The sequence below is a fragment of the Cibotium barometz genome, chromosome 25 (assembly GCF_041138505.1).
Source record: "Cibotium barometz isolate CiBa-2024 chromosome 25, ASM4113850v1, whole genome shotgun sequence".
Classification (NCBI taxonomy): Eukaryota; Viridiplantae; Streptophyta; class Polypodiopsida; order Cyatheales; family Cibotiaceae; genus Cibotium; species Cibotium barometz.
In genome coordinates this window covers 25,654,622-25,726,710 of record NC_141070.1, presented here as the reverse complement: position 1 = coordinate 25,726,710, position 72,089 = coordinate 25,654,622, and the positions used below count along the sequence as shown (strand labels likewise).

General features: G+C 42.7%; 1 protein-coding gene and 2 pseudogenes across 1 annotated transcript; all 3 read right to left on the bottom strand.

The window, feature by feature from the left end:
* Window positions 1-30,151: 30,151 nt before the first annotated feature.
* LOC147624400 (outer envelope pore protein 16-3, chloroplastic/mitochondrial-like) lies at window positions 30,152-56,001 on the bottom strand. Its single transcript, XM_086819388.1, has 3 exons — window positions 55,853-56,001; window positions 55,338-55,724; window positions 30,152-30,476 (listed from the first exon to the last, which is right to left on the bottom strand). Exons 2-3 carry the CDS (start codon window positions 55,663-55,665, stop codon window positions 30,328-30,330), a joined length of 477 nt encoding a protein of 158 aa, XP_086675514.1. The 5' UTR covers window positions 55,666-55,724; window positions 55,853-56,001; the 3' UTR covers window positions 30,152-30,327.
* On the bottom strand, window positions 42,820-44,445 carry LOC147624402 (uncharacterized; annotated as a pseudogene).
* Window positions 44,456-53,949, bottom strand: LOC147624401 (uncharacterized; annotated as a pseudogene).
* Window positions 56,002-72,089: the final 16,088 nt, after the last annotated feature.

Sequence of the window (72,089 nt, the reverse complement as noted above, 5' to 3'; positions counted from 1 at the left end):
GCTCAAAGAGTTTCTTGTGGTGCATAGAAACTTGAGACCTTACTACCCACAAAGCGAATGGCCAAAGGCCAAAAGCACAAATAAGACGGGCATCAAGAAGTGACTGGGAGCACAAGCTCTGCTCTATGGGCCTATCACACCGCATACAAGATGGCTGTTAGCAGAAAAAATCATCAACTTGCTAGTGTTGTGTGTATACCCAAGTTTATATCAATTCTATATTGAAGTGGTGATTTCCATGCTTAGGCCATCACCATCAATGTTAGTATTAATAAACCTTGGTGTTTTTTTTAAATTTCTTGATAGAAACTGTGAGAAACCAGTTAGTGCACCATATTTAGGTTTTCATGAATACCGTGTTTGGTTTTGCATAGCAACATTGATAATGGATGATTAACATTTCTACCATTCAATGCTACCATTCAACAAGGTGGCATGTCCCTAAGAGGAGCTAGAGTGTTTGAGTTTTATTAATCACAAAGTTACTACTCAAAATTTCACTTTGTCATCATCAGTGACATCCCACCACTGCACTAGAGTTGCACAATTAGTGACATCCCACCACTGTGCTAGAGTTGCACAATTAGTGGGTTTACAAGTCTTGTTGGATATGAATGCCAAAATTCACTCTATTTTGTAATGGGTTTAGTGAGCTCATGTTTTGTAAGGCCCCCTTTATGAGGAAAAACCAATGTTGAGCAATTTAACACATAGGCCTAGTTTAGATACCAAACCAGTGTGGCATTAGTGGTCAGATGGTATTGGTAGATCTGACACATTATTAGATAGGATAAGGCGATGGCTCCAAACTATGATTGTGTATCAACATGGTATAATCATTATGGCCCCACATCTCCAGGCCTATATAGACACATTATGAGCCAAATCCCTTGAGGTGATCTAATCACCTTTATATCCAAGAATTACCATAGCTCACCCAGATCCTTCATTTCAAACTTCCTCTTCAGGATATTCTTTACCTCATGAATGTCACCATCAGTGTCCCCTGTGAAAATCAAGTCATCATCAACATAGATGACTACTAAAACAATGTCCTTTTAAGTAATTTTCACATAAAGTGAAAATTTTACATAGATATATGAAATACAATAGTAATAAGATACTCTCGTATATTGTTTAACCATGCTTTTGGTGCTTGTTTCAAGCCGTATATAAGGCTTTATGCAACTTGTAAATAATATTTGGGTGTGCATGGTCCTCATATTCTGGTGGTTGCACCAACAATTAGACCTCTTTCTATAAATCGCCACATAGAAATGCATTCTTTGCATCCATCTCATGTAAAGACCATTTCTTAAATGGAGCTATAGCAATGATGCTCTCAGGGTTGCCATCCTAGCAACCAGAGTAAATGTCTCCTCATAATCAATGCCATAGGTCTATGCATATCTTTCCTTTATACCTATTGCTAATTGATCCATCTGAATTTTGGTTTACTTCATAGACCCACTTGTATCTAATTGCCTTCTTCTTCATAGGCTAAGGCACCAGCTCCCATGTCTCATTGTTGGGGCAGGTGAACTGGCTCTAAGGGTTCACCCGTTGTCGTCGATAGCTTGCCAGCTCAAATCTAACGATCTGCCCCACACAGCGATGCTATAATGTTCCATCGATCAGGAGTTTTGATTGGTGGATAACAACTTTTCTTTGTAACTGTCTTGGGGGCCAACAGGAAGTACTCAATTGAGTCCATGTATGTAGAACACAGGAGGTATATTGGGTATGAATACCAAAGTATGGCATTGTATTGAGTAGACAGACTTGGTTATTTTTGCATGAATGTAATCAAAAGGAGTTATTGAGGGCTACTTGGTTTTCTTATGTTCTAAAAAGTAAATAGTTTACTATGTTGTTTAGTGTATTTAGCCTCTTGACCATTTTTTGGAATATTCATGCTTATGAACTCTCTTTTTTTGCAGTCATGAATTGTAGCATGTTAGTGTTTTCTTGCTTCCATCTCGCATCTCATCAGCGATTTGGATGTTGATTAGACTCTAGTCTAATCATGGTTGATTAGACTCTAGTCTAGTCATGGTTGACCGACTTGCTCCTATAGACCGATGTGGTGCTAGTCACCACCAGCATATTGCATTGGGTATAGTTGAATAGTTGGGTTGCACGACGCTGGTGGCTAGGTGGTCTTAAACCACCATCTTATTGCTTTGGGTACAATCAAAATAGGTCAATTGGGTGGTCTTGAACCATCGAATTATCGGGTTTGAACGGATAGTGACACTTTGCAATCATGCAATGCCAAGAGAGAGCATAGAAAGGAAGGTAGTAGTATTAGCATGCATGAGCTGCATGGATTTCGGGTGGATATATAGTTTACCATTATGAGACAACAAGCATTATATTATGTTAAGAATCTCATTTAGTCAAAAGATGTGGCATTGATTATCATCACGAAGGTTGCTACTACAGAGAATTCTAACCCTCTGTAGTATGAGTGGATACATATTCAGCATCATACATCAATGACTATTCGACTTACCTTGCTTTTCATTCAACTAGCAAGTCATTGGCATTTACTTGATCATGTAGAGTTCAAGGCTCTATATTTTTCTAGTGTAAGGAAACAATGCTATATCGGCGTAGGTAACTAGAACAAGTCGAAGATGGGGATGGGTTGCACAATCCCAACCCAAATAATGTGCTGGGAGAGCAAGTGCCTCTGCATCAATCTCATCACTCTTGGAAAGAGAGGTTGCAGTGGTAGCTCAACCACCCCAAGGTCAAGAGAATCTGAATCTTGAGCAAGAAGCTGGTGGACAAGAACTAGGATTTTTTTTTGTTTTTTATTTTTAAGATAAGAAAGAGTTGAAATCGGTCCTTGAGAGGAGGAGCCAAAAGATATACTATGGTGCTAAAGTACCCAAAATTTAAAGGCAAGAGCAATGAAGATTCAAATACACATGTGTTCTCCTTTGAAACCACTTCCTTGACCACCAGAGCTCCATTACCACACAAAAGATAGAATTCTTTGCCACAACACTGGGAGGAACACACAATACGGTCCGGATTACTGGATTACTTCTAGACCTTTGAGATAATAAAGGATTATTTACTAAAGAGATTCTAGAAGGACAAGGTAACCACCTAAGTGATGGATAAATTATAGAGGTTAACTTAGAAAAAGTTGCCAATAAAAGATTATATCTTGAAGTTTAGGGCTTTACTCACATGAGGCTCGATAAGCCTAACCGACCACATCAGCTACTCTGAATTAATGGTTTGTGAGAGGAGAAAGATTCCAGAATGACAAGATAACCACCTAAGTGATGGATAAATTACAGAGGCTAACTAAAAAAAAGCTACCAAATAAAAGATTATACTGATGAGGTTGGATGAGAGTAGCCACTCGGAATCAATGGTTTATGAGACGACTAAGGTGAACACTTTGACAAGCATCTACAGATTTGGACACATTTACATTCAAATAAGTGGTAGAAACTATCAGAACAGAGAGACCATTGAATAAAGAGCCCAAGAAGAAGAAGATAAGGGTTCATAAAGGTAAAGAAAGGGAGGAATCTTCCTTAGAGGCTAATTTTGGAGAGGACACTTCAAGAAGCGGAGACACCAGTTTGGATTTAAAAACTGTGATGAAGAGTGGAAGCCCCAAAAGAAGAAAGGTACGAAGTAGGCAATGTGGACATTCAAGAAGAACTGAAAGTTTCCCTAGCCAAGATTACCAAAGGACATGCAAGAATCCGTAGTTCTGGAGGGAGGATGGATGTTTGGTACATAAAGTGTAATAACCACCCAGGGTCACACTAAGGAAGAATGCAAGATGCCCCTTCCTTCGCAATGTGCCATCTATGAGATAGGACATACCACACCATAAACAAATGATTTTTCGACTCAAGGAATAGGAACCCAAGGGTAGCTAAAATGTAGAAGAGACAAGCCCTACCAGATGTGAATCAAGTGGAAGCAACACCTCAGAATGCTCGGCAATATGGACAAGGAGGAGGTGGTACATTTGGACCAAGAGGAGCAAGATTAACTTGCTATTGCAACAATGCACCCCAACATAGAAGGGCTGAATGTCCAGTTTAGCAAAGACACTAGTAGGAGCTTCAAGCCACAAAACATCAAGGTGATGCAGCCCAAGGAGGACAAGCACCTACAGTAAACATGGTAAGAGTTGAAACCATACCTAGGAAATTGGAGAGGCAACCCCTATAAGTGATGGCTATTACCAGATCACAAAGGCCGTGTAGTAACCAAAGCACCAAAGGACAAACATGGTAAGAGTTGAAACCATACCTGGGAAATTAGAGGTGGAACCCTCAGAAGCAATGGCCTTTGTGACCAGATCACAAAGGCCGGGCAGTACCAGAAGCACCAAAGAACAAACTGGAAACAGGAAGGCTAAAACCAAAAGAATGGGTAGGACAGTATAGAGTCCAAGAATAGGTCATCAAGCTAGTAAAAGAACCCCAGAAGTCATCCGAACTATGCACCCAAGTTGTCGCAGTTTATAATGCATATCTACACTAATCATGCCATCACTCCTCCTAAACTCTCGGTACCCCATGCCTTCGTCGTGCCGCGCAGGTGGCTGTAGACACCATGCTCAGGGCAACAAGCCAATACTCGGAGGTAAAAATTATTGAAGTGGATTTTAGGAGACCAGAAAAAGGGAAGGACTAGGGTACAAATGCCTTAGCAAAAGACAAAGGGCGTACAACCCTAGATATAGTCTGACCAATAAAGTCCTATTTATATCCACATAGCAAGAAACGATCAAGAGGACCACAATCACCTTGGCTAGGGCAGAATATAACCTTGTTCAAAAAAGCCTCCCAACCCACAAAAAAGACAAGGATGTAGATCATGGGATCTTTCCCTTGGTCATGGGAGGTGTTGGCAGGTGAACCAACTCTGAGGGTTCATGGAGACAAACTGCTAGCTCAACTCTCTAATGGCTATGCCACCAGCGATGACATAATGTTCGATCATGATCAAGGGTTTTGTTTAGATAATAGCTTTTTTGTAATTGTCTTGGGGCAAACAAGTAGTACCAGATTGAGTTCATACATGTAGAACACATAGGTGTATTGAGACAAGGGAGGGAGAGTGTGTCAAAAGTTTTTGAGTCTAAATACTAGAGTATATATTGGGACATAGAAGGTGTATTGGGACAAGGGAGGGAGAGTATGTGTAAGTTTTTTGAGTCTGAATACCAGAGTATGGCATTATATTGAGCATACAAACTTTCTTCATGAATGTACTTATGTTCTAGAAAGTGAATAGTTTACTATGTTGTTCACATTGTACTAAGCCTCTTGTCCAATTTTTGGAATATGCATGCTTATGAAATCTCTTTTTCTGCATTCATGAACCATAGCATGTTAGTGTTTTCTCACTTCTATCTCTCATCTCATTGGCGATCCGGAGGTTGACTGAACTATCTCATCAATGATCCCGAGGTTGACTAGTCTAGTCATCAAGAAACTGACTGAGATTTCTCATGTAGATTGGTGTGGTGCTAGTCACCACCTTCTTTCATTAGCGACAATCAAATAGCTCAGCTGCGCTGTAAGGCGCCGGGTAGGTGGTCTTGAACCGTTGAAGTGGCACGTTTAACCAGATGATGACACTCATTTACATCCAGTGCAACCACCGAGTCTTCATCCATAACATCTTCCCAACGCTTGTGTCTGTGTGCTTGCTCAAAGCATGTGGGTTCTATCTATTGTAAGACTTTAAGACAAGCTTATTTTGTCATGGGATTCATCTATGAAATCGAACACACTAATTTGGTATCACCTATTGTCATTGTGCAGAAGAAAAATGGAAAGCTAAGAATGTGTGTGGATCTAAAGAAAGCCAATGTAGCCACATAAAAAGATCTTTTCTATTTCCATATTTTGAGCATGTTTTAGAAAGAGTTTCAAATGAAGAAGCCTACAGCTTCTTAGATGATTTCTCTGGCTATAACCAAGTGTCCATCGCACCTAAGTTAGCATAAGACTGCATTTATGACTATGAGAGGCATGTTTTCCTATCAAGTTATGACATTGGTTATGCCCTTTGGACTAACCAATGCCCTTTTAGCATTTCAGAGTGGGGCGGCTAATGTTCTTATCTTTTAAAGACTACCTATAGAAGTGGTTGGAAGTTCTAATGATGATTTGTGTGCTCATTCTCAAATGGAAAGACCCCCTAGCTTGCTTGAGAAAAGTATTTCAAAGATGTCAATCGTATTGAATATCCTTGAACCCATTAAAATGCCAATTTTGGGTAAAGCATGGGGTTATCCTTGGACACATTATGTCTAAAAATGTATCTCCATGGATGAAAGAAAAGTCAATTTGATTTTGGAACTACCACCACCCACATAAATGTCAAGGGAATGTAAAGGTTTATGGAACATGTCAAGTACTATATTATATTTTATGTAGAGATTGCAAGGCCATTATAAAGACTACTACTAGTATTTGAGTGGGATGTTAACAAGTATATGATGAGCTTAAGAAGGCCATGGCAAGTTCACTAATCTTAACACCCCTAAATTGGGACATAATCTTCTATGTACATATTAATGCATCAAGTTTTGCTATTGGGTGCATGTTGGCACAACCAAGGGAAAGGAATCTACCAAGTAGACAACTCAAAGAAGCTGAGATGAACTACCCTACCATAGAAACGGAAGGGTTGGCCATAGTTTATGCAATAAAGACATACATAAATTATCTTTTGGCCAAAATTTTTATATTCTTTATGGATCACCAAGCATTGTTATATCTTGTTAACAAACCTCACACCATGGGTCGAATTGCATGATGGTTACTTCTAAGCTTGGAGTTTTACTCCATAGTCACTATAAGAAAAGAAATTCAACATGTTTTAGTTGATCATATTTCACAGATTCCTAATGGCAAGCCTTCCATAGGAATCAATGAAGATCTCGTAGATGCTTGCTTATTCAAGATAGACATCGTGCCTAATGGGAATGATGAAATGCCTCAATACCTTGCATATGATGGTTGTTTGCAAGATCGACCACTAAATAAAGATAAGATGTGATGGCTTATCAAGCTTGTGACACCGATATCAATTGAAAGTGGGACAATTATGTAAGCTAGGTAACGATAATATTCCATGGAGGTGAGATAATATCCTACGGAGGCGTGGCGTGAGGATGAAGTGACAACACAAAAGCTTTTCCAAGTAGGACTATGGTGGCCAACACTATGCGATGGAAATCGTCAAAGATTGTGATGAGTACTACAATTCGCTATACCACACTAGAGGGATAGAATTCCCCTCACTATAGTTATAGTCCAGCAACCCTTTTGAGAAGTGGAAAATTAATTTTATAGGACTCGTTAGTCATGCCGCTCATCACAAGACCCAAGCCCGCTACATCATAGTAGCAACATGTTATTTCACAAAAAGTGGGCAGAAGCCAAGGCTACCCGCCGAAAGGCCGATGCTGGTACCACTACTAAATTCTTATATGAACAGTTCCTTTCTATGTTTGGGTGCCCATTGGAGATAGTGAGTAACCAAGGGTTAAACAATGTCCATGTGATTCATTGCCTCATGTAAGCTTCATGATAGTTCATATCCACAAGCCAACATCTAAGTAGAGAGAAACATAACAAAATCCTATGCGCCATTTTGATAAAAACCATTCAAGCTAGTAGAATGGATTGGGAATACAAACTTATAAGTTCATTTATGGGATTAGGGTTTAGGGTTTAAAGTTTACACTAGAATGGATTGGGAGCACAAGCTTACAGGTGTTGTGCGATGGGCTTATTGGATGTCACACAAAGTAGCAACTTGTTATATCATGTTTCTATTAACCTATGGGGTCGATGCGGTGATGCCCATGGAGTACCTCATTCCTAGATTGACAATTGTTGTCAATGAGAGGCTGGCAAAAAATGCTATAACAAAGAGTTTAATTGACTTGAAAAATTTGGAAGAGACCAAACTATTATCCATGCATGGGCTAATGGTAGAAAAGATTTGATGCAAAAAATGGTTTGATTAAAACATTAAGGAACTTAAAGGGGGTAATTTAGTGCTGTTATTTGGGACATGGAGCAATAAATGAAAGAAGTTTAAACTTTGGGGATTGGGACCCTTTAGGATCATTGAAATTACTCCTTAGGGGGGTCGGTTATAATTGAGACCCTTGATGATATTAAGACCAATGGATCAAGCTAAAAATTTATTATGGACCCATGACTTAGGATATGCTTGCTCAAATACAAATAAAAATAAAGAAAGAGGGAAAAAAAAGAGCAATACAAGGTGAAAAGACTTTCCCACCAAGAAGAGGCTATGGCTAGAATCAATAAAGCAAACTAGCAGCAAATGGGAAAACATTGTCAAACCAATACATGGATGATGACCTAGATATTGAACCTATAAGGATCAATATTCAAGTGCCTATGGCTAGAATAACATGAAAAAATCCTTAATTTAGCACATGAGCAAGTCACACCCTGATGTCATATGAAACATGGGAAGTTTTAGGTAAAACCAGACTTAGCACCAACTAATGCAAAGGCTCCTAGTTTCCATATGCTAGTGTCAGGCTGAAGGTTGTTTAAATGTGCAACTTCTTGTCAAAAATAACCCTGTGGCCAAAAAGGTATATGTTACACCATCATGTGTTATAGAAGAAGGGTAGGTATTATTGGGGAGAGCATGGATTGCTGCAACCACAACTGATTGTTTCATTGCAATAGAAAGAATAGACCATCCAAGTGCAAACAAAGGAAGGTAGAGTAATGGTACCACTTTGGTCCCCAAGTTATAAAAAAGTCTTCTTTGGTAGTATGCCTAAGGTTAATCAAGCTCAAACTTGGATGATCCAACAATCCTAAAAATATGCACTAAGGAAAGATTAGTCAAAGTAACAACTCCAACAACTTCCAGGAATTGTCATGCGTCAAACTTGCCAACTAGAAAGTAGTTTTGATGAACCTCCTAAAGACACATTATTATGAAGGGAATAAAGAAGTTTGGCTACCTAAATAGAAGGAGAAGAAGTCCCTAGCTCGAGACCAGGGAATTGATGCTCTTGTGGCCATAGTGGAAAAGTGAACCAGTTAAACTGACAACCCAAGGATACTACCATGGTACCACAAAGATATGGATACCTAAAACAGTTCAAGAGCCAGGAAAGTTAAAGTTCAATGCCCGCAGGAGCACCAAATATCCAACAATAATAGAATGAAGTGGTCATGCCCAGCAAAGAGGAAGTGACAACATGACGAACACATATATTTGTGGGTAGAGATACTCACTTGGGGCCTTGCTTACGACGTTGTTCCAATGCTAGCTTTCCAATAGTTTCTTTCTTTACTGATCTGGAATAGCTTCACACTAGGAAATGTGTACGATCCCTCCAAGACTGTGTCCCTCTATAAATCTCACAAATAGAAGTCATATCGGTGGCTCACTGAGACCCTCCAATGTCCCATATCTTGATTATAAAGTAGACTTTTTCTACTTTAAATTTTGTCATTTCTAGATATCTAAATTTCCCATGTTTTCTTGATTGTCTTTGTTTTTTAAACAATTTTTGGTCTCAAATTTTTAGCCTAAGCACCGACAACTCGGGTCCACCCTACCACCCCCTTTCCAATGTTAAATTCTTTTCTACCAGATCTGGTATACTGAGCCTAGCCTTAATCAACACCATGGGTCTAGCTCACCCTACCCAACCCACTGGGTTGACGGATTTGGCGATTACGCACACACTCGTCTCCATTACTCGCACACACCTCTAATAAACACATCTTTTGAAAACAATCCTCTGTTTAATTAATGTACACATTAGTTATTGAAAAACTATGCAAAGATGCAAATGCGAGTGTCTAGTGCATCGACCATTCAAAGAGCGGCTCACTCTATCGACCATTATTAGGTATGGCTCACACCATTATTCCACGCGACATATGCCTCCAAGAAACACATGCCTCATTATCATAATATCTCTAGTCCTAATATAACTAGGATCGTAGGAGCCTTTCCTCCCCTAGAAATATCCCATAGTATAGCACATTTATATCTCTGATCCTAATAGAACTAGGCTCATCCTAGATCTACCTCAAAGTAGATTCATATATCTCCCTCCTCCTAACATTGCCTAACATCATTGGACCTGCGAGCCTGAGCACCTCATGAGCCGAGAGTAATGAGCCATATGTAGGTCACACCGTCTCATCCTACCCATGGATTTCTTTGTTGTCCCTCTCCTAAAACAATGTCGAGAGCTCACCCCTAACACATTAGGAGGGGTCACTATCTTGTAGGTCACCATCAATCCAATCTTTGAGTGGAGTGTAATGCAAATACTGCCATGCAAATGTATGAAAATAATCTTTTCCAATCCAATATACATAGACATAGAATCCTTCTCAAATTCATAATCATTGAATCCAACTGAGCACATAGCCATGTATCCTTTTGCACATACCCATCATTCATCTTGGCTCACACTTATTTGAGCCTATTTGCATGGTACTCAACCATATTCCTTTGAATCCATTATCTTCCTAGATTCTCACTTCTTCTCTCTAGAATTTAATCCTATTCTAGTATTCTTTCTATGGCCAAGCTTCATGTACCCTTAACTCTACTTCTAATTCTATGAGTCAATTTCTACTTATTTCTTATGAAAAAGTCACATCCTATTCCACATGCATACTTGTTTACACATTTATGTGCACATCCATAACTTATTTACTCTAAGCTAATACCTATAGTCCATTAATCTCTAAAGGGTATTAGTATAGGTTAGAAATCCTAATTCTTGTTTTAAAAGATTAAGTGCAAGAGTGTCTTCTTCCTCTTGTATATTACTTCACAAGAATCTCCTATCATAATCTCCATCACACTTCTTAACATAAACTCTATCATAATTCTTATCACACTTCTTACCATAAACTCTATCATAATTCTTATCTTAATATCCATCATATTCTTAATATGCATGTAATCAATGAATGAATGATCTCTAATATGGTCTCAATGAAACTTGAATCAATAATCAATGATCTCTAGCATAGTCCCAATAAAACTTGAAGTAATGAATCAATAATCTCTAGCATTACCTCTATTTAATCCTCAATTAAAATTAATTAATAAGTAATTAACTAACTCTCACATAATTAACAAGAAATACAGAATCTAGGGGCATACCTCAACCCTCAAGAATGATTAACAATTGAAGAACTACAACAAAAGTATACCTTGTAGAATTTATAGAAATCTGTTGTTCAGTATTTTACTTGTGTACCAGAGCTCCTTAAGTCAGAATTCAAAACTTTTTGGCTCATTTGAAAGCTTGCAATAGCTCCACTACTTTCTTGTTTTAACTCAGAGTTGATTCAGCCATTACAATGGTACAAAATGCATGACTAACAAAGGGGTATCTAGAAAACAACATTCTAAGAGGAGAAAAAATGAATGTCTCTTGGCCCTTCCCTTAGGCTTCTTATATAGGCAAGAGGGTAGCCCACCATGCAAGGGGAAGATCTCATGCAATCCACGCAACCACCCATGCATTAAAGTTAAGCCTCCATGCACTCAAGCTAGAGCCTTAATGCATTTTTGAATTTGAATTAGGTGGAGTCTACAAACACACGTTTTTACCTTCCTAAATGTCCCCTTCATATTAAGGTTGGATATACCTTACTTTTCAAGCTTATATTCCCATTAAAAACATATGTTTATGGTTAAAAGGCCCATGTATATACATTCACAATTCTAATTGCATTTACAGATGTCCATGCCTCCATATCTTATTAACTTAAGGCTATCACATTAATTCGATATATAAATATATATTAATTTAACCTTGGAAAACTTCTAGAGTGAGCCACACATCAACCCATTACTTTCCAAGAGAATCTCTTCTAGTTAAGAGGAATATCTTTTAATTAAGAGGGTAGCAACACTTGTCATTAAAGAAATCTAGTTTATTGTTGCCTAGTATTTAATTATCTATTGTACATATTAAACCCTTACCATCTAATTTAGGAAAAAAACTTATTTTACTCATATTAAACCCTTACAATATCATAAAAAGGATATTTCTTTATAAAACTTTCTTTGTATATAAGAGAGAGAGAGAGAGAGAGAGAGAGAGAGAGAGAGAGAGAGAGAGAGAGAGAGAGAGAGAGAGAGAGAGAGGGATCGTACATCCTCCCCCACTTAAAGACATGAGATGCCCTCATCTTGGATACTGATATATGAAAGACTAAGAATAGCATTAGTATGATGTTTAATCTAAGCTATACCTTCTGATCCTATGATGTTTAATCTAAGCTATACCTTCTGATCCTATCTACATTTACTAATGACTTATTTGACCTTTTTCTTCATCTACATAATTTACAATTGTAACATTATTAGCACTTGATTGATTAGGATACTGCCTTTTTTTATTCCCCCAATTTTGAGGAGCAAGTCCTTGATTACTTTGAATAGATACTACATGTCTCTGATATTGGGATCTTTGATAAGTGGGTGCAGTAACTCTTGGAGAGTTTGGGTAATCTTCTGTATGATGCTTGCTGAAAACATATGTAGTACCTATTCTCTATGCAAATTTCTTTCGTCGTTCATCTGTCCATAAAGGCATATCCAAAGATGGTGATTGAGAATAATTTCTTTCTTCTAAGTTTGGCCTAGCTAGCCCTTGATTCTGAATTCTTTCTACGTCATTGTAAAATTTGGGGACATCTTGTAAAGAAAATGTCCTTTGTCTTTGAGTAACAGAAGGCAAGGGTATTGATATAAGTGGAAAGGCCTTAGCAAAGCCTTCAACCATTACCACAGCTTTTGATATTGATGAAGGTTTGGCATTCTTGACTAGCTTATCCAAGGGTTCATTAAGCTTCCTAACAAAGCGGTTTAATAATGTTATCTCATCCATTGCGGGAGAAAATCGAAGAAGATTTGTAAAATCCTGATGGTACTCTTCAATGGTCTTCCCTTCTTGGGTCAATTCTAAAAATTCATTCATCTTTTCTTCCTCAAATCCTGGGGAGACAACCTCTGGGCGAAGATACCTCTTCATATCATTTCACTCTAGCTCGCTTTGATCTAACAATTTCCATAGTTATATCCTTAATCTCACTACAAAAAAGAAGTCTACAAGCATGTGACGATGAGGTACAAAGAACAAAAGAGGAGCTAATTAAAGAAGTGGCAACAAAAAGTAGAGCTAAAGAACTCCATGAATGGGAGCAAAGGTATCAAGCTATGTTGGAAGAGATCAATGCCCATCTTGATGATATAAAAGAAGAATTCAACAAAAATGTGTTGGAATTTATAACCCATGAGGCCAAAATCGTAGAGGCTATAGCAGGTTCATATAAGCCAACACGTCAATAGTTACAAAACATTAAAGAAGAGTATGAAAAGAGACTATAAAAGGAGGCTTCATTTTTTGGCTTCGTTGTGGGTAACTCTAAGGGCCCCTCCTCAAACTCTAAGCCTTTTCTTTTTCACACAAATGCTCTCTTTTTTGTAGTATGATATAAATATTTATGAAGATGTAACCAAGGGGGATATTGCATTAACACAACCAAACTCTAATAGAGATGCTAATCCCACTATGACAAACCCTCTCTTTTTTGTAGTATGATAAATATTTGTGGAGATCTAACCAAGGGGGATATTGCATTAGAACAATAGAAATCTAAAAAGATGCTGAACCCACTATATGATCATGGCCATTTTTCACAATGATGTTTATCTCACAAATTATATGGCCATGTATACCTATGCACTGCATCCAATAGTACTAAACTTTAGATCACGATGCACGGTGTTCATGAAATCCACCATTCTAGATGAGCGAGACGATATGCTTGAATTGTTTATGCCTCCTAACCCTCATAAATTTAGAAACCCCCTTACTAACTCCTAAGTCTTCCACAAAACATCCTTGAGGATTAAACCTCACTTGCAGACCCTGCTCTACCATCTGTCCAATAGAAATCAGGCTCTTTGTAATATTTAGAACATGTATATCTGCCAAGTACTTCATTTTTTCATCATGCATATACAATGGCATTTTACCAACATGCACAATGGGATGCGCAGTATCATCTTGTTTCTACATATCCTAGTTTTTCCCTTTTTTGCATGTCTCTAAACCACTCACCATGACTGGTCATGTGGTTAGAGGTGCCACTCTAATTTCTTTGCCAACCACCTCAACCCCTATGGCTTCCCCTGCCTCTAGACTAGCCTCTTCCACCAATGTAAGAGAGCGTTTATGTGAATTAGTTCCTTCATGCATACTTTTTAGGTTCTAATTTTTTCTCCTCATTCACTTATTAGGTTTAAAAATTGATAGTTTTAAGTTATCAAACACACCCATTGAAGTAGCAATTAAGCTTATAAATTTAGGATGTGATTATTTGGTGAGCGTTTTTGTCGCGAGCTTATTTGGCACTCCCCAATTTTTGTGAGATTTTTCAATAAGACTGAGGAAAATTTCAAGGGAACTCGTTCTCAAGAATTGCATGAGGGCACATCTGAGGCATCCTTCAAAACTACTAGCACGAGATTCGAAGGGAAAGGGAAAGATTCCTCTTCATCAGGACAACAGGTGGAGCAACTGGCAGGCTGCCTCAATGGTTTTGATCATGTTAGGCATATGCATGGATGGACAATAATGGCTACACATATATATGATCCAAGGTACAGTTTGGTCTTGTAAAATTCTAAAAAAATTTAAACTTCTTTACAATTGTTTTAAAAATGTTATATGATGGCATGTAGCTTGCAAGATCTTGGTTCCAAACTTAGGGTTAGCTAGAAGCATATGGAACCTGTAAGTATTTAAGCTTACATGAGATAACTTTATAACACCCCTATGGAATACTAAAACTCTATCAAAAAAGCTATAAACATCTAGAATAGATTTTAGTATCCGTGGTATGTGATTTTTCTATTGAGCATATTTAATACCCCACTATCATAACACATGAAGAGAATAATTAGATCTTAATATGTTTTTTAATAGCACTAAGCCCCCTACATCCCCAAATTTTGATGAAGATAGGGAGTGGGAAAATGCACACAATTGTACATATCCCCTTTATAGGCTGCTAACCTCTAAATAGGTGATTCCTTGCAAGGAGGTAAAGCTAACTTCTTGAAGGTGACAACAGGGAGGAGTTACGAGAAATTGGAGCTAGCAACCAATGGTGGTGCTTGGAGGTCAAGGAAATCCTAGGCTAGAAGTGAGGTAAGAATCCCACAATGATTGTAGTCTATTTCTCTGTCTACTAGAATGAAGGATTTCTTGAGAGAGCAAAAATAGATCATAACACAGAGACAATTAGAGAGAGTTAGAAAGAGAATTAGAGAGATATAGTAAGAGTTATCTATATCTTATTTGGGTTTCTCATAGCTACTCTGTATGGCATCTCTCCCTTCTTCTTCTATAGAATTAAAGAGATATATAGAGTTAGAGCGAGAACATGTGTGTGAATTAGAGATATTTAGAGAGAGAGAGTGTGTGTGTTTGAATTAGAGATAGAGAAAGAGTATATAGAAATTGTGGTGGAACCGAGCTTTTTAAGGGTTCTTTAAAATATTAAGTGGGAAGTCCAGAACCCGGTGTGTCGACCATGTCTTCGAACGTGACATGCATATATCTTGGAAGACACCTAAGGCGATGATAGTAAAGCATCATGCCTCTTTTAGTTGGACCTCTATTCATGTCAAAGCAAAGCTGATCAGCGTCAAATCCATCGTGTCTTTCTTTTGGTTGATTGATGAGGACTACGATCAGCTTCAAAAATCTCACAATAGCTACTATATCCGAATCCAGGATTCTGCGCCATGCTCTTATCCATGTGAGTAATTGCTGTCTTTGACTTGTTATATCTTGGAATGTTGATGGCGAGAAATGCGGAGAGTCGCAGCACACATGAGAATCCCTTTTCTTTGCCTCTTGAAACTGTAGTGGGTCAGGTTCCTTTTGAGTGACATGACTAAAGGATCTATTCTTTGTGCTGGTGGGGAGCTCTGGTACTGATAACTGTATTCAGGCAACTGTTAGGCACTCCTATCGCCATTTCGACTGAATGTCAAAATCTGCCAGGCGGGGGTTGGTATCATCTATGAGGATAGCCGTGTAGCCTCCCCTTGTATGCACTGGGTGCTTCTTCTGCCATCTTTGGAAATAGTAAGCTGATCATAAATGTGACAATTCTGAATTCCATCAAATCAACCAATTATGGATTGGCCAACTTTGTAGTATGACGAGCCACATTTTCCCATAATGTCCCTCTCCACCCATCAGTAACAGCTCCTCTAAATCTAGCATTGGGGCTCGGAGAGGGTATGGAATGTCAGGCTGCCTCGACTCCATGGTCGAGTATGCATCCGGCGGGATTCTTCTGGTGGTGCAGTCCGTGTCTTATGGAGGATGCACTCAACAATTCCTATTATTGGTGATTCGATGTCATGGGAAGCAACGAGTATAGACTCTGAAATGACCCCGGAGCACTCTCTTGACCCCGACTCGTCTACCCCACATAGGTTAGAAGAGCGCTCTCAGCTCGAAGGGTGTGATTTGCATCAAAACCTTAAACATGAGTTTCGGTTTCAAGAGTGGATTTCCTGTGTGGATGAAGCCCTCATATTTTGCAGCAATGATTTTCACTTATTTTAGTAAGGAAGTCCCACCTTTGGCCAAAAAACCTCCTCCTCCGGATAGTTCTTCTAGCTCATGGTATGTACCTATACCCAAGTCAATGGTGAAGTTGTTGTCGGGGTGGAAAGGTGTGGATGGTCCAAGATACACCATGAAGGTGGTTGAGTGGTATAGTTCGAGATCGTTCCTCAGAGCCAGATGTAGGGCATATTGGTGGTATAGTTCGAGATCGTTCCTCAGAGCCAGATGTAGGGCATATTGGTGGTATAGTTCAAGACTGAGCGGATGTAGGGCATATTAGTGAGAAGATTTGGGTTGCTAGTGTTCACACACACTAAGACACATATATACACTCATAAGAGAGTGTTCATACACATAGACAAGACCTTGATTCCAACCAACCCTCCCCAAGGGATTGCTAGGATAAATCTAAGCACAATGGCTCTACTTTCTCATGCGAGACATGGGTTCCCAAGGATAGAAACCAAACAAAGGATTAGGTCATACACACACAAAATAAAACAGCATAGAACTTGGACTAAAAATCCCATTCATCCTCACAATCGTTAGCTTCCATCTTGGAAAGCTCCTTTTTTAGTAAATGATTTGTAGTAATCTTCTTAGAATAATAATTTTTCTCAAGATGATTGTTTTTCCCACAAATACTGTATGGTTTAAGGCTAAAACAATCCTTTTCCAAATGATTGCTTGTACCACATAATCTGCAATGGTTATCCCTTGAACTTTGCACAACAGCCTTATTTATTAGTGCAGCTTCAGTTGACCTTTGCTTCTTCTTTCTTTCTTCTTCTTACAAGAAGGCAGTGATGATTCCTTTCAAGGTTGGAGCATGTACATTCTTCAAGGTTATGATCAGATTGTTATATTCTTTAGGCATGCTTTTGAGAAGCACTGCCATGGCATCATCATTAGTTACTAGAGATTTAACTACATCTAGTTGAGTCATAAGACTCCTCATTTTGTTGACATGTGTAGCAAGAGATTCTTTTGCTTTTAAATGTAACTCAAAGAAAGTCAATAACAGTTTAGTGCATTATAAATTATCATTCAGACATTTAAGATTATGTGATACATAAATTACTAAACATTTCAACACTTACTAATATAAGACTTCACATATTTGTACAGATGAATCACGCATAGCTTTGAATTGTTGTGTATTCCTTCCTTGTCTATTGATCTTCTCATGATAATCTCTTCCACCAATGCTTAGCACATTACATAACGATGTGAATTGAGGAACAAATCATCACTTTTGATTTAGCATGACCATTCGAGTCTTATTCCTGAGCTACCCCTAAGCTAACACCTGGCACACTTGATGGGTAGTCCGACCTGTGGACAAAAATTCGAACCCACTTGTGATGACAAGGATTATTTAGATAAGAAATAATAAATCCAAAATTTGTAACTTCTTGAAGTAAACTTGAATCTGGATTATATCCAAGTCTAGATTTATTAGATGAATGCTTATAATTGATATCTATTATATAAGCAGAAGGGTAAACTTGCCTCGATGAATTTATTTGGGAAGATACATATGTTTTTTAAAAAATTCTACACTTTCGGATTGCCAAGTTCTGTAGAATCTACATTTTGCTATCCAGATTATTACACTAACCATATAATCAGGTAATGGCACCATGCCTTTGCTAAGGACGCGGTCAAGGAGGGTATGTTAACCAATCTGTAGGTCAATATGGTTTCGCCCGCCTGCCTACGTGCCAACCTACAGTAACGCGCTTTTCCATCTTATCCACTCGAACGAATACTTACCTTCTATTTAATTTCAAATAGAAAAATTCTTAGTAGAAGTCAAGACGTTTTTTAGTTTGGCCGAACTAGTGTGAAAATAATCACTTGTATATAAGTCATTTTTGACAATAAGCAATACGCAATCATTGTTGCCATATATATATAGGCAGTGATGTGTGTGAACACACTTAGGACCGTCGGGGCACTTTTTCCCTCTTTAGGAGGTTTTTTCCCCCAGCTTGTATATACGCCCATCCTTCTAGGGCTAACTTATCTTTTGTACATTGACACAATCTAATACACTTTGTGTTGTGTGCATTCTTGCTTCTTCTTCTCCAAGCTTTGTGTGCTTTCTTGCAACCCTAATTCCAACAATTGGTATCAGAGCAGGCATCGGCTCCCAGGGCTACGCCGCTAGCACCCTCCGACTCACGTTCTCCGATTGAGGTGAGTTTTCACAAGCGCTTGGGCACGTTCTCCGATTGAGGTGAGTTCTCAGAATTTGCATCTAAGGTCGTTTCGGGCTCCGTTTTTGCATTTCAAGTTCTGCACAGGTGTTTTCGTCATTTTCTGCAGAAATTTCGACAGTGCAATTTTCTGCAAAACAGGCATACGTGTTCTATTGTGGATCGTGCTACATAGCACAAGTTGTCTTCTGTTCAGTCTTTGCTTCATTACAGGTAGCTTTTGCATCAGTCAGTGGTGGCCATGGCTGATAACAGTAATGATGTTTTTCGCATGTTGTTTGCTGAAGACAAACTGGATGGAGACAGCAACTATCCACTTTGGGCATACATGATGCAGCATGTTTTGGTTGCAAAAGGAGTGTGGAACATTGTGCAGGGTATGGATGTACGTCCAGGTTCTGTGGATGTAGGATCTGTTGAGGATGTTGCAGGTTCTAGCAGCTCTACTGTTGCTGCTGTTTTACCCACTGCTGAACAAGCTCGTTGGGATCGTAAAGATGCGCAGGCTCATGCCTTGATTGCACTTTCTGTCAAACGTAACATCACCCCACATATTCGTTCAGCTAAAACAGCAAAACAGGCTTGGGATATTCTAGCTGGTTTGTATGCAGGTCGTAACGAGGCAAAAATCGCTTACCTGCGTAAAGAGCTAGAATTGAAGATTATGCAAGAAGATGATGACATGAATGTTTTTCTTGCTGAGATTAAAGATCTCAAAGAACAGTTGATTTCTACAGGTGAGATTATTCCTGATCATTCTCTTGTGCAGACTGTTCTTGATGCTTTACCTGAGACATATCAGACTTTTGCTTCCACGTGGAGACTTCTTAATGAGGACAGACCTGATGCTGTCAAGTATGATACTTTAGTCAACAAGCTCTTGCAAGAAGCGCAGTCCAGGCAAAACAGGGCTAGGCAGCGTGCAGTTGATCAAGCATTTATTGCTGCACAGCAGCAGAGAAGAAGTGGTAAGGCAGCCCCTTCCACTGTTTCTTCTCCTATTAGTAGGTCTGCAACTTCTTCTCCTTCCACAGGTAGCAACAATAAGTCTGAGAAGGCTCTTGATAAAGGCAAGAAAAAGACCAGGTGCAACTATTGTAAGGCAAATGATCATGTCATTAAGAATTGCCCTAAGCTAAAGGCTAAAGAGGCAAAGAAGAAAGAGTCAAATGCAGCCACAATAGCGGATGCTTCTACAAATGCAGATTCTGCAAATGTTGTGCAGGATACAGAATGGGCGTTTAGCGTGTATTGCCAGTATGACCCATCTGTACATGATGCATGTTTGGCAGTTTCTGTTGACTCTCATGTATGGTATTTTGACAGTGGTGCTACAAAGCACATTACCTCGCATCGTGATATGTTCACTTCTCTTGAGGCTGTCCCTAAAGGGAATACTGTCACATGTGCCAATAATGCTTCTTACCCAGTGAAGGGCATTGGTAAAATTATGCTTACTGTTGCAAATGGCAGCGCTTTCACACTTTCAGATGCTTTGTATGTGCCAGGGATAAAGAAGAATCTATTGTCTGTCTCTGCGCTTGCTAGACTTGGACTTGTAGTCAAATTTGTGGATGACAGATGTACTGTTCATGATTTGACTTCTGGTGATACGATTATTGTATCTGGCACCTTGTTTCGTGGGCTGTATAGGCTCAATTCTTATGACAAGTGTATGGAAGATTCAGCAAATGCAGTTTCTGATGAAAAGGCAGTTTCAGATGCAAAACTATGGCATGCTCGTTTTGGTCATCTGAACTTTGCTAGTTTGCTGCGTTTGCAGAAATTTGATATGGTTGCTTCATTGCCCCCTCTTGAGGCACCATTGAAACATGTTTGTGAAGGCTGTATTTTGGGCAAAATGCAGCGTTCTGCGTGTCCAAAGGATGGTTCTGTGCGGGCCAATCGCAAATTGCAACTTGTACATAGTGATGTATGTGGGCCTATGCAAACTCCGTCATTTGGTAAACACTTGTACTTCGTGACTTTCATTGACGATTACTCAAGGCATGCATGGGTATATCCACTGAAGGCAAAGTCCGGGGGGTTTTTTGCTTCAAACAGTTTTTACTTATGGTTGAAAATGTATCCAATTGTACTATAGGCACCCTCCGTTCTGATCGAGGGGGGGAGTACATGTCTAAAGAGTTTGATGCATTTCTGGCTAGTCGTGGGATAAAACACCAATGTACAGTGCCGTATACCCCTCAGCAAAATGGTGTTGCTGAGAGGAAAAACAGGTCCCTTATGGAGATGGCACGATGTATGGTCAAGAGCCAAGCTTTGCCACATGCGTTTTGGCTTGAGGCTGTCATGTGTGCTGCATATGTACTCAACAGGTGTCCCACTAAGGCCTTGCAGTCTATTACTCCATATGAAGCTTGGCATGGCAGGAAACCTTCTATTGGTCACTTGCGTGTCTTTGGTTGCTTGGCCTATGCTTTAGTGCCTGTGCAACAACGCAGAAAATTGGATGATAAGGCTGTCAAATGCATTTTTGTTGGTTACAGTGCTGAAAGCAAGGGTTACAGATTGTATCATTCGCAGTCAAAGCGTATCTTGATTAGTCGAGATGTTGTTTTTATGGAAGATGCTGTGCAGCCTTTGTTATCATGTACCAAAGAGACAAGTGTGAGCTCACGGGATGTATTTGATACATTGTTGCCTCTATTTACAGGTGGGAATTCAAATCTAAGTCCTAATGAGGCAAATATTCAGCCTATGCAGATTTCAAACAACATCATAGATCAGCCTATTTCTGATGCAGATTTACAGGATGTAATTCGTGAGGATAGGGCTGAAAATGAGCAGGCTAGAGGTATGCCTAAATGGCTGGTGCAAACCTTGCGTGATAGTAAGATTGATGCACCTATGACTAGTCGTACTCGTTCAGGTTTTCAGCATGCCTCTTATGCATCAGATTGTTATGCTTTGGCTGTGTCTAGTATGTGTGAAGAGGAAGAACCTCTTTCATTTGATGAGGCACAAAATTCAGAAAATTGGTTGGCTGCAATGCAAAGTGAATATGATGCTATAATGAAGAATGGTACATGGTCTTTGTGTGATTTGCCTATTAGGAAAAAGGCCATTGGATGTAAGTGGGTTTTTAAGTTGAAACGAAAGCCAAATGGCAGTGTTGATCGCTAGAAGGCTAGACTTGTTGCAAAGGGTTATGCTCAAGAAAAGGGCATTGATTTTGATGAGACCTTTGCTCCCACTTGTCGTATGACTACCATTCGTAGCATTTGTGCATTGGCAGCTCATAATGGTTGGAATGTACATCAGCTGGACATAAAGACTGCGTTTTTGAATGGAGATTTGCATGAGGAGGTGTATGTATCGCAGCCTCGTGGTTTTGTTCAAAGAGGGCAAGAAAACAAAGTGTGCAGGTTGAAAAAGGCTTTATATGGTTTAAAGCAAGCTCCACGAGCTTGGTATGAAAAGATACATGCATATTTGACTGCACATGGTTTTCAGAATAGTCCAACAGAAAGCACTTTGTATGTTAAACGTGTGGATGATGTACATCTAATCACTGCTCTCTATGTCGATGACATGCTGCTCACAGGACCAAATGAGAGTCATATTGCTGATTTTAAGGCTGCTTTGAATGCTTCTTTTGAGATGTCAGATTTGGGGCATTTGCATCATTATTTGGGGATACAATTTAAGCAGTGTGATGGAGGTATTGCTTTGTGTCAGACAAAGTATATTGAGACATTGTTGCGGAGATTTGGCCTTGAAGACTGCAAGCCTATTGCTACTCCAATGGAGACAGGTTTGAAGTTGAGTCTTCATGATGCTGGAGATCACTTTGATGTCACACTCTATCAGACAGCTGTTGGTTGCCTCATTTATGTATGCATTACGAGGCGGGACATTCAGTTTGCAGTCTCACAGGTGAGCAAGTTTATGCATAGCCCAGGGTCTCAGCATTGGAAGGCAGTTAAACGCATCTTTCGCTACTTGAGTGGCACCATACATCTTGGGTTGTTTTATCCCAAGCGGGGATCGTTGCCGCCAGATTTACATGCTTTTTCCAGACTCAGATTGGGCTGGTTGCTATGACACAAGAGTGTCCACAAGTGGTTTTTGTTTCATGCTCCGTAGCTCATGCATATCTTGGTTGAGTAAGAAGCAACCTACTGTGGCCACTTCTAGTTGTGAAGCTGAGTACAGGGCAGCTTTCACAGCTACGGTTGAGTGTGTGTGGCTCAGACGGCTTATGGCTGACTTGGGTGTTGGACAAGAGTCTGCCACCTCTATCTTCACTGACAGTCAGAGCGCATTGGCAGTTGCGAGAAACCCAGTTTTTCATGCTCGCACAAAGCACATTGGCATTATCACTATGTCAGGGAGAGACTCTCAGCAAGAGAGATCAGCTTGGCCTATGTGCCAACATAGGACAACCTCGCCAATCTTTTCACAAAGGCGCTTCCTCGTGAGAAGTTCGAAGCTTTCCGCAAAGCTTTGGGCTTGCTCCCCTTTGTGGATTAATCTACTTCGGGCATGGCACTCCCCTATACATGAGTGCCAGCTCTCGTTCACACCATCACTCCCAGGGGGGGATTTGTTGCCATATATATATAGGCAGTGATGTGTGTGAACACACTTAGGACCGTCGGGGCACTTTTTCCCTCTTTAGGAGGTTTTTCCCCCCGGCTTGTATATACGCCCATCCTTCTAGGGCTAACTTATCTTTTGTACATTGACACAATCTAATACACTTTGTGTTGTGTGGATTCTTGCTTCTTCTTCTCCAAGCTTTGTGTGCTTTCCTGCAACCCTAATTCCAACAATCATTCCCTTGCAAATACAATCCCAGTGAGCTCTTCTCTTCTCTACTCTTGCCTAGAAACATCCATGACCAAAAGAATGAATATCAATAAACTTTCTTGCCGGCTTGCTGATGAGGCCAGCTTGCAAAAGATCCATGATCCATGAATTGTTTGTGTTGTTACCCACAATCTTGCAAACCAAGGTGGAGGCCTCTAGGGAAGCGAGTGTTGAATGCGAGGAGCTAGAGGTGCACTTCAAAAAAAAGGTGGGCAAGGGACTGCAGCCTCGGTAGGGGGGATGACTAAGCGATTGCCATGGAATCCTCCTGATGATGGGGTGAAGACCAAAAAGAGCTAACACTAGCAGTTTGTTTTGTTGAAGAGATGATAGAGCTCGGGCGAATGTGAAGAGAAAAAGGAGAAGGGGGGAGTTGGTAGTAACACCAAGGGTAGAGGGGTTGAAGGAGGCGGCATTGGCGAAATGGCGGACAGCCGACAGGTGGGCAGACCAAAAGGCAGGAAAGGGGGCTAGCGGGGGTATGTTGTGAGAGAATGCATAGCGGAAGAAGGGAAAGTGGAAACACAAGAGAGAAAGTGAGAGAGAGAGAGAGAGATGGAGAGGAAACACAGGTGTAAACCTACTCTCAATATCATCAACCAAGAATACATGTCTCGAGCAAGAGGGAAGAAGGCCTCGTATGTGAGGGACTGCAGCAAGCAATGCTAAGCAATCAAAAAGAGTGAGGGAGGCACCGGCTATATATATGCCCAAATGTAGGTATCCAACCAGCTCTCCACGACTAGGATAAAATGTCCAAGACTCCATAAAATGGGAAAAATATGGAAAAATGATGAGAGGTGACCAGCCTCTCTAGCTAACATGGTCAGCCCTAAAGGCTAAAATAGGACACCAAACAGGAAGCTAGCAGTAAGGAGATGATATCTAACACCCCCTCAGCACCGGATGGTGAGTGAACTCCAAGAAGCCAGAGACGTCGTCCTCAATCAAAGATGAAAGACGAGACAACAACAGGTACCAAGAACACAAGCAATCTCCTCAGCAACTCAGCCAAAAACAACAGAACAAGCTGCTAGGTACACCGCTCCTTTGGAAGAAAACAACCATGTAGGCTGCAACGTGCTGCTCCAAATAATGGTTCCAAACCTAAGTGTAAGAACACTCCCCGAAGCCGAATGTTGTGTATCCACCCTAGAGAAGGTATGAAAAACCTCAAAACCAACCAAGAGATCAGATCCTGTAGGATAATCAATCCTGGGAGAAGCAAGCTATTCCTCACTGGAACCCTTTAAGTCTATCTGCTCAAACTTTGTATAACAAGAGTTGCCAAATGTTGAAAAGAAGCATCCTCTGAAAAGGTCGGCATCAAGATGTAAAGACTCTGTAGTAGAAAAGATGGGGTCCATCTGCTCAAACTCCATACCATGAGTTGCCCAATGATGTACATGAGCACACTCCATTGAGGTGGGCATCGCAAGATGAAAGGACTCCACATCCCCCTCTGAAAAAAGATGTCATCAGACTGGTACAAACCAACCTGATTTTGATCCAAATCCAAAAAACTCTGGAAGTACCACTGTGCCCCAAGCACGGTTAGCAACCACAAATCCAAAGCATCCCACCAGGTCCAAAAAACCATCCTCCAAAACAACAAACTTGCACACCGCATTAAACTGGCAGGGGGGAGGGGTATCCTCAGAAGCATCACAAAGAGAGGCAGAGGTAGACTCCTCACAATGAGGAAGGGAAGCAGGAATATAAACTGCTTTGGTAACAAAGTCCTCAAAAGCATAATTGAGAGCAGAAGACTGTTCCATAAGTAGAATTAGATCCCAAGAATCAGCAAAACAAACAAGTGATCCATGTGAAAGGATCACACAAGCAAAACACCCTCCTTTCTCTCCAAACACTGCAAAGAACACAGGCTCGAACAAAATAAACTCTACTCAGGATCTTTGAAAAGATCACTACTCTCCTCCAAGATCTATAAACTCCTATCATAGAAGAAAGTCTCCATAGATACAAAACAGCTCCCAAAACTGATCCTCAAGTGAAGTAGCTAGAGATGGGCCCCCTCTGAGTGTAGAAAACTCCTTTGGAAACCAAAACACTATTGTCCAACAAAAAAACACTCCACCGCCAACAAAAGGCAAGGAACATGAAGAAATCAGGGAAATGTGTAGGCCAAGAACAAAACGCATGTATCGAAGCTCCAAAATAAGCAAAACACTAACTAAAATCAGAAATTCAGTATCCTCCTCGAGTACCAAACTGCCTCCAAAGCCACAATCCAAACAAAACCCCCTCTGCAAGTGATCTGTGTCCACTGGAGAAGAAAACGCAGCCAAACAAGGGCTACAAACTTGAAAATTCATGCCAACCAAGTTCCACACCTCATACAAGGAAAAAACACTGAAGAGAAGGTACCTTCAGGTCCAATGGAAGGAGCCCAGGTGAAGGTAGAGCTACCAGCAAGATCTGTTCAGAAAAACACAGCAACCATGGCTGCAAATTTGAAAACGCAGAGGTATTCGGGGCAGTAGATAGGACTGAATGTGGAAAAGCAAAAGAGATATGGTACCATCAAGCCTCAGATAAGCAAATAGCATCAGAAAACCTATAGGAGAAGAAAACCCAGCACATGTGTGGCTGCTATCTTACACAGAACAGGCCGCCTGCACTACATGGGAAGATGAATCTAAAAATTGCTATACAAAACACCTATAGAAAAAAAATGTAGCACACAAGGTGTTGCAGCCCTGAAAACAGAGCAGCCGACAGGTGAGGGGGGTTCTCAGGGGTCAAACTGGCAGTGGAAGACTACGGGCTACAGTGGAAAAAACGCCTGGAAGAGGCAGGCGACCAGCAACAACTTTGAGAAGAAAAAACGCAGGAGGGGGAGGAGAGAGCATCCAACGCTACAAATCACCGGCACTCTGATACCATGATAGAATGCACAACGAAAGAAGGGAAAGTGGAAACAGAGGAGAGAGAGAGAGAGAGAGAGAGAGAGAGAGAGAGAGAGAGAGAGAGAGAGAGAGAGAGAGAGAGAGAGAGAGAGAGAGAGAGGGAGGGAGAGAGAGAGAGAGATGGAGAGGAAACATAGGTGTAAACCTGCTCTCAATATCATCAACCAAGAATACATGTCCCGAGCAGGAGGGGAGAAGGCCTCGTGTGTGAGGGATTGCAGCAATGCTAAGCAATGAAAAACAGTGAGGGAGGGACCGGCTATATATATGGCAACCAACCAGCTCTCCACGACTAGGATAAAATGTCCTAGACTCCATAAAATGGGAAAAATATGGGAGAATGGTGTGAGGGGTGACCAGCCCCTCTAGCTAGCATGGTCAGCCCTAAAGGCTAAAATAGGACACCAAACAGGAAGCCAGCAACAATAAGGAGATGATGTCTAACACGCTGGAGGCAAGAAGGTGGGACATGCGTGTGCACCAGGGTAGGAGGGGGCTTAGGCGGAAGCGGGAGGGCTAGCGTCATCCTCGTGCACATTCTCTAGCTCTCGTCATCCTCTAAACACTTGTTCTTGGGGCACCTGAGCATGTATGTTTTGCTTAATCTAATGATGGTGAGCCACACACTTACAGCTCAAACATCCCTTCGTGTATATATGGCTGCTTCACAGTTGTAGCCTCTTGCTAAGCTTGTGTCATCTAAAGAACATCCTTGAGTCCCCCATGCTAACATCATCCAATGTATAGCACACCACCATGATCCAATCTTCTTAATGTTTCTCATTCAACACACCTTCTACATTCCCTCTGCCTCTAGCAAGTGATGAATTTGGTTGGGCCTTATTACGACAACTACCACTAGCCCTAACCCTTCAATCCTTGCTGATAATAATTTCTTCTAATTTTAGAGTCAGCAACATTGTTCATTCAACTTAACCTTCATTCCTTCCTTGGTGGTAAACGTCATGTGTCTTAAAACACCCAAGCATATAATTTTTTTTTGGTAAACTACCAAAAATTGTTCCATAATGACGTAGTATTCACACCAAGAATTAAGCAACATAAAGGATTAATGCTATTAAAAGCCTTTAGTGTGGCAATCTTTGACTTCAAAGGGGTAAACACTAGGTCCTTCATTTTACTCACATCAAAATGAAAAAATGCATTGAATATTTGCACACCAATTACTCAAGTGAGATTTTTTACTTTAAAAACTTGTTGCTTGAGAGATTTTTTCTTTAAACACAAGTTATGACATTTTTCCTTTAACATTGCTTGCTCAAGAGTATTGTTTCTTTATTTAAATGCTGCTTGCTCAAGAATATGGTTTCTTTCTTTAAATAAAGTTCTAAAGAATATGATTCTTTGCTTATCCCTACCTTGGGCCAACACATTCACGCTTATAAACCCCAAATATTATGTCTGATACAAGTTAAAAAGGCCCACCGATGAATATCATTTGAGTTGTGCATTGGCTTGGCTATCACATCTCTCTCTCTCTCTCTCTCTCTCTCTCTCTCTCAACACCATCTCCATGGCTTGAACCTCCACCTCTCCTTGCACTTGCTTCTCTCCCACAAGCACACCCTGGATACCTTGTGAGCTTTGATCTTGTGATATCCCATATGGTATCGGAGCCTATTGGCATGAGCTTTGATCTTGTGATATCCCATATGGTATCGGAGCCTATTGGCATGCTTCATGTGTTTTTTGCTTGTACCATGCATGATGCATTTTTCTTTGTCTTCCACCATAGCCTTGTGTTAAGCTTGTGAGCTATCACCCCAATGTTTCTGCTCTAGCATTTTTGCTATGATGCACCATCTTTTTCTTTACGTTGATCTCCACATCATGCACCCTTTCTTGTGTGTTTTCTGACGCCACTGCCCTACTCTAGACTGTGTCGCCCCCTTCTCTAGTTATCTACATAGGTATGCACTTTTTTTCATTCTCCAAGCAAACCTGTGGAGCACTCCATGCTCCACCCTTCCACTCCAGCTCTTGACTACTCTGCATGCTTCCTCAACCAAGTGATGGATCCTCTGCACTAGCACCACCAACTAAGGAGCGGCTCCAGCCCTGCCTCGCCTATGCCTTCTCCCCATGCTCGACAACCTCTTCCACGCACCTCCTGTGACCTTGCCTCTTCAACAGCGACAACAACAACCGTCACCTTCATCAACATGACCCACCTTGCTGCGTCAACAACAAAGCCTTTGCATTTTTCTGAATCTCTGCGTTCCTCTTCAATCTTGTGTTTTTGTTTAATCAATCTACATCATCTACAACATTTGCTATGAGGTAAAATAAAAATTGGTCAAAATTCAAAGCTTTTCTTTTACTTGGTACTCCTTTGCTTCACCAATGCAACAGCTTGCGCATATGCTTAGTGATCATCCGTTCTCTTGGGTTCTCTGCCCTCACTTAAATGCCTAAAAAGATTGTAACCATCAATACTGCAAGCATCACCACGAAGCATCTATTCTTCGCAAGTACACTTCCCATACTTGACAATCAAGTGTCGAAATCTTGGAAACATCGATGAAAGCATCATTCCGCTATGGGGAGTTTTCAAACGTCCAAAATCATCTTTTAACTATGTTCAAGACTAGGATTCTCTGCTCGGGCTATCCCCCAAAATCTGAGTATTTTGGATTTGTTATAAAGCCTTGATGCGATAAAAGACAAAGATGTATTCTTATCCCAATTAGGAGTCGGGGGGTGACTAAGCAATAATCTCAGATTCAATCAGAAGCTACTTGAGGGAATAGCATGGCTAGGTCGCCTCTCTGCACTTATGTGATGGAATTGAAGGTTGGTTGTGTGTTCGGGTCTCACCACCTTCACTCCAAGGGGAGGAGTTGGAATAGTCAAGGTCTCAGTAGTATGAAAGGATGTCTAGGTCTTGGTGTGAACACCCTCTTATTTAGGGTCAAAAGAAGACAAGGCCTTGGTGCCTATACAAGCATGAATTTGGGTGGATTCATTATCACATTGAATATCACTGAGTTGTGCAAACTTGCTCTCTTGGCTATCACATCTCTCTCTCTCTCTCTCTCTCTCTCTCTCTCAATGGCTTGAACGTCCACCTCTCTCCTTGCACTTGCTTCTCTCCCATAGGCACACCATCGATACGCCTTCAAACCTCCATAACTAGCATGAGTTTTGATCCTGTGATATCCAATACTAAAATCACACAATAAAAACTAGATTAAACATGTCACAAAAGGACATGGACTTTTTATACTACCTACTGGTAATGGGCAGAGGCAGCCACGTGACGATTTACAAGCTCTCAGGATTGAATGTCTTCTCATTCCATGCGAGGGAAAGAAGTAGCAGTGATGTACTCTTCTCATCAAGGCCTTACAAGGTACGAAAGGTATACTTCTTAAGAAGTCACTTTGCAAACTAACCTTAATGCTCCCATAATACTAAGCCAAAAATGTGTGAAAGGCATGAACCAGAATGGGCAATTTATTTCCACTTTTAACAAGATACATGTCCTATTATTCCAGCTTAGCCACAAAAACAAGCAGAGAAACATTAGCTTAGCATCATCTTTTCTAACAGCCATATGTATACCAGACATCACAGTTGCCAAAGAACTGAAGCATCCAGGTAAGGCAAAGATTGGCTACACTTCATCTGCAGTTGAGCTGCTCGTTGGATAAGGCAAAAATTCACGATCAGTTGGGGTCCGAGTCGTTTGCCCACTCGCATCCACAATTGCTGATACTGCTGCCAGAGCGGCACTTGCAGCAAGCCCGACTCGAAAACTTCGAGCTGCAGATAGAAAAACCAAACCCAAATCATTAGGTGTACTCCATAAAAATTTGTGGGATAATGGGAAAAGGCTTAAATACTCAATCAAGTGATTCAAACAATACATCACAACAGATCCCCCTTGATTTCTGCCAGCTTAACTAGTCTACTGCTGGCCTCTCCTCTACCCTTTCAACTATTATTGAAGTCCTTTCCCAAGCTGCTTTCTATCTAGCCTTTCACCTGCTTCTCTCTCACTTTTTCAAACCACCTTTTCCTCGGCTAGAGTCTTACCTTTTTAATTCTGCTGCCCAGCACCCAGTCTCACAACTGTGCCCGATTAATCAATTTTGCTGATAGCTATTTTTTACTTTAATCTATCACGATTGTTTATTTTAAAATCAGCTTGCCAGGGAGCACACAAACAAGCTGATGAACTCAGCTAGTGCACTTTGCCTGCGCAGCAAACAAAGCAAGAAGAGAGAACAACGAGCACAAACAAAACTTCCCCGGTTGAAGGAGCAAGCCGAAACATCAATTGTGCCTGCACATGCACATCAAGGACAGCAGAAAAAACAATTCCCAAGAAGTTTGGAAAAGCAGCCAATTGAAGAAAAGCAGAAATAAATAGCCTATAAAATTGCCAAGCAGAAGCATGCTGATTATGTGCTCTAAACCCAAGGTTGATTCTGCCGAGTCCTCTGGCAAGGATGCCAAGAAGGGGAGCGAAAAGAAGAAGGGTAAGTGCAACTATTGCAAGAAGCCTAGGCACTACATCAAAGAGTGCCAAAAGAAGCTGGAAAAGGAAAAGAAGGATGCCAGAATGTCAGTAGCTGATGCTTCAGCACCAAGGGCTGAGAAGAAAGATGCTGCAAATTATTCACATGACGAGTGGTCTTTTGTGGTGCAGTGCAGCTATGATCCATCAGTGGTTGTATGCATGTCAGGTTTGGTTCTTCGAGAGTGGTGCTAGTAAGCAACATCACATCACAGCGTAATCTCGTCACTACACGTGGGTCTGCTCCCCGATGTGGTAGTGTGACATGCGCACTCTTCCTATCCAGTAAAAGGTGTTGGCCAGGTTGTGCTTACCGCTCCTAACGGTGGTACAATTCCACTCAGGATGTATTTTATGTACAGGCATCAGGACGAACTTCTTGTTAGTTTTCACCATTACTAAGGCAGGCCTACTGGTCAGATTTATGGATGACAGGTGTATTGTGCATGACAAGAGTGATGATGATGTTATCGTTGCTTCTGGAACACTATGCCATGGTTTGTATAGGCTTGATTCTTATGAAAGAGTTATGCATAATGCATATTCAATGGTTGCTACTAAAACCATGCCTGGCACAACACTTTGGCATGCCCACTTTGGTCACTTAAATTTCAACAGTTTGTTACGCCTTCAAAGACATGATACAGTGTCAAAGTTACCCCAGCTTCAAGCCCTAGTCGAGCATGTATGTGAGTGGTGTATTCTTGACAAGATGCAACAGGCATGCAGTCCATCACGCTTTATGAGGCCTGGAATGGCAGGAAGCCCTCAGTGGCTCACATGCGAGTTTTTGGTTGTCTAGCTTATGTTATTGCGCTTGAGCAAAGACGACATAAGCCCGAGAATAAGCCTTCCTTGAATACATTACATGACAACAAATTGGATGTTCAAAGGCAGCAACCTGTTGGGGGCACTTCCAGCCAATCAGCCAGCCCATAGGGACTAACTAATGCCATGGTTGGCCAGCCCATGGGAAGGGCCAAACTTCAGTCAGCCAACACTGTCTAGTCCGACACGTGCAGGTTCTCATCATGCATCTAGTTCATTTGTGGATCACTCTCTTAATGCCAGTACATGTAATGAAGAGGAATCTGTTTCTTTTAAAGAAGCACAAGAAATTGATCATTGGTTGCAAGCCATGCAGGGTGAGTATGATTCTATACTCAACAATGACACTTGGGATTTGGCAGATTTACCATATGGCAAGAAGTCTTTAGGTACGAAGTGGGTTTACAAGCTTAAACGGAAAGTTGGTAGCATTGATCGCTACAAAGCCAAGCTTGTTACAAAGGGTTATGCCCAACAGAACGAGACCTTTGCACCCACATCTCGTATGACTACCATCATGTGTATTATTGCTTCGATTGCACATCATAGATGGATTGAACATTAGTTGGACAGCAAAACTGCCTTTTTACATGGTGATTTGCATGAGGCGGCATATGTATCTCAACCTCATGGTTTTGTGATGAAGGGGCAGGAAAACTATAACATGCAAACGCTTACTGACAAGATTATACTTTGATCATGAATATTTAGCACCTTGGTTCTTGACGATAGCACAATGTAACACGAGAGAGAGAGGAGAGACAAGTACATAGGATAGGGTCCCCACCAAGGATTGGTGTATTTGCTTTATTGAATGATGTGAACAACGGACTTCCTGGAGACTTTCCTTGGCTGAAAAACAATAGCCTGAGGATGCCCTATACTTGACCTTCAAGTTCACCTCGGCGTTTGCCTCCCTTTGATTGTCCTAGCCCTTGGGAGCGCTTCAGCAATTGTGAATAATGAGATGATTTAGCCCTTTGCCAAGCCCATGCTTACATAGGGCCTATATATGCTGGTCCGTCTATAGAGGGGATGTCGGTTTGTTGCTAAATGCTCCATGACTTTATTAAACACCACACATTGAGCACCTTTCACACGTGGCCCCATAGGCTGGCTGACAGGCCCATACCCTTCCATGGGCTGGCCGACAATGCATAGGGCCTTTATGGGACCAAACAATGGCCCAAAGTCTGCGCAAGTGTAACCCAAGTGTAGGGCAACATAGACATATTCTATGGCCCGCTTTTACATGCATCTATATGCTACCTTAGTGCCCTTGCATCTGACTAAAATCCTATCAATGCTCGGAATGCCACATCATCATTCCAAAGGGGTGACTAATAGTACGAACTAGCACTGCTCCATGTGCCGGACATGCACACCTGACTATGACATGTACGGGATTTGTACACTTAACCATGACTATCTAGTGGACTTCTCGCTAACTCGTCTCGGACAAGGGCTCACAAAGGGCCAATAACCACTCTAAGACACTATGTCCACATGGCATCCAAATGAGGGATGCACATGACATCTCCTTTTGCTTCACGGAAGCTGCATAGCCTCCAAAAAGTCCGTCAATAATGCCAAATAATCTTCGAAAAAATTATTGTCAAGCCAAACCGCTTCATGTGTCCCTCAATCCTGAAACTTTGTGAAGAACTATCTTTCTCTTCGGCCGGACCCATGCTTGAAGCGATGAAAAAGGATGTATTCTGGAATCATAACGTCGATGTCTGGTTCCCGTTTATCTTGGACAAGGGAGGGAGGAGGTCCTATACAAGGCTTCAACCAACCGACATGGAACACATCATGCATGGTCCAACTGGGAGGTAGTCCAAAGCTCTGGGCATACCTTGCCCACCTATTGAAGCCTTTGCTTCATAATCCTCAAATATACCCAATCCCCTTCCAAGAAGATCACATCCCTTTTGTCCTTGTTGACATGTTGCATATAGGCCTCCGGCGCTTTAGCCAACCTATCCCTCACAAACTCCAAAATCTCCTGGTAAGACTATTAGACATCATCCCCTTCTTGTTGTCTTTCTATTTGGTGTCCTATTTTAGCCTCTAGGGCTGACCTTGTTAGCTAGAGGGGCTGGTCAACCCCTCACATATGTTTCCCATATAATTCCCCATTATATGGAGTCTTGGGTATTTTTCCCTAGTCATTGAGGACTTTTTCCCTAGTCGGCTGCCTACTTTTGGGCATATATATAGTTAGCTTGCCTCCCTCATTTTTTACTGCTTGCTTAGCATTGTTTGCTGCAGTAGTGTTTCCTCTCCATCTCTCTCTCTCTCTCTCTCACTCTCTCTCCTGTGTTTCCACTTTCCCTTCTTCCGCTGCACACTCTATCATGGTATCAAAGTGCCGGTGATCTTCAATGTTGGATGCTCCCTCCTCTCCCTCCTACGTTTTTGCGTTTTCAGCAAGGTGGACAGATCTGCGTTTTTTCTCAGCATTGCTGCTGGTCGCCTGCCTCTTCCAGGCGTTTTTTCTCAACAGCCCGTGGTCATCCATAGCCGGTTTGACCTCCTGAGCTTCCTTCACACCTATTTTTTGCAGCAGCACCAAGCATGCTGCGTTTTTCTACAAGTGGCTGTGCAGTTTTGCAGCAGTTTTCAGATTCATCTTCCCCTGTAGTGCAGGCGACCTGTTCTGCGCAGGATAGCAGCCACACGTGTGCTGCGTTTTCTTCTCCTACAGGTTTTCTGATGCTGTTTGCTGACCTGAGGCTTGGTGGTACCATATCTCTACTACTTTTCCAGATTCAGCCCGTTCTACAGCCCCTTTTACCTCTGCGTTTTCAGATTTACAGCCATGGTTGCTGCATTTTTCTGAATTGATTCTTGCTGGTAGCTCTACCTTCACCTGGGTTTCATCCATTGGACCCGAAGGTACCTTCTCTTCAGCGTTTTTCCTCATAGGAGGTGTGGACACTGGTTGACCTGAATTTTCAGGTTTGTAGCCCTTGTTTGGCTGCGTTTTCTTCTCTAGTGGACACAGATCACTTGCAAAGGGGGTTTCTTGTTTGGATTGTGGCTTTGGAGGCAGTTTGGTACTTGAGGAGGATACTGAATTTCTCATTTCAGGCAACGTTTTGCTGATTTTTGGAGGTTCCATACCTGTGTTTTGTTCCTAGCCTACACCGTTTCCCGGTTTCTTCATGTTCCCCGCCTTCTCTTGGCGGTGGAGTGCTGTTTTTTGCTGGACAGCAGTGTTTTGGCTGCATTTTGCTTCCTAGAAGAGTTTTCTACACTCAGAGGGGGCCTATCTCCAGCTACTTCACTTGAGAATCAGTTTCGGGAGCTGTTTTGTTTTTGTGGAGACTTTCTTCTATGACAGGAGTTTATAGATTTTGGAGGAGAGTAGTGATCTTTTCAAAGATCCTGAGCAGAGTTATTGTCCAAGCCTATGCTCTTTGCAGTGTTTGCCGAGAAAGGAGGGTGTTTTGCCTGTGAGGTGTGATCCTTTCACATGGATCACTTGTTTGTTGCTGATTCTTGGGATCTTGTCACCATTGCAATTTATATTCCTGCTTCCCTTCCTCATTGTGAGGAGTCTTCCTCTGCCTCTCTTTGTGATACTTCTGAGGATGCCCCTGCCCCTGCCAGTTCTGCAGGTTTGTTGTTTTGGAGGATGGTTTTTTGGACCCAGTGGGATGCTTTGGATATGTGGTTGCTAACCGTGCTTGGGGCACAGTGGTACTTCCATAGTTTGTTGGATTTGGATCAGAATCAAGTTGGGCTTGTACCAGTCCGGCGACATTTTTTTTTCAGAGGAGGATGTGGAGTCCTTTCATCTAGCAATGCCCACCTCAGTGGAGTGTGCTTATGTACAGCATTGGGCAACTCATGATACGGAGTTCGAGCAGATGGACCCCTCTTTTCTCCAGAGTCTTTACATCTTGCAATGCCGACCTTTTCAGAGAATGCTTTTGTACAACATTTGGCTACTCTTGGTACAGAGTTGGAGCAAATTGACTCTATTTCTTTTGAGGGTTCCAGTGAGGAGCAGTTTGCTTCTCCCAGAATTGATTATATACAAGATCTGATCTTGGTTGGTTATGAGGTTTTTCATACCTTCTCCAGGCTGGATACACGGCATTCGACTTCAGGGAGTGTTCTTACACTTGGGTTTGGAACCATTATTTGGAGCAGCACGTCGCAGCCTACATGGTTGTTTTCTTCCAGAGGAGCGATGTACCTAGTAGCTTGTACTGTTGCTTTTGTAGCTGAGTTGCTGAGGAGATTGCTTGTAGAGCTTTCTTGGTACTTGTTTCTACAGTCTTTCATCTTTGATCGAGGATGGCGTCTCTGGCTTCTTGGAGTTCACTCAACATCCCGTGCGGAGAGGGGGTGTTAGACATCATCCCCTTCTTGCTGTCTTCCCGTTTGGTGTCCTATTTTAGCCTCTAGGGCTGACCATGTTAGCTAGAGGGGCTGGTCAACCCTCACATATGTTTTCCCATATTATTCCCCATTTTATGGAGTCTTGGGTATTTTTCCCTAGTCGTGGACTTTTTTCCTAGTCGGCTGCCTACTTTTGGGCACATATATAGCTGGCTTGCTTCCCTCATTTTTTACTGCTTGCTTAGCATTGTTTGCTGCAGTCCCTCACATACGAGGTTTTCTCCCCTCTTGCTCGGGACATGTATTCCTTTTGATGATGATATTGAGAGTAGGTTCTCACCTGTGTTTCCTCTCCATCTCTCTCTCTCACTCTCTCTCTCCTGTGTTTCCACTTTTCCTTCTTCTGCTGCACATTCTATCAAAGACTTCGTCAATCACTTAGCTTCAGGCACTGAGGATTGGAACGGTCTTCCAAACGCTGTTGAAGAAAAAGAGTCATTCAAAACAGCTTGAACTAAAGACAATGAATTGTTTTGCCTTGCTAATCGTGGACATAACACTTAAGCACGTCGAACGCCAATTGATTATAAATCTCTATCTAGTTGTCTGTCCATGGGTGAAATGCATTGGAGAAATTCAACTTAGTACCAAGGTTATCAAACAATGTCCTCCAAAAATGACTGGTAAACTCGGTATCACGATCTGATACAATGGTCCTACGTATGCCACCTATGGAGTACCAATGCCGGATGAGCAATTTGGCAACATCATCGGTTCAAGACACACAGGCGACTTAGAAAAGCCAACCATCGCATATCAAGGAGTGGCAGAGTCATGTAGCATCCAATGCATGTTCCCACTAAGTATATCGAATTCTAGGAAATCTGCGTACTTGTGCTTCATCTCGTCTAGTCATATACCAATGAGATCCATCCGTGTGGATTGGATGTGGGACAAGGTTTCTTTTTGCTTAGGGCGTCAGCCACTGGATTGGCCTTGTCTAGAAGGTACTTAATCATGCCACCAAATTGATGTCGCTCACTCCAACAGAGTGCTGTCAAGCACTCCAATTTGCACTTGGTATCATCTGAAGCAAACACAAAAGCCGGGTGATCTCTGCAAACCTCCAAGTCATACCCATAGAGGAAGTGCTTCAAATGCTTTAGGACCTATAGAACGAGTAGTTTTTTTTTGCAGGAATCAGCTTAGAGGACATGTAAACGATTGGATGCCCATTTTGTTGTAAGACCCCTCCAATAGCGATGTCACTCACATCAGTGATCACCTGGAATGGGTCATCCCATGAGACTAGTGCTAAGCAAGGAGCCTCAGATAATGCAACCTTAAGGTCCTTGAAAGCTTGTAATCCACGAGGGGTTACGTGAATGAGTTGCCTTCGAGTCTCGATGCGAGCAGATTTGTGAGAGCTGTCGAGACATCAAAATCAGAAAACTTGTCAATGTGGGTGAAATATACCTGGCAAATGCCCACAAATGACCGAACCTCATAAGCAATTTTTGGAATCTCCCAGTTGAGGATTTCAACCACCTTAGCTTCATTTAGCCTCTCTAAGATGTCAATCCAAGGCATTGGAAACTTGCTTTTGATTGTCGGCTTCTTGACAATACGATAGTCCACGCAAAGTCGAGAGGATCCATCCTTTTTTTTGACAAAAATTAGGACTACGAAAGGAGACACACTAGAGTGTATGAAACTAGATTGCAGCAACTCTTAGAGTTGACGGTCCAAGTCCGTTTCCATTGCCTTGCAAGGACGAGGACTCGAAACCTGGGAGGAGCTCAATTTTGTGGTCTTCTGGTCTAGATGGGGGGAGCTTAGGGGGGAGATTGTCCCAAAGAAAGATCTTCTGGAACCAATCATGCAAGGCTTTGTACTTCTCAGAAGCACTAGCAACCGTCTGGGTGGTCTGAACACACATTGTGCACATCTCCAAATCTCTTGTTTAGCCTAGATATGGCTAACGATCGAAAAGTTTGGTATCCCTGACTCACAGAGCCTTGGACACATTTCGGGTAATCCAAAAAGTGTGCTGCCCAGTCGATGTCTGGGGTGAACTTGTAAAACCACTGGATCCCTAAGATAATGTCTGCGCCTACAAGAGTGTTACATGATGAGGTTGATCGTAGTAATCACAGCCTTAATTAACTTAATTACTATAGAGATGAATTTAGATGAATGCAAATGCAACTGTATTAATGATGCAAATGATTACAACTGAGATGAGATTTGTGAACAGATCTATGATGCTAATGCTGAATGACGACTTCAACTTCTGATCTCATGAATGAACTTGATGAAATGCTCAATTATGTCTAATGTGCTTGAGGTGCTGGTCGGCCAGCAACTGGTGCTATCAGCCTGCTGCTTGGAACAAATAATCATCAAAAATTCTAATAAAATGTTGCGCTTGTCTTCAATGTTGCTCCTTGTGCTGGCCTTCACACTAACACTAGCCGACTGGCTGCCTGAGTCCCTTATGGGCTGCCGACTGTGGGCTGAAGGCCCTTGATGGTTGCCGACTAGACTCCTAGACTCTCCTTGATGATGCTTATGCTGCTGATGATAACCTTGATGCTGATGACAACGATGATGACCGTGATTCCGATGATGATGTCGTAGATGATGATGATGCCAACTTGTCACCGCACAACCAGAAGGGTGTGCACGTGACAAAGAGGGGCAACCATAAAATCCTACATAAATTGTGTGTCCTAGATGACTAACTTAGCACAACGAGCTTCAAACTTAATGCCCTGGTCATGCTTGTGCTGAATCCCTCCACTTGCTTATCCACTAAAGTTAACGAGAAACAAGCTCACCGAGCGGCCTGTTCCATAACCACGTACTCCGTACTACCGTTGTCAAATAGGAAAACCTCTACCACATATGTGGCCGAATGTCTTGAGCAACTCATTTCGCCCCCGAGCGGCCTGTTCTGTAACCACGTCCTCCGTACTACCGCTATCAAGTAGGACAACCACTCTCTTACCACATATGTAGCCGAATGTCTTGAGAAACTCATTTCGCCCAGCAGCCTGTTTCGTAGCCACGTCCTCCGTACTACCGTTGTCAAGTAGGACAACCACTCTCTGACCACCTATGTAGTCCAATGTCTTGAGCAACTAATTTTGCTCATACTCCTAGGCATGGTTGCTTTTCTACTTATCTTCGAGATACCGGCTAACAATGGCGCTAACCATAGGATTGGGACCTGGAGGACTAGCAACAACATGGGGGGTCGGTGTGGGAGACTGGCTCACAACAGAAGCTATCGAGGCGGAACTTGTGGTCTGTGCAAGGATCTTCTTAGGGCATGCCCTAGAAGTATGTCCTTTTGTATGACAAAAGAAACATTGCCCTTCCTCCTTATACTCATGATGCTCTTCAAGGCTAAGCTTACCACCTATCTTGCCAACTTGAGCCTTCTGATCAGCAGTAAGGCGAGGTGCATTGTTGGAGTTCTTGGAGCAAGAGGCTCTTGGGATAGACCCCGATTGGTTCTCATTCTGGCCCTTGCCATTGGCAGCTGCTCGTGCGTTGGTCACTCCGGGCCAAGAGGTCTTTGGTTTGCCACCGTTGTATTTCAACTCAGTACTGTGTGCAAGCGACAATGCCTGATCAAAGGTCTGTGGCTCAAACATACGCACATCCCAGTGAGTTCGCGTTTCTAAACCATTAAGGACTTGTCCATTCTTGTCCTCTTTTGATTTTTGCAGTTGTAAAGCCAAGTGAGTGACTTTATTGGCAAATTGGAGGAGTGGCTGCGCGTTCTGGCACAATCCCCAGTACTCATCCTCGGGCCACTCAAGATTGTTGGGCGGTAAAAACCGCTTCTTGAGGTTCGTGACAAATTGGTCCCATTCATAGACAACCCCCCCAAAGTCTATCCACCAAGAGATAGCTTCCCCTTCTATGTAGCAACTAGCTAACATAACTTTTTCCACATTTGACTTCCTACCAACAGAAAAATAAGCCTCAAACTGATGAATCCATGAGTACATAGATGTGGGGTCGAGTTTTTACCATTATACTTACTAAAATTCACCCTTTCATGAAGGTGAGTCCAAGAGTTGCCGGTACCACCCTTGTGTAACCGTTCGTGCTCCACGTGTTGTCTTTGTTCCTCCTGTGCAGCAACGTGAGCTAACGCCTACAGCCGAAGCTCTAACTCCCGTACCTATAAATCATGTAAAGCACGGGATTGTTGTGTCAACTCTGCAATGGAGGTAGCCGAAGCAGAGCTCTGGGAAGGGCTCTCGGTGACAATTGGTGGAGGGAAGGGAGGGGGGGGGGGGGTATTTTATACCCCCCCCCCCCCCCCCCCCCCCCCCCCCCCCCCCCCCCCCGGGCGAAATACAAGTATTCCTTATTCTTAAAATCTAGGTCCCCCCCTTAACCTACACTAGCTGCTTTGCATTCTAGTCTCAAAGAGGATGGTATCACATCACATGGATCTTGTTGAGTATTTCACAGTCTAGTAGTGTGTCTGTTGGTGTGAATACCTCCTTAGGGTGTGAGCAGCCCTTACTGTCAAATCCCCACCGATCTCATAGAACGCTCCTGATACAAGCCTCGAAACCTGCAAAACAACCAAGCAACGTGAAGGGGGTGCAGGCCTGACTCACCTCCCAACCTTGACAGCCGTGGGTACAACCCACAAGTCTTGGTTGTCTCCACCGAGCCACGAGCGGAGCTAACTAGCAAGACGTATCGACCAGTCTCTACCCCGGGACATCCCATACCGCCACGGAGCTACCCTCGCGGGCCTCAAGGCTGCTCCCGGTCTCGGCTACATAAAGCAGGTGCACGTCTGCACTAGACCCAGGCTCCTGACCATAGAGCTCTCACAAAGACACGCGAGACTCTATGAACTATTGACTAACCTTGGCCACCCTTTTATAGGCTCTTGGCCAGTCACCGAGCGTCCACACTTGGGTGTCCGCCCGTCCATACTTGGGTGCCCACCCGTTAGTCTATCCTTAGCCCAACTCACCAATCAGCCTGCCTAGCTCCAAGCTTCCCCAAGCCTCAAAGCTAGTCTTAATTGCTCGATAAACTCTCTTGCTAATTGCGTAGCTGTAATGGTCTTCCGTGCTGGTAAAAATCTAGCCATTTTTGTCAAGCGATCCATCACAACCCAAATAGAATCGTGGCCTTGACGTGTTCTTGGCAATCCAGTAATAAAATCCATGGAAATACTTTCCCATTTATGACCCGGGATTCGCAAAGGATGGAACATCCCAGCCTGTCTAAAGCGTTCAGCTTTATTTGCTTGACAAACCTAACACCTGAGGACATAATCTTCTACATACCCTTTCATCTTTGGCCAATAAAAAGTGTGTTTCACTAAAGCTAATGTCCTGTGTACCCCAGGGTGTCCAGCAGAAGGGGCGTCGTGACACTCCTTAACAAACTTGAATCTAATGTCCGAGACCTGTGGTACACAAATTTTGTCATTACGGAACAGTAAACCATTCCGAATCATCCACTGGCCTCCCACAGCCTGAATGGTAGGCTGCTCAGTCACTGAGTCTTGGTCAATCAACGAGCTCTCGTCTTGGATCTTCTGCCAATATGGACCAAAATAACTATCAATCCTGCAAAGCCCTCTCAATGACTGAAATAAGTCAATAGAAATCTCGATGAACGACAAAGTATTCACTTCTCTAATCCGACTAAGCGCATCTACGACACTATTCATGGACCCCTTTCGATAACGGATCTCAAAATCAAAATCTTACATTAACTCAACCCATCGAGCTTTCCTTCCTCTCAAATCATCTGCATCACACACATACTTCATTGACTGATGATCAGTATTGTGACTGATCATCAGTCAATACCACAAACTTGGAGCCATATAAATAATGCCTCCAAGCCTTAAGAGCGTGAATTACAACATAAAGCTCCTTCTCAAGGGTTGGCCAACGAGATTGAGTGTCGTCCAGATTTCTACTCTCGAAAGCAACAGCTTTACCATCTTGGAATAGAGCAGCCCCGATTGCATAGTCACTAGCATCAGTCTCAAGAACATAAGGCCTACTAGGATCGGGTAGTGCTAAGATAGGTGCTTCCTTGACTTTATCTTTCAAAAGTCTCAAGGCCATATCCAGATCGTTATTTCAAGTGATAGGCTGATTCGACTTACGTCCACGACCTTTCAACAAGTTTGAGTGGAATCGAGCAAAAACATGGATGATGGAGTGCCCACTGCTCAGTGGGCAAGCCGCAAAGCCTGTAGACTAACTCCTGAGAAGTGAGGAAAAACATAAGTAGGAAGTGGACAAAACATAAGTAGAGAGTGGAAGAATACTAAGTAGCCCTAAGCCTCATCAAAGCTCCCCTCACCCTAGGCATGATCAATGGGCTTCTCATCCTCATCTATATAAACTCCTCCTCCTCCTCCTCCTCATCATCATCATCAAACTCATAAGCCTCGGTAGCAACTGAGCATGATGACCCAACATGGCTAGAGGATGGCTGGCCATCTGTAGAGGGTGGAGCAATCGAAAGAGGCTCCAAAGCCTCATCTACCTCTGTAATAGCCTCTTGAAATCTTGCAAGGCAATCAAGCGCTCCTCATCTTTTTCTTTGTTAAGCATTTCCAATGTGATCTCCATTCTCTCATAGCCTCTTTCTTCAATCTTGGAGATAAGCCTCAAGTTTGTGTGTATGAAAACAAGCTTCTCCATATGAGAAGAGAGAAGCTTGTTTCTTCTATTAGTATGAATGAGAGAAAATGAACTCCAATTTCTTTCACATAGGGAGGCACATGCGCCTTGAGAAAGCACCCTAAGTGCAAGAGCTTGTAATTTGGGTACGCAAGCCCCAAATGTCTCCCACCATTTCACACCCTCTTGCATTATTTTCTCATCTTTTGCAATGGGACGAGCAAATGTGCCACTTTCTCGCTTTTCAACTCATCAATGAGATCTCCTTGCAAGGCCAAATCACCCTTAAATGTGCCACTTTCTCGCTTTTCAACTCATCAATGAGATCTCCTTGCAAGGCCAAATCACACTTTCTCGCTTTTCAACTCATCAATGAGATCTCCTTGCAAGGCCAAATCACACTTAGTGTATTTCTCCAACAATGTCATCCATCCATCATGCATCTCTGAGTCACTATCTTACTCTTTTCCTTTCCATTAAGGGTGCAAGATATAGCCCACAACATGCAATGGTGTGTGCATCATTTCCCATCTACCAATGCATAGGTCTTCAACCTCTTTCATCTTATTGACCTCAATGCCTTGCATGTTTTGCACTTGCTCTACCATACGATCTACAAGCTCATACATGAGACCCATGGTGGCTCCTTCCCTGTCAGCTAAGCAAAGAATCTTCAAAATGGGAGTGCATATCTCGACAATGGTTTTTGCCTCTTGCTAAAAAGAAGCAAAGAACACAATGTCTGACACCTCAATTGCCTAAGGGACCTTTGATGCCTTCATTTTTACAAATTTATCATAAATCATTAGCTTGCGCACACCCTGCATACATCTCTCATCCAAGAGAGTAACCAACATAATAAAAAAGTATGCAAACCGAGTTGCAGAAGGCTTCACCAAGTCCTTCTTATTGAGTTTTCTAAACAATGCCAACACTGTGGACTTCCTTGTGACAAATGTGACAAATTGAGTTGCTTGGTTTAGCACTTTTGCAACCCAAGAAATTTTGCCAATGTCCTCAAACAAAAGGTCCAAGCAATGGCATGCACATCTAGTGTAGAAAATAATCGGCCACTCCTGTTCAACCAATTCCCCAACCTAAACGCAATTTGATGCATTATCCATGCATACCTACACAACATTTGCTAGGCCAACCTCAATGATAATCTGCTTAAATGCTTGAAAATAAACTCCCCAAATGTGTCCACAAATTTCAAGAATACAGTGTCATGAATGTAGCATGCAAGAAAATTTATGATAGGCCTACACGTAGTGTTTGACCATCCATCAGAAACAATGGTGTATCCATATTTTTTCCGTTTCTCGCACACACCCATGATCTCACGATCATTTGACCTCATCCACTAACTCAATGGTGCGAAAGCAATGGTAAGATGGAGGCACATAAGAAGGATCGGCATGTCCAATTGCCTTCACCATCTACAAAAAGTAAGGACTCCTCACTTTCCAATGGGGAATGTCCTCCGCATAAAAGAATTTGTGCACTGCAATGGTTTCTTGCTTTCGTGCTTATACATTCCATGCATTTGCCAAATCCCCCTTCCCTTCTCTACTTACATGATGACCCAACATTTGCACTACCGCTGACTTGTGTACTTCCCTGTGTGCCCATTGATGCGGACCCTGCACCTTGAGATACATCTCCACCCAAATCATCCACCAAAGCATCCACAAAAGCCTCTTGGCCATGAACACTGCTACAACTGTCTGCATGCAACCTCCTACAAACATCTTTAACCTCTTCTGATACATTTGAGCAAGGCCCCACACCTGTTAGAAGTCATCTCCTGTCTATACATTTACACCAAGGCGTCTGTTGTAGGTGTCTTTATCATTTTTCCTCACTCCCCGTATTTTTCCCCCATTTTTCCCTATTTTTTTGTGGCATGGGAGGCAGTCTTGTAGTGGCAGGAGGACCTAGAACTTGGCCGACTGCATCTGTGGAGACACTGGAGGTGGCAGACTACTCTGCACAGGTCGTGGACCTCCTTCATGCTGGCCAACCCCCCCTACTGCTGGCCGACTGTGCATTTCAGCAGTCGGCTATCCTGTCGGCTGCCCTACAGCAGGCCAACTGCTGTTGCGGGGCCATATAAAATGGCCCCCAGCCCCTTGTCACCATTGTATCATTCTCGGGATCTTCTTGTGTATATAGAGCAGAGTTACACGCCTCTACCATTCTCTCTATTGTGCTGTTATTTTTCTGCATTGCGCTTTGCTCTCGTGTTCCCAGATCTGGTCATCATCTCCGCTGCGTATTCTGACATGGTATCAGAGCCTAGGCTCTGGGATTTGTGTGAGCAAGAGGGGGACTGTTGTGTTGCTGATTGGTGGACTATACGGGACTGTTCGGGAAGAGGAGAAGCAAGAGGACGGCGGGCTGATTTGCTGGACAGCCACTTGCAGGTGTTAGTTCTTCTTTGTTCCCACCTACCCACCCTTTTTCAGAGTACATCCTCGCAATGGCAGATCTGTTAGAGATGGCTGAGAGGCATGTGAAGATCCCGACACTCCCCACGTTGCTGGTGGACCGTCCGTTGGACGGAAACAACTACGGCATATGAAAGGTTATGATGGAATCTGTTCTAGAGTCTTACGACCTCGCTGATTTCATCGTTGTTGGGGTTCCACGGCCGAAAGGAGAGGAAGGGGAGTTACCGTCGATCCGAAAGGACCGGGAGGCTGAGGCACAGATGTGGGATCGTGTCAACGCCAAGGTCCGTTCGTTTATCTTCCTCAATTGCACACCGCAGGTAATCAATCATGTAAAGCATATGACGCTAGCCAGAGGTATATGGCAGCATTTGGCTTCTCTTTACAACAGGGTATTGCCCATGAAGAGAATTTCCTTGGAAGTACAAATGCAGGTTATGAGCCCTGCAAAGTCGTCGACGATGCGGGAGCATATTAACAAGCTGCAGGCTCTTCAGCAGGAAGTTCTTCAGGCTGGGAAGGAGATATCGTCAGAGGACATGGCCATAACGTTGCTGTCGCATTTGCCCTCTCAGTAATCAGCATTTTACTCGTCTTTGATTACCCGTGGCAAGCTCAGCACCATCACGTGGGAGGAGCTCGTGCCCATGGTCTTGGACCAGGAGGAACGATTCACGAACCCTCCTCAGGGTGGAGGTTTGGAGGCCTTAACTGGCCAAGGGTCGAAAGGCCGTAACACGGGCAAAGGAAAGGCTTCGTCGGAGAAGTCCTCTCAGAAGAATTCCGTTACCGGCGAGAAACTCAAAGCAGAGAGGACCTATAATGATTGTGGCAAGAAAGGCCACTATTGGAGGCAGTGTCCCAAGCGGAAGACCGAGAAGGGTGAAGATTCCTCAGCAGCAATCATGAAGACTCCGGCTTTTGTGCACCTGGAGGTGATGGACACCGATGTTTCATTTTCTTCAGGCAGGGAGGAGGTTGGAGGATTCTCCGCAACAACGGATACTGGGGAGTGGATTCTAGACAGTGGTGCTTCCAGGCACATGACTCCTTCCCGTTCAGATTTACAGGATCTCTGCAAGTATTATGGTCACATTCTTACTGGGGATACATCCACTATCCCAGTTCACAGTGAGGGCAGGATGGAGATAGTTCACGATGGCAGGGGGGCCTCCCAGGTGTTGTATGTTCCGTCACTTGGTTTTCATCTGTTGTCAGTGCATCAAGTTTGCAAGACTGGCGTACGGGTGGAGTTTGACGGGCATTTTGTTGCTCTCCGGGACAAAGCAACAGGCTAGGTAGTTTGGGAAGGCGGAGTGGACAATGGAGTTTACAAGCTTTCAGCACTCTCTCTCCTAGGTCCTCAGGTTTGTGATGAGTGGCAGTCTGGTAATGGCCACTCAAGTGTGGATACGCTGCAAGTGCACGCTTTTCGGGACCAGATGGTGGATAGCTTGCCAGGTGATGGCAACAGTTGGCAGGAACTTTCCAGTACTGATGTTGGTGGTTCTTGTGTTTGTCAGTCAAAGGAAACTGAACAGGTAACTTATGCTCTGATGTCTCGTAGTATTCAGGACAAAAAAACTCCTATAGATGAGGATGTTCTTTCCACGGGGACCTTTCGGAAAGCCAGGCAGGTGGCAGTTGATTACTTGCAGAAGGAGGTGGTTTCTCCAAGCTTTGTGGTTCCAGATTCAGAGGGGGTGGTTGACAGGTTTCAAAGGCCTTGCGTGGTCTTCAACAGGTTTCTAGGACTTGGTTTGCACCGTAACAGGTGTTGATCCTTGTGAGCAGTGTGATGCCTCTTTGACTCAGAAGCAGAATGGTTCATTGATCTGGTTGATGGACACCAGATTGGATGGGAGCTTCCTAATGAGGCAGTTGCGCTCATGGTTGCAGATGACTCTTTGGGAGGCAAGATTGCGTATCCTGTGTTTTTTGCGACATGCGAAGGATCATGGACTCTTTTGTCAGAATATGCAGCGGAAATGATATCCAAACTTGGGTAGACAAGAGCAAGTAGACTGCAGAAAATAATCAGCACAAGAAACACTGAGAGATGTGTGTAAACTCTTCTCTATACACAAGATCCCGGAGATAACTGAATGAGAAAGTGGAGGAGGATGGGGGGGAATATATACAAGCCCATAAGGGCAGTCGGCCAGCTCTGGAAGAGGCCCACGACTCATGAAATGTCCACGACTGCTGAAAAACAGCAGTCGGCCAGCATCTGGTCCCCACATCTGCTCAGATCAGGTCGGCCAGCACACAGATAGCCCACGACTGCTCCAGATGCAGTCGGCCAGCCTCACTGTGGTCCTGGCATCACCTGGCAGCCCTCCAGCCACTAGGAAAAAAATGGGAAAAATAGGGAAAAAATACGGGGAGTGTGGAAAAATGATATACGGGCGGGCACACCCACAACAGAGGCCCTGGTGTATACAAATAGACAGGAGATGACTTCTAACACCCCCTCTCAGCTCCTGGCTGTGTAACCAACCCCAGGGAGCTGGAGTGCCGCCTGAGCGTAGCCTGAGGTAGAGACTTCGTGAAGAGGTCCGCCGCATTGTCCTCCGTCGAACAATAAAGTAGCAAGATGTCACCAGCCAAGATCTTCTCACGAACAAAGTGATACTGTATCTCTATATGCTTGGTCCGGGCATGGAAAACCGGGTTCCGAGCAATAGCTATACAACTCTGGTTATCACACTGGATGACTGTGGGCTCCCTCTGTGGAAACCCCATCTCGCCAAGCAGCCTCCGCAGCCATACAACCTCACAAGCAGCACCACAAGCAGCCCGATACTCTGCCTCTGTCGAAGAAAGGGCAATAGTCGGCTGCTTCTTGCTGCTCCAAGAAACCGCTCCTGAGCCGAGGGTAAAAGTGTATCCTGAAGTAGATCTCCTCGTGTCTGGATCTCCTCCCCAATCTGAGTCACTCCAACCTTGGAGCTTGACTCCATTCCCTCCTGTGTAAAAGAGTCCCAGATCCTTCGTACTCTGCAGATACCGCAAGATCCGCAATCCTGCGTCCCAATGAGTCTTCAATGGCGTCTGCATAAAAGAGCTCAACAGCCCCACGGAGAAGCTCAAGTCCAATCTGGTGTTCAGCAACCAGATCAATGAACCAACCAACTTTCGGTACTGCGAGGCATCAACTGGCTCACAAGGATCTGTAACGGTTAACTTTGTGTTCGGGTCCATCGGCGAAGTAATAGGCTTGCAGTTATCCATCCCAAAGGCCTCAAGCAACTCATGAACATACCGCTGCTGAGAGACGAAAAACCCCCTCTGGGTCTGCCAGATCTCCAATCCCAAGAAGAAGTGGAGTAAGCCTAAGTCGGTCATCTCAAACTCCTTAGACAAGGCAGCCTTCGTCACTCCAATGTGCTCCACATGACCGCCGGTGAGAATGAGATCATCCACATAAAGGATGATGAGTGTGACCATGCCGCGTTCCCGAAAGAGATACAGGTTCGGATCTGCAACCGATCTCTGGAATCCAGTCCGAATAAAGAAGGAATCAATCTTCTGATTCCAAGCCCGCGGAGCCTGCTTAAGACCATACAAGGCCTTACGTAACCTGTAAACCATCCCTTCTGATCCTGGAACAATGAAGCCTGGAGGCTGCTCAACGTACACCTCCTCCTGCAGGTCACCATTAAGGAACGCCGATTTTACATCCATCTGGTACACGGGCCACCTCTGAGAAGAAGCAAGGGCAAGAACGGTCCGAATCGTGGTCATCCGCGCTGTCGGTGCAAAGGTATCCTCGTAGTCGATGCCTGGCCGCTGAGCATAACCCTTAGCCACGAGCCTGGCTTTGTGTTTGTCCACCGACCCATCAGCCGCGTACTTGGTCTTAAAGACCCATTTGACACCAATGACTGACCGCTTCGACGGCCTCGGTACCAACTCCCAAGTGTTGTTCTTCTCGATGGCGTCAAGTTCCACCTGCATGGCTTCCCTCCAAGTATCCTGTGAAAGGGCTTCCTTTACGGAAGTGGGCTCTTTACCCCGCATGATACGAGACATAAGAGCATAGTTCACCTGAAGAAGCTCCGCCGTATTGCTTTTATCTCGAACTCGATGTGATCTTCGAGGGCCGTCCTCTGTGGTCCACTCGGAGGGTAGCTCCGTGACACCTGACTCCCGAAGGGTGTCCATCAACCACCTAGGTACTCGAACAGATCGTGGAGCCTCCTGTGGTCGCGGGGGCTCAACTCCAGCTGCGGGCTCAACCTCCTGTGATGACTGAGGTGGATCAACTGGAGTGATAGACTGGGAATCATCATCAGACTCTGGATCTCCAAGAAGTGGCGGCTCCTCGACAGTGGATGCTAGAACATGCTCGTCAAAGACCACATCCCGGCTGACAACAATCTCGTTCCTCTCTGGATCATACAACCTGTATCCCTTGGAAAGAGAGTTATACCCCACAAATACCAGCTTGCGGGACTTGGAGTCAAGCTTCCCCCTCTGCTTCTTCGGAATATGTACATACGCGTCACTCCCAAAGACACGGAAGTGCGAGACATCGGGTTTCCTGCCAAAATATGCCTCAAATGGAGTCATATGGGGTACAGAAGTCGTCGGAGAGCGGTTAATGGTATGGACAGCTGTCGCCACAGCCTCACCCCACAGTGGACGAGGAAGATCTCGATGCTCCAGCATGGTCCTCGCCATCTCCACCACAGTCCTGTTCTTACGTTCAACAACTCCATTCTCCGAAGGCGATCCGGTATTGGCCAATTCCCTCTTGATGCCATGATCTGCACAAAACCGAAAGAATACAGTCGAGGAGAATTCCCCTCCTTTGTCAGCCCTGAGAGTCTTGACCTGAAATCCAGACTCTTTCTCCACCATCACGTGCCAATCCTTGAACCGAGCAAAAGCCTGGTCTTTCTGTGAAAGAAAGTAGACCCACGTGAATCTGGTACAATCATCAACAAGCAGCATGAAGTAGAGAGATCCTCCCAAGGATGGTATCTGCTGTGGTCCACACAAGTCAGTGTGAATCAACTCCAAAGGTTTCGAAGCCCGCCTGGAAGCCTGCTTCGGAAAGGATTCCCTGTGCTGCTTTCCACGTATGCAAGAACTGCAGCGTCCTTGCCTACTACCAACATCTGGCAAGCCAACCACCATCTGGTCCCGGAAGGCGCGCCGCAAAGCATCCACATTTAAGTGGCCAAAACGAAAGTGCCACAAGTCTCCGACCTGAGAGCCTGTCAGTGAGGAGAGTGCAGAGAGTTTGTAGATACCGTTCTCCACACCGCCTTCCCAAACAACTTTGCCTGTCTCACGGTCCCTTAGAGCAACTGAATGCTCCTCAAATTCCACCCGAAAGCCAGTCTTGCATACCTCATGCACTGACAAAAGATGAAAGCCCAGAGCAGGGACATAAAGAACACGGGAAGCATGCTTGCCCCCCTTGCCGTCGGGAATGATCTCCATCCGGCCCTCACTATGAATCAGAATAGTGGAGTTATCACCAATAAAGATACGACCTGACTGCCGCTTCAAATCCAGGAAGAAGTCACGGGATGGAGTCATGTGCCTGGAAGCACCACTGTCGAGAATCCATTCCCGAGTATCCTTTGCGGTGAAGCCACCTGCCTCCTCGCTCGAAGACGATGAATCATCGGAGTCCACCATCTCCAAGTGCACAAATGCCGGAGTCTTCGCAGCTGAGGCTGAGGACTCAGCACTCTTCCCTGTCCGCTTAGGGCACTTCCTCCAGTAGTGGCCTTTCTCGCCACAATCATTGCAAGATCTTTCGGCCTTCAGCTTCTCTCGTTCTGGATCTGGCTTCTTCTCGGAAGACTTATCTGATGAAGCCTTCCCTTTGCCCTTGTTGGTATTACGGCCTTTCGACCGTTGGCCAGTTAAGGCCTCCGAACCTCCGCCGTGAGGAGGGTTCGTGAAACGTTCCTCCTGGTCCAAGACCATTGGCACAAGCTCCTCCCAAGTAATGGTGCTGAGCCTGCCACTAGTGATCAACGAGGAATAGAAAGCGGAATACTGACCAGGCAAGTGAGAAAGTAACGTGATGGCCATATCTTCGGACGATATCTCTTTCCCAGCTTGAAGGACTTCCTGCTGAAGGGCCTGCAGCTTGTTAATGTGTTCCCGCATCGTCGAAGACTTTGCAGGGTTCATAACCCGCATCTGCACTTCCAAGGATATCCGCTTCATGGGTGATACCCTGTTGTACAAAGAAGCCAAGTGCTCCCATATGCCTCTCGCCAGCGTCATGTGCTTCACATGGTTGATCACCTGTGGTGTGCAATTGAGGAATATAAATGACCGGACCCTGGCGTTGACACGGTCCCACATTTGTGCCTGTGCCTCTCGATCCTTCCTCGCGGATAAAACCTCCCCTTCCTCAGCTTCCGGCCTTGGCACCCCTTTGATAATAAAATCAGCAAGATCATATGACTCCAGAACTGACTCCATCATGACCTTCCAGATGCCATAATTGGACCCGTCCAACTGCCGATCCACTGGGAACGTGGGAAGAGTCGGAATCTTCACGTGCTTCTCTACCATCTCGAGTAAATCCGCCATCTCGGAGAGTAACCTGAAAGGGTGGGTGGGTGGGAAAAATCTGAAAATCAGAATATATGCAAGTGGCTGTCCAGCCCCTCTGCCCGCCTTCCTCTTGCACCTTCACTTCCCGTTCAGCCCGAAACAGTCCACCGATCAGCAACCTGTTGCTCCCCCTCTTGCTCAGAAAAAACGCCCAAGATCTCCTAGAGCCTAGGCTCTGATACCATGTCAGAATATGCAGCGGAAATGATATCCAAACTTGGGTAGACAAGAGCAAGTAGACTGCAGAAAATAATCAGCACAAGAAACACTGAGAGATGTGTGTAAACTCTTCTCTATACACAAGATCCCGGAGATAACTGAATGAGAAAGTGGAGGAGGATGGGGGGGAATATATACAAGCCCATAAGGGCAGTCGGCCAGCTCTGGAAGAGGCCCACGACTCATGAAATGTCCACGACTGCTGAAAAACAGCAGTCGGCCAGCATCTGGTCCCCACATCTGCTCAGATCAGGTCGGCCAGCACACAGATAGCCCACGACTGCTCCAGATGCAGTCGGCCAGCCTCAGTGTGGTCCTGGCATCACCTGGCAGCCCTCCAGCCACTAGGAAAAAAATGGGAAAAATAGGGAAAAAATACGGGGAGTGTGGAAAAATGATATACGGGCGGGCACACCCACAACAGAGGCCCTGGTGTATACAAATAGACAGGAGATGACTTCTAACATCTTTTACATAGGAGGGGGATTGATTGATGGAGTCCGACTCCACGGTTGGAGTGACTCAGTTTGGGGAGGAGATCCGGACACGAGGGGATCTACTTCAGGCCCAGGAGCAGTTTTATGGAGCAGTAAGAGGCAGTCATCCTTTGCCTTGTCGTTGACAGAGGTAGAGTACCGGGCTGCTTGTGACGCTGCTCATGCGGTGTTGAGGCTGCAAAGGTTGCATTGCAGGATTGGGCTTCGACTGGAGGAACCCATGGTCATCCAGAGGCACTTTGTTCGTGAGAACAGATCGTTGCTGATGACATCTTGCTAGAGTTCTGTTCGACGGAGGACAGTACGGTGGACCTCTTCACGAAGTCGCTATCTTAGGATTTGCTCAGGCCCCACCCCAGCTCCCTGTGGTTGGTTTCACAGCCATGAGCTGAGAGGGGGTGTTAGAAGTCATCTCCTGTCTATACATTTACACCAAGGCCTCTGTTGTGGGTGTGCCCGCTCTTTGTAGGTGTCTTATCATTTTTCCTCGCTCCCCGTATTTTTCCCCCATTTTTCCCTATTTTTCTGTGGCATGGGAGGCAGTCTTGTAGTGGCAGGAGGACCTAGAACTTGGCCAACTGCATCTGTGGAAACACTGGAGGTGGCCGACTGCTCTACACAAGTCATGGACCTCCTTGATGCTGGCCGACCCCCCTTGCTGCTGGCCGACCGTGCATTTCAGCAGTCATGGGGTTTTTGTGTCCTGTCGGCTGTCCTACAGCATGCCGATTGCTGTTGGGGGGCCATATAAAATGGCCCCCAGCCTCCTTGTCACCATTGTATCATTCCCGGGATCTTCTTGTGTATATAGAGCAGAGTTACACGCCTCTACCATTCTCTCTCTTGTGCTGTTATTTTTCTGCATTGTGTTTTGCTCTTGTGTTCCCAGATCTGGTCATCATCTCCGCTGTGTATTCTCACAACACCATGGCCAACCAAGCCCAACATGTGTGCCTGAATGCATAGCAAGCCTCCATCCCATTGATGAGGGCAATAATTGCATTTACAAGTGAATTGCCCTTTCCCAAGGGCCTTCACTTGGGTCACATATTGCCACTCCGGATGCTTGGATCAACCCATCTGTAAAAAGGGCGACTTAGACAGAACTTCGTTAAAGGTTGAAGAGGCAGACATTGGGCACAAAATTGAACAAACTTCAGAGTGATGAGTCTTGAAGTATGAAGAGGGCTCAGGGGGAAGGCACACACTTGGCAAAGTTCAAACCGTGCACACATTGGCCACGGCCCAGTGGCAAGTGCGCGCACACACACACACACACACACACGTGACACAAGGTTGAAACTTTCAACTTCAAGACTCACGAGAGGGGGAAGGGGGGCACATGCAGTAAAAAGGGGTTCGCAGGCAGAAAAAAGGGGGGGCGCAATGTGCATTGTGCGACGGCCAGCCTACATGCTACAATCGTAGGCTTCAGCTTTTGAATTTTCTTACCTTAAGGCTTAGCCGCTTAAGTGCTTGGCAACTTGCTTTGAAGTCTACTTTGCTTGGGGGCCTCAAAACGGTCGCATACAGCAGCCACGCAGCGCAACAGCACACACGTCAAATCGACAACCCAAAAACCAAAAGTTTCGAAAAAGCCCCGAATTTTGGAGCACCGTACGGAAAAAGATGCTAGTCACATTGGCTTGGAAACAACAACGCAGAAGAATCTTCATCAGCATTGAGGGGAGACTCTTCTTCCTCAACTTCTAGCCCTTTTTTATTTGAGTCAAGGGTTCTCTAGCCGGGATGTCCCCCGAATCTGAATATTATGTAGTCATGGATTTTGTGCCCCCGATGTCTCCCAAAATCTGAATCTTTCGGGTTCCTTTTTTGTAATGCTTCATCATTCCACCGTGTCTCCTGAGGCAAGACATGACCTTCGAGTCTTTCACACTAAGCCATGCTACATGAGCCTGTGAGCCATGCTAGTTAGCCTCTAAGCCATGTTCATGAGTCTCTAAGCCAGTTGTGGGGACTATGTCTTCATTTCTTGCTAGTGTTGGAGTACTGAGACTATTGAAGGTTTGTCAAGCATCACCCCATCACTCCGCAAAGGGGTTTGTTTAGTAATTCAAAGTCTAGTAGCATGTCAAAAGATGAGGCTTGATACCTATAAAAGCAATATACATGGTAGGAGTATCATTATAATTCATTTATCATTGCATTGTGCAATCTCTCTCTCTCTCTCTCTCTCTCTCTCTCCATGTATTCACAACAGATACTTTTAGCTTATATACCTAGTCTCGTACCTTTTTATAATTTCCCATGGTTCATGGATACATTGTACTATCTTTTGGTCTCAAAGGTCCTCTGGTTCTTTTGAAGACGTTACTCTCTCTCTCTCTCTCTCTCTCTCTCTCTCCGTGCAGAGTCTTGTTTATTCATGTGATCACTTCCATAACACACAATAGGGAAGGCAGCCATCCATGGAAGGGAATAAAAATCAAAATAGAATGCAAGAGTACCTCTTAGTCCCAAAACAGGGCCGGCAGCAAGGCCGCCAACGACCCCATTCCAGAGGTCCTTCTTCCCTCTTATAGTCTCCGAAGTGGCATCGGTGAAGGCAAACACACCTGCAACAGCGGAGTAGGTCAAGCCATAGTTACACATGATGCGGGCAGTTTTCTTGAGGGCGGGGAGGGCAACGTTCCTCTCCACGGCGGGGAGATCCTGCCATGCGGCCACAACAGAACCCCATATGCTGCCCGCCACCAAGCCGGACGTTAGGGCAGTGCCCGTCCTGAAGAAAATGGTATCGTAGTCGCCCAGCTCCCTTGCCTCTCTCGGATCCATGGAACCCCTCGCTGCCTTGCGCACTCAGAAGCTCCAAGCCCAACACTAACCCGCGCACCCTGCATACACATTCAAAATTTATCCTGTTGTCCTCTCATCACATCGATCATGCATAAACCCTGGCACTGCACACACAGGCTTTCTTCTTCTGCATTAGACCGCTTTGCATACATGGAAATGCACTCACCTCGAGCAAAAACAGGAGTCAGCCCCTCGCCATTTGCTTGGCTCTATGATGCTGCCAGTATGATGTTATATACATATGCATACATAGTATTTCTTTTTATACTATGACCTAATATATTGATTGTATGTGTGGTTTTATTTCTGTGTGTACTCAAATACTTTGCAGGGATAGATATTTAGAAGATTCAAACAAGTTTTTCAAAAAAAATGGGACCAATAATATATATAGATTATAAAAGGGAAAAAAACTTTACATAGAATTCTTTGCAGACCCACATTAAGCCATCAACAGCAGCAGCATAAGTCACCCACCATTAAGCAACACACCAAATCGTGTCTATCAACCTTTGAAACAAAAGAAGACTCATCCCAAGACAACTGGTACCCAAGCAAAATACAAGCCTCAATCAAAGCTTCATATGAGCAGCCCCTAGGAGCGTGTTTTTACAAGACCTCACCCTTCACCTCCCCTTTCTGAAACCATATTTTAATTGTTGGTCTGGTCCCCGCTGTATTCAAAGATGTAGCTTGCTTGTTTGACCTTCTTATACCATCTCTTTGTTCTAGGTCTATACCAGGTTGTCTTAGTCTTCACCCCTTGCTTTCTGAAACCCTGCAAATCAATACACCAGACAATTAGGCACAGCCCAGTATGTCTACAACAAACTGACCCCCCATGGAGAAGGCTCAGATGATAGCAAACTGTAGAGATTGAATCAACTGAAACAACTCAGCTCCACTCATTTTGTTAACCAAGCATATAGACCAGCACATACATATATATTTATGCATCAATCCACTAATATATCAATCCCTGTATCACAAGCTTTATGAAACACAATGCAGTTTCTGGAATTCCATATTTCCCATAAACAACAACACCTAATAATATTAAAGATCATATCAACATGTTCATCATTACCTATCCATCTGCCAAACAGCCAGTCCCCCCATTGACCATGCACCCCTAAACAGCTCTGGGGACCTATTTCCCAATCTTAACCCAAGCTCCTCTAATAGCACGGCAATCCCAAAATGTATGTTTCCCATCTGCTAAGGCAATCCTGCATCTGGGGCAGCATCCACTTATGAAGTTCCTTTGAACCAATTTAGAGCCAATGGGCAAATCTCCCATATATACTTCACCTCTATAGATTTAGGGGTTTCAATTGCTCTATTCCATACAAACATTGTTGCCTTGCTTATTTCCGGCTTCATCCTCTATAGATTTAGGGGTTTCAATTGCTCTATTCCATACAATACAAACATTGTTGCCTTGGTGAATACTAAGTACTTGCAGTATGTTGAAAGATTTTGCATTTGGTAGAAACTCATGGGTGGCAGTAGTGATGTATTCAATATGTTGTTTGCTAAGGACAAACTTGATGGGACTAACTACCCATTGTGTTCCTATATGATGAGGCATGTATTGGTTGCTAAAGGTCTTTGGAATGTAGTCAATGGTGGTGAAACTTATCCTGTTTCACAAGTCCTAGTGTAACCAGGTCCTGTAGGTACATCTAAAGTAGAATCTGATACAAATGTGGCTCCTCCACATGCACCACCAGTACCTCCCACTGTTGCTCAAATAAGATGGGATGGAAGAGATGCACAGGCACATGCATTACTTGCACTTTCTGTGAAGCATTATTCCTCATATTTGGTCATGTAAGACTTCAAAACAGGTATGGGTTGCACTTGCTACATTATACCAGGTGCGCAATGAAACATGTGTTGTATATTTGTGCAAACAATTGGAGTCTGAGCACATGAATGAGGGAGACTTAATGAATAGCTTCTTGACCAAGATCAAAGATTTTAAGGAGTAACTTGCTAGTGTGGATGAGATATATCTTGATAGTACATTGGTGCCCACAATTCTCAATGCATTGCCGAATTTTTATCAGAGTTTTGCCTCTACCCTTAGACCCATGATGAAGGGAAATCCAAATGCCCTTACATTTGATGTGAGCTAGTTTCAATACTCTTACAGAGAAGAGAAGTCTAGGCAAAATAGATCTGTTATGCGAGTTAGTGACCAAGCTTTTGTTGCCAATCAGAAAGGCAAAGGTAAAGCTTCTTCGCATGGTGGCTATAAGCCAAAATCAGAATCCTCAGGTAAGGATGCAAAGAAAGAAGGTGATAAGCCTAAAAAGAAGGGCAAGCGTCACTATTGCAAGAAACCAGGGCACTACATAAATGAGTGCAAGAAAATGCTAGAGAAGGAGAAAAAGAAAGAATCGGGCATGGTTGTGGGCTGATGCATCTGCACCAAGTGCAGAGAAGAAGGAATCTGTAAGTTTTTCTCAAGATGATTGGGCATGGACTGTACATTGCAGTTAGGACCCTTCTGTTCATGATGTATGCATATCAGTGGTAGAATCGGATGCTTGGTACTTTGACAGTGGTGCTAGTAAAGCACATTACTTTACAAGAAAATTTGGTCTCATCTCTAGAATCTATCCCAAGTGCAGGAACCGTTCACATGTGCAAATGGTTCATCATATCTTGTCAAAGGAGTTGGTAGAGTTGTGCCCACTGTTGCAAATGGGAGTGCATTTACTCTTTCTAAAGTTTTATATATGCCAGACATTAAGAAGAACTTGCTGTCAATTTCACCTTAGCCTTGTCAGGCTTAACAGTGAAATTTGTGGATGACACATGTATAGTTTAGGACAAAAATGATGACTATTCTATCATTGCCTCAGGTACCTTGTTTCATGGCCTATACAAGATAGATGTATTTGAGAAGTTGCAGCATGATGCTTACTCAGTCTCTATGACTCGTTCTACGAGTGATGCAGAATTATGGCATGCACGATTTGCCCATCTGAATTATAGCAGGTTGTTATGCCTTCAAAGGCATGATATGGTGTCTGAGTTGCCAACTCTTGCGACCCCTACCAAACATGTATGTGAGGGGTGTATTCTTGGTAAAATGCATCGGGCATCATTTCCAATGGATCTGTGAGAGTTGTTAATAAATTACAACTTATGCATAGTGATTATGTGGTCCTATGAGGACACCATCTATTGGGGGATATCTCTACTTCGTCACTTTTACTGGTGATTACTCCAGATATAGCTGGGTGTATCCATTAAAGCAGAAGTCAGAGGTTTTTATGTGCTTTAGGCACTTTGTATCCATGGCTAAAAATACATGTGAATGTAAAGTTGACACCCTTCATTCAGATCGATTGGGGGAGTATATGACCAAGGAATTTCATGCATATATGGCTGAAAGAGACATAAGGCATCAATGTACAGTGCCATACACACCTCATCAAAATGGTGTGGTTGAGAGGAAGAACAGGTCTCTCATGGAGATGGCACAATGTATGGTGAAAGCCCAAGATTCACCTCATGGTTTTTGGTTAGAGGCAACTATGTGCACAAACTATGTGTTAAACAAATGCCCTACTAAGGCCTTATAATCTAAAACTCCTTATGGAGCTTGGTATGGCAGAAAGCTTTCTGTGGCTCATTTGCGTGTTTTTGGTTGTCTTGCTTATGCTGCTTATGCTCTTGTGCCTAAGCAACAACGCAATAAGGTTGATGATACGGCAGTTAAATGCATATTTATGGGATACAGTTCAGAAAGTAAGGGATATAGACTCTACCATCTGGCCTCAAAGTGGTTTTGGTATGTATAGATGCTGTTTTTGTCCAAAACTCAGTTCATCCCATGCTTTTATGCAAAAAACAACAGAATGTATGCTCACAGGACATGTTTGATTCGTTCCTACCTTTGTTGTTTAATGGAGGGCAGTCATATAAAGAGCAATTGAATGTTGAACCAAGTGCTAAAGTTCAACCTTTTGCAGGTGCAAAATCAGCCTGCAAATCAGCCTTTTGATGAGGCAATTATTGAGGATGTAGTGGAGAGCAGCCATAAAAGAATCTAGGCGTATGCCAAAATGGCTTGTGTAGACATTGAGGGAAGTTGGCAGCTCCTTTACCGAGCAGAACTCGTGCAGGTTCTCATCATGCAGATTATTCTCATGTGGATCATGTTCTCATTTCTACTTTATGTAATGAGGAGGAACCAATTTCCTTTGAGGAAGCACAGGATGATGATCATTGGATGCATGCTATGCAAGATGAGTATAACTCTATACTCAAGAATGACACCTGGTATTTGATAGATCTACTTCATGGGGTAAGGCCATTGGTACTAAGTGGGTTTACAAGTTAAAACGCAAAGGAGATAGTATCATTGATCACTACAAGGCTAGACTTGTTGCAAGGGGGTATGCCCAGCAAAAGGGCATTGATTATGATGAGACCTTTGCACTCACATCTTGCATGACTACCATTAGGTGTCTCATTGCTTTGGCAGCACATCTTGCATGACTACCATGACTACCATTAGGTGTCTCATTGCTTTGGCAGCACATCATGGGTGGAATGTACATCAGTTGGACATTAAGATTGCATTCTTGAATGGTGATTTACATGAGGAGGTGTATGTATTGCAACCTCCTGGTTTTGTTGTAAAAGGAGAAAAGTTTAAAGTATGCAGGTTGAAAAAGGCTCTTTATGGCCTTAAGCAGGCTGCTCTTAGAGTATGGCATCAGAAGATTCATACATACTTGGTTGTAAATGATTTTTGTAACAGTCCAACAGAGAGTACCCTCTATGTGAAGAGGAGTAAGGACACATTTTTGATCATCGTTCTATACGTTGATGACATGCTTCTCATAGGAGACGATATAGATTAGATTTCAGCCTTTAAGGCTGATTTGTAGTCATCGTTTGACATGTCAGATTTGTAGCCATTGCATTACTATTTGGGGATTCAGTTTATGCAGCGCAATGATGGCATTGTTATGCCACAGTCTAAATATATACAAAAGCTATTGAAGAGGTTTAATCTTGAAGACTGTAAACCTATGGCTACACCTATGGAGACCGGTACTCAACTTAGTCTTCAAGATGTAGGAGACTCTTTTGATGCTAGTTTGTATCAACACGCTATTGGATCCCTTCTTTATGTATGCAACACAAGGCTAGATATACAGTATGTGGTCTCATAGTTCAGCAGATTTATGCATAGCCCAAGTACGAAGCATTGGCAGGCTGTTAAGCGGGTTTTTCATTATTTACAGGGCACTCAATATTTTGGATTGTTTATCCAAAAGGGGGTGAGTCATAGCTGCATCCTTTTAGTGATTCAGATTGGGTTGGATGTTATGACACACGAGTGTCCACTTGTGGGTTTTGCTTCGCCTTGGTGATTCATGTATATCATGGCTCAGCAAGAAGCAGCCTACAGTGGCCACTTCCAGCTATGAAGCTGAGTACAGGAGGGCAGCTTTTACAACTATAGTTGAGTGTGTGTGGCTCAGACGTCTTATGGTTGATTTGGGTGGTGTTGGACAGTCATCTAGCACTATGATTTTCACTGACAGCCAAAGCGCATTAGCAATTGCAAGGAACCCAATGTTTCATGCTCGCACTAAGCACATTGAGGTGCATTACCACTATGTTAAGGAAAGACTCTGCAAAACAGAGATCAGCTTGGTCTATGTGCCTACACATGACAACATGGCAGATTTATTCACGAAGGCTCTTTCTTGTGAAAAGTTTGAAGCTTTTCATAAAGCTTTGGACTTACTGCCTTTTCAGGATTGATCGGCCATACCTTGTACATGTTCACATCATCACTCCAAGGGGGATTTGTAGCATTATATGGTAGTGATGTGTGTGAACACACTTAAGACCGTCGGGACACTTTTTCACTCACTAGGAGGTTTTTTCCCCGGTGTGTATGTACACCCTCTTATCTACTCATTTTGGGGTGTGTACTTATCTTTTGTATTTGGCACACATTTGTTCATTCTAATCTAGTGAGTTTGTGTGCTCTCAAGCTTCTCTATCTTGTGTGTGCGCATTGTTGCAACCGTGACCCTAATTCCAACCCTATACACACTCTCTATATATTTTAAAAAGCATGCATGTCATTAATGCCAAAATATACCCATCCACTTCATCTATAACAAACCATCACACATTGCGATGAAAGCTTTATTTAGAAATTCTCACATTTAGATGAAAGTCTTGTATGCATGAGTGTATGTTGAGATAACAGTCTAGGTCTAAGAGTCTATGCATGAACTTGTGAAGGATGTTTGTTTAAAGATGTGTATGATCCCTCCCTATAAGTTGCCCTATAGGTAAGTTGAAATTCTCCCATTTGTCATGTATAAATCTAGATAGAGAAAATTAACCTAGAAAGAAAAATTATTTGAATGGAAAGTTTGTTTTTGATTCCAAACACTCAAAGGGGCAAACAGGTCACAAATCTAATGTTTAATGAATGAGGTTTTTAAAGTTTGAGCTTATAATAGGGACTATCTAGTAGGTGCAATGATCTAAATTGTATGCTTTGGATCATTTTGAGGTCTGGTAATCTATTAAGATATGTCATCCAATTATTCTACAAATTTTGGAAGAATTTGATGAGTAGAATCCTTCATTTGCATAGTAAGGAAGTAGAGAGAGAAATTTACACTTTAAAATTTTATCTAAATATAAATTTTTTATTTAATCTCGAGAACGCATATGTGAAGGGAGCTCTGTTTAGACCCCAAATAAGAGATATTTTTTAAGGTACAAGTTGGGACACGAACCATGAAGTTAGGCTTGTCGGGTGGGAATCTTTAAAAATAATCTAGAGTCATGTAATATCTCAAAATTCATCACTAGAATATTTTAAGAACTTTTATAAGTCTAGAATGTGAAGAAAATCCCCGTAATACTGACCTGAGTGAAAGAGGGGTCATATTAGAGCTTTTTTATAAAAAAGGGCCGAAGTGAACTATAGTTATATAGGGGGCCCAACCTTGAGGAGGAAACCTAAAGGTTGACTCAGTTTCCAAAGGATTATAATCCTAGACCCTAACTTATAGGCTAGTTACCCCCATTTTAAGCCAACAAGGAATTTCACCACCATGGTGAAGGCATGTGGTAGTATCTACTCCAAATAGGTGCCTTACAGCATTTGAGAGGTTTCTATGATCGGCCTAGACCCCCACAATAAATAACAGGGCGTACTATCAAGGAGAATGGAATCTTAAGGACACCATCACCTTTTACCTTAAAAAGTTAGTTTATATTAAATAAGGAATTTAAGCTGGATCTTGTACTTCATACCTAAGTATATTAGACCCTAAGGAAGCAAGAAAAATACTACGAACCAAGGTTGGGAAGGAGCACCATGAATGTACAAGGTTTGAAGAACTTAGTATAAAAATTTGAGTATTTAACCATTGTAAACTAGAAGGGAACTATTTGAGAACATTGTTGCACTTGAACTTTTGAGAACCTTATTGTACTTAAACCAATTGTAGGAGGATTCTAAAAAAAAGGTCACATTCTTGAAAAACGTTTGTTAGGAGTGAATACCCCCATGTGAAGGGTGTAGAAAGCCCATGTGAAATATTAAAGGAGATGGTGACTACTAGGCATTAGCCTATAGTAGGCTTAGGACCTTCGGTCTCATAACCCAATTTAGCATTGTACAAGGACTTGCAATAGGGGCCAATTATTCTTCATCTAACTTCAAGTCAATGGAAGGATCCCTACTCCCAATTATTCTCCATCTAACTTCAAGTCAATGGAAGGATCCCTAGTCCCAAGAAGTGAGAACCTAACTAGGCCTCAGGAGTCTAGCCAACTAGCTAGCTAGTCAGAGGTTCAGCCGCGCAAACAACCGCTACCTTTGAACCAAATCTTACTACATACATACCACATGGTAAAGGAGTTGAGGTAAACTCTAGAGAGACACATGATAAAGGAGTTGAGGTAAACTCTAGAGAGACACATGGTGTAGTCTCATTGTTCCAAGCAAAGAGCATTCACATTGATATCCTTGTCCATACAGCTCCTATTGCAATTGTGAGCATCGAACCGCCCCGCATAAGTGCTTATGCCTGATGGTAGAACATTAGAAGAAGTGCAGGCAATAAAGGCAATAATCTAGGCTACTAGAGAAAAGGAAGAAGAGACTTTACAATTGGCATAGCAATGATTAGCAGCCTAAATAGCTCACTATGCCCCAAACAACTCAGTATACCCAAAATGAGTCCCAATCCAGGATTGTGCAAGTAGTGCTTGATAGTCTCAACCTAGGCAATAACATTACGTCTACCTTGTGGAAAGAGCTAGGCTTGCAAATCTTGGATCAACGTCTTCTCACAAATGATCAGGAGTATGACACATCAACAGAGACTCTTGTGAACTATAGCCCAAGCTTATGGTGTTGTTTGGGAAGGGATTTTCCAATCAATATCTAGGGCCACAACAACAGAGGAGGAAAAATTGCAAGGCATCTATACGAAGATTACATACATAGGATCATTGAACATGAAATAATTCAAAAACCTATGGCACAAGTTAGGATGTCCAAAGCAAGAATGCCCACAATGAGCAAAATGGTAACACCTCTTATGAGCCAGTGGATCCTACTTTTATAGTATCACCCGACTACATGATGGACTAAGCCCCGACTCTGCTACTATTGTTCCTCTAGGTTACACAAGACTCCAAGAATCTACTAGCATAGATTTCACATTCCAAGATCATAGTAGAGGGGTACCCACCCAAGATGTTGTTAGCACAATTCCATACTTTAGCTTCACAGTTGCACAAAGCTGAAAAAGAAGAAGACGAGTTAGTGAGAGATTTTATTAGTTGTCTCTTAGGCATTTGAACTCTTCCTATGCTCTACACGAGCGTTTCTCTAACAATCAATTGCTTGATCGATTTATCCATGGGATTAAATGTCAAATGATGCAAGTTCACACCATCTGCTGGGAACTCCTCCAACACCTACTGGACTGAAGCTATTAGCATAGCATGCTACCTCATGAACAAATCCCCAATTGAAGCACTCTAGGGCATCAACCCATATGAAGCTCTTCATGGACTCAAGCCTCGGGTACATCATCTCAAAATATTTGGTTGTTTAGCTTTTTCTTATATTCTAGATGCAAATAGGAAGAAGCTCGATGACAAGTCAAGGAAGTTTGTGTTTGTTGGATATAGTAGTGAGCATAAGGCTTACAAACTCTATGATCCAATAAAAAAGGGAACATTTGTGTCAAAGGATGTGATCTTTGGTCCGGCAGTTGGCATCCATTAGATCCAGACACCCCTTCTTCATCAACTACTCTCAAAGGAGAGATAGCACCTTTGGAAGACTCCATTGAATAATTGGAGGAAGAAGATGATGCCCACCAAGCAGTCCTTAGGATGTCTACCAGAGATAGAAGGAAACCCCAAAGGATAACATATCACAGAGGTAACAATTCAGACTTTGAACAAACAAATTATGCTCTCTTAACATCACTGATGCAACATGATGAACCCCTCTTCTATGAGGATGCCTATGATAAGAAAGAATGGACATATGCAATGGACAAAGAGATGATTGCATTGCACAAGAATCACACTTGGGATCTTTGTGAGCTACAAATGGATATACAAACTGAAGTACAAAAAGGAAGGGAAGGTAGAAAAGTACAAAGAAAGACTTGTGGCTAAAGGTTTTGCTTAATGGGGTTGATTATGAAGAGGCCTATGCACTAGTAGCCAAGATGAATTCCATCAGGTTAGTCCTTTCTCTAGCCTCTCTTCATAAGTGGAAATTGTGGCAAATGGATGTCAACAATGCCTTCCTCAATGGCCAGCTTGAGGAAGAAGTCTACGTGTAGTAGCCTATAGGATATGTCAAAGCAGGAACATAACATCTTGTTTGTAAGATACAGAAGAGATTGTATGGTATGAAACAAGCTCCAAGAGCATTGTATGGTAGAATTGATGAGCATCTCAAATCTCAAGCTTTCTAGAAGAGTAATGCAGTTATACTCTCCAGGATATGTCAAAGCAGGAACATAGCATCTTGTTTGCAAGTTGCAGAAGAGCTTGTATGGTCTAAAAAAGCTCCAAGAGCCTTGTATGATTGATGAGCATCTCAAATCTCAAGGTTTCCAGAAGAGTAATGCAGTTATACTCTCTGCCTACATAGTGAAAGGGAAGGACATTGTTCTTGTTCATCTATATGTCGATGATCTGATTTTGATAGGAAGCAGTGAAGCCATGATTTTGATAGTAAGTAGTGAAGCCATGGTTGCAGCTATCAAATCCAAACTCTTAGCAGCTGAGTTTGAAATGAAAGATCTTAGATCCATGCACTATATCCTTGGGATTAAAGTATGGAGACTTGCAAGCCAGTGTCTACACCAATGGAATCCACTCTGAAGCTGACAAAGGATGAAACAAGACATCCTTCTAATACTACTTTGTACATGCAACTCATTAGTTCTCTCATTTACTTGACTATTGATAGGCTTGATCTCTATTTTACAGTAAATAGTCTTTCTCAGTTTATGCTGAACCCCAAATTATTTCATTGGACTGTAGCCAAAAGAGTGCTAAGGCACACATCATTGGGGTATCTTTCTCAGTTTATGCTGAACCCCAAATTGTTTTATTGGACTGCAGCCAAAAGAGTGCTAAGATACTTGAAAGGCACACATCATTGGGGTATCTTATATGCAAGTAACATGGATTTAGCAATTCTAACTACATAGCATGTTTGATGGACAGAAGAAGCATTAGTGGGGCAATGCATTCTTTCTTGGTGCATGAGCCATTTCATGGGGTTCTAAGAAGTAGAATATAGTTAGTTTGTCATCCATAGAGGTTGAATATAAAGCCTTAACCACCACAGCTTGTGAAGCTATATGGCTAAAAAGATGTTTGTAGAAGCTTAGTCTTTATGGACTTAATGGTCTTACTTTTATTCTTTGTGATAACACATCAGCTGAAGTCTTAGCTAAGAATCTTGTCATGCATCAAAAGATCAAGCATATTGAAGTTTGAGAAATTTCATCAGGGAGCAGATACACTCAGGTGACATAGTGTTGCAGCATTGTAATACTAACGAGAATGTTACACCTAACTAAATGAGCTGATTGAAGAAACTATTGGAGTCAGTGATGAGATGAAAAATGATGCGATTGGATGAGAATGGATGAAAAAATGATGCGATTGGATGAAAAATGATGCGATTGGATGAGAATGGATGAAGGAGGATGGGAATACATATGATTGGACTTGGATTAAGTAATGTGGATTGATGTGAAATAATGTGGAAAGACGAGAGTTCGTTATAGAAACTGTATTTATGACAAGTTTTTAATAAATGATTGTTTTATGTCAAGAATGCCGGGGAAGCATTTTGACCGTCTTGTGAATAAGGTCGTAGAGACCTAAGTGATAAAGTTGCAACAGCTGATGGAGAGTCAATGGAGGACGTCTTGCGTAGCAAGGTCCGACCGAGGTCTTGACCAGCCTCGGTAAACTTCCGGTATGGTGGATGAGGGACCAAGGAAGCGGCCTATGAGTGAAGCGCTAGGTGACCTGCGAAGGATCCTAGAGGGTGCTGACCATACGGTGCTCAGGCTCTGGGTCGCCAAAGATACCCAGGCGTGCGTTGAGGAAGATATTGGAACGAGTAAGAGTTGTTTTCTGAATTCGGGCATGGATCTGGTTGATTGACCTTGCTGGTCCTCAACGGATGAGTCCATGGCTCTTTTATATGGATATGCTGGTTGATCTTGCTGATCTTCACAGAGTCCATCTGGATTTTTATAAGTGAATATATTTCCGGGTACTATGAGCTAAGAACTATTGAAAAGGCCCCTGAGTGGACAGGTGCTGAGCGTTCTGGTTGCCAAAGATGCCATAGGTGCACCGATGAAGAAATGATTTGGAAATTAGAATTCAACCGGATATTTTGGAGGATTATGATCAGTGATACTATGGTTTCATTAAAAGATTGTTTTAAGGACAGCTGAATCTATGAAACAGGCAATTTCATATTGGGTGTGTAAGTGGTGTGACTATCTTGATTTCTCTAATCCATGCTAGTGATGAGTGGAATTGCTTCTCAAGGAGTTGTAGATCTTGAAGACCTCAAGGGTTACGAGCTCGGCCAATGGAAAGATCCTCATGTTAGTTATGGTTCACCAGGTAATCTTTTTGTTGGGGGGGTTTGGGTGAGCCATAACATTTTCGGCGCTGCTGTCAGGGAATCATCCCTTGGCTTTTTCCATCGCTTTTCTCTAATCTACGCATTGCCCATTGTCTTGATTAGTGGATTTCCATAAAAAAGGTGTGGTTTTGATAGTGATTTGTGTGTGATTTGGTGAAGAATAGCTCTCTTTTTTGTTTTATAAAGAATGTTTTTTTGCTTAATTTTCGTTGTTTTTGTTGTTGTTAATTTGATTTTTAATGTTCCTAGGGCTTGCACATAGAATGTTTTAGTCTTTGTTTGCTTCCATTGCATCAAAAAATGCAATAGAATGCAATTTTTAGTGATTTTTTAGCTCTCTTTAGAGTTAAACATAGGGCTAAAATCATTAATTTTTAATCTGATTTATATGTTTTTTGTTTGATTTGTATGCATTAGAGTGTTAGCAAGTATTAGGAGTAGTTTAATCCTTTAAAAAATTTCATAAAAACTCTTGAAATCGACTAATATTTCTTAATTGACTGGTTCTTATCATTAAGGGGTGATTAATCCAATTCAAGAGGTAAAAAAACTAGAAAATGTGTTTTTCGGGATCAAAATTGATCATGTAAAAGGTCAAAATTAGTGTTTTTGAGTGTTTTGAGAGAGCATCTGGATGCATCAAAACACCTAATTTCATCAATTGAATGAATTTCTCTCTCTTTTGCTTAATTTTACATAAAGAGAAGAGACTAAAATTAAGAGTTTAATTAAATATTTAATTATGGATTAATCTACACATTAGTTGACGATGAAAATAGCTTAGCAATTACATGCCCTATCCAATGTTGTGCTCAATGGTGTGAATTAATTATGATTAGTGGTTAATTTGAGCTCTAACTTAGTTCAAAAGGGAGAAAGATTAGTGGAAAGATTAATATTTGATTAGTTTTTAAGCACTTTTTTCAAGCATTGAATGAAAAGATGCCAATGAGTTGTCAATCTGTCCATTTTGGGAGTCATTTATGAAATGTGTAAGGGGGTGTCATTACAGTGTTCACTTTTTTATTCCCACTTATCTTTTTGGGAAAATGCCCAATTTTAAACTCAAAAAATATTCTCTCCACACAAGGAAACTCGAATTTCCCACTAGACTCCAAAAAAATATAAAAATCCGTGAACTATCTATAGAGTTCACATCGTGAAATAGGTCTAGTTTACGTCGTGAACCAAGCCCACATGCGGGAAAAAATTCCCTGAAACCCTAATTCACGTCGTGTACCGCACCTATTTCACGTTCATGAAATAGGCCTACGAAAAAAATTTAATTAGGTCTGTGAGATCCATTTCATGTTTGTGAAACCCTTTGTTTCACGTCTGTGAACCAAGTCTGTGGGCAAAAAATAAATAAATAATTTAATTACGTTTATGAGATCTATTTCATGTTTGTGAACCAGGTCCGTGGGTAGATAGAAATTTAAAAAAATCATAAAACCCTTTGTTTCATGACCGTGAACCAAGTCCATGGGCAAAAAAAAAAAATCAAGTCCGTCAAATCCATTTCACGTTTGTGAAACCTCCTGTTTCACCTTCGTGAATTAGGTCCGTGGGCAAAAAAAAAAGTTTGGAAAACAACCCTATTTGAAGGCTTGTATCTCCTAAACTGTGATTCTGATGCGCGTGCTAGTGCACATCGGAAAGCCGGCATTGAGCTCTTCAAAATTGGTCTTGAGCGTCCGAGGGCAAAATCTCATTTTGGCCTCCGACCAGCAGCCTCAAAATTTGACTTGAAAATCAAGGCAAAAAATGGGCCTTAAAGCACTAAAAATAGCCCGAAAAAGACCGCGTACCATGTTCAGGCTTCTTTTTGAGTGTCTAAATGACAAAATCATAAAAAAAATCTAAGAGACAAAGTTGTAGTAAACCAAAAATACTACAACTCTCTCATACAAAGTTTTTCCAAATTCCTTTTGGAATACATTAAAAAACGGGCTGCGAAACATAAAAAATCTTTCCGATTTTTTTCCCATCTTGTGAGACAATGATGGAAAATAGGTTTTAAGACCTTCTCTCCATTTAGGATGCTATTGGCATGCACTTTTCCTGGAAAAGTTTATCCTAAGGGTGTTCACATGTGCTTTTGAGACCTAGGCTTCCATCTAGGATAGTAGTGGCACACACTTTTTTCGAGAAAAAAAATCTCTAAGAGGTCTTTCATGTGCGCTTAGCGCCTAAGAAAATAAAGGCAAATAGACACTCATTTGACCCATAGAAGGGTTCGCCAGGACTCCTGAGGTTGTAACGGGCTGTAAAGAAAACCTTTTAAAAAAACATTAAGGAGCAATTGGTAACGTTAAGATATGGTAATAATAGAGGGATTACGTGGGCTCACACCCACACTAAACCCCTGAAATCGAGCCATTGAGATCCATGCCCCAAATGCATCTCCCAATTCCATTTGCCATGAAAACAACAAGCATGTCATCGGGTTTTACATCCCCTGTCACATCAATCCCTCCAAGATTTGGTCCCTTTCCTAGCACCACCAAAAACCCTAGACCTTTAGAAATGCTAGGAACCAACCCTTTGCAACCCCTAAATGCCCAATCCTTGGAGATATTGACAAATCTAGGAAGGGGTCTTTTCCAAGGACTAAATGAGGTCCTAACCACATTAGCACCCACACATGACCTCACTGACTCATCTAACAACACGGACGCACTGATTTCCAAAAGCATGGACAAGTACGATGGAACGACTGATCTTGTTCAATTCATGCAAATGTTTGAACAAAGATGTAAAGCCTTTGGAAATCCAAACTTCCTCACCAAGGTACATGTGTTGACCTATGTTTAGTGGGAAAGGCTAGTTGATGGTTCATCACATTGGTGATTAAAACAAACTTCAAGACCTTAAAAATAGCCTTTATCCATGGCTTTTCAAGACAAGGTGATCGGTGGAGTGTAGCAAGAGAGCTCTATTCGATTGAGCGAAAAAAATATGAAACTATTAGAGATTTTATCCTTCGGATAAAAATCTTACTCATGATGTGAGCAATGGGGGAAACTAAATGATGCCCAATTGAAGAGATGTTTCATGATGGGCTTAAAGAATAACAGATTACACAACTTGATCATTGTATCCAATCAAGAAACATTTGATCAATGTTGTAAAGAAGCAATACATTTAGATGACAACATGATGGACGAAGATCATGATATGAGATGTTCCTCATCTAAACCAAGTGAAGCAATGGCTAAAGAAGAATTGATCTTGGAATTGTGGTTCCCTGAATTCTATACAACCTTGCTTAAAAGCTTTGAACTGGCATCTCCAAGAGAGGATGAGCTCCCTTAAAACCAAACATCCTTAATGCTTCTCAAAGTGATGGGAAAAATGCCTTGTGTTCATTTCCATCACTACATCCATCCCAATCTCCATTGTGCATACAATAGGCCTATTTTTCCATACTTCATACATTGCAAAGCCTTTGGCAATGACACACTGCATTGTCTTAATTCACCTACAATTACCTCGAAACCTTCATCTCTTGTGCCCCAACCAAACACAATTCAAAGGGTTGAAACTACTCAAGAAATAGTTTAACGAACACTGCAGTGCTTTTATTGTCATGGACCGCACAAAGTGGTAGACATCATAGTTTGGAATACTTCCATGCCCACCATCACTCACACTTTGCAACCCATATGTGAATGATGTGGCATTGATCACATATTTCAACATTTCCCAAGGCGAGTTGCTTCAATACAACCTATCTCATAGAATACAAATCTCTAACATCTTGAGTGTGCAAAACGGGCAATTTTACCCTTGAATGTGCTTACACGCTTGTAAGCTAAGGCATGAGAAACATTCAAAAAGAATGCAAAAGAACTCACTTGGAAATGGGTAGAAGAGCATTTTTAAAACAAAAACCAAAAGAGGAAGTAAAACCTTCTAAACCCAAGAAAACCAAGGGCCAACAAATTGTCAAAACAAAGGTAGAAATAAAGGATAGGGGAAAGGAGCGTGTGGAGAACCTAACCCCAAAAGAGCCAAAAGATACAGATGATGTGAATGCATCCACATCAAGGGCTACCTCACAAACCACAAAACCAACATGTGTGACACATGAAAAAAAAGCCCGAAAAAGTAAGTTCGTTCTTGTTACATGGGCAAACATAATGAAAACCTGACGATTCAAGGAAAGTCTGAAGAT

Bases quoted from the DNA above. Each gene is read 5' to 3' on its own strand.
- LOC147624400 (XM_086819388.1), bottom strand. From the start codon at position 55,665: ATGGATCCGAGAGAGGCAAGGGAGCTGGGCGACTACGATACCATTTTC. The intron at 30,477-55,337 runs GTACTCTTGCAT...TTCTATCTGCAG, and splicing joins CCCTGTTTTGGGACTAAGAG to CTCGAAGTTTTCGAGTCGGG.